General features: G+C 42.1%; 1 protein-coding gene and 4 long non-coding RNA genes across 6 annotated transcripts in view; 1 reads left to right on the forward strand and 4 right to left on the reverse strand.

Annotated features, from left to right (window-relative positions):
• Window positions 1–2,179, reverse strand: part of LOC311427815 — a 5,107-nt gene extending 2,928 nt beyond the window's left edge. Inside the window, exons 1-2 of the long non-coding RNA XR_014687583.1 lie at window positions 2,125–2,179; window positions 459–533 (exon numbers count right to left, since the gene is read on the reverse strand). This is a non-coding gene — a long non-coding RNA (uncharacterized lncRNA). The remainder of the gene's footprint in view (window positions 1–458; window positions 534–2,124) is intronic.
• A 23,616-nt stretch (window positions 2,180–25,795) lies between these two features.
• LOC311427188 lies at window positions 25,796–34,980 on the forward strand. The gene is made up of 3 exons (XR_014687244.1): window positions 25,796–25,922; window positions 26,484–26,585; window positions 34,387–34,980. It is a non-coding gene; the product is annotated as an uncharacterized lncRNA (long non-coding RNA).
• Window positions 30,492–45,006, reverse strand: LOC311427187. Of its 2 annotated transcripts, XR_014687242.1 has the most exons (6): window positions 44,824–45,006; window positions 40,961–41,047; window positions 39,616–39,855; window positions 35,486–36,149; window positions 34,974–35,129; window positions 30,492–31,901 (listed from the first exon to the last, which is right to left on the reverse strand). It is a non-coding gene; the product is annotated as an uncharacterized lncRNA (long non-coding RNA). The 2 variants fall into 2 exon arrangements; XR_014687243.1 differs by having other exon boundaries at window positions 34,974–36,149.
• Window positions 45,007–48,795: 3,789 nt separating this feature from the next.
• TOPORS (TOP1 binding arginine/serine rich protein, E3 ubiquitin ligase) lies at window positions 48,796–52,917 on the reverse strand. Its single transcript, XM_084504799.1, has 2 exons — window positions 52,618–52,917; window positions 48,796–52,468 (listed from the first exon to the last, which is right to left on the reverse strand). Exons 1-2 carry the CDS (start codon window positions 52,900–52,902, stop codon window positions 49,337–49,339), a joined length of 3,417 nt encoding a protein of 1,138 aa, XP_084360925.1. The 5' UTR covers window positions 52,903–52,917; the 3' UTR covers window positions 48,796–49,336.
• Window positions 52,918–64,069: 11,152 nt separating this feature from the next.
• LOC311426657 lies at window positions 64,070–67,056 on the reverse strand. The gene is made up of 3 exons (XR_014686903.1): window positions 66,911–67,056; window positions 66,230–66,284; window positions 64,070–65,020 (listed from the first exon to the last, which is right to left on the reverse strand). It is a non-coding gene; the product is annotated as an uncharacterized lncRNA (long non-coding RNA).
• Between the last annotated feature and the right edge of the window lie 4,863 nt (window positions 67,057–71,919).

Genomic DNA, 71,919 nt, shown 5'->3' on the forward strand with positions numbered 1-71,919 from the left:
GAATTAAATTACTAGATAGCAAATGCATAATGAAGGGGATGAGAGCAGTAGCTCTCATGTAGTGGAATCTTTTCTCCCCCCATTTCTACTGTGATATCAACAAGATTTCTTGTATGGGTACAACTAGTGGGATTTAAATTAATATCTTAGCATCAAAGAAACTTTTAGCATGATGGAACCATGAAAAGTTCGCAGCAGAATTCATGCTCAGTTTCTTGGAGCAAAGATCTCGCATGGCACTGGCCAAGGTGAGGACACCGCAAACATGCTTTCCAAGCGGAAACCATTTAAGTCAAGCTATGTATGTTTGACAAAATACCTTACTCAGAGATCTCCAAATCAGTTGAAAATTGTCTATTCAACCATTATATTGGGCTGTTCTCACTAACTCACCCTGTACATTCATCTCATTTAATGCTTTGTACAGCACCCATACTGCTTCCCCAGAGAAAACTAACCTTTACAAGCTTTGTTGAGTCTTCTTTTCCTGGTTGCTTTGACAGATCAGCCCAAAGACTGGCACTGAACTATTCCTAAAGAGAATTAATTAAATAAGGAATATAAATATTGAGAAAAGCTACCAGAAATGAATATTCAGGCTTTCAAATGGGTGTATTGAACTTAAATTCAAAGAGGATAGATTTAGATCATACATTAAAAAGAAATTCTTCGCTCTAAGTGTGGTGAGGCACAGGAACAGGCTGAACAGAGAAGCTGTGGATGCCCCATCCCTGGAGGTGTTCAAGGCCAGGCTGGATGGGGCTTTGAGCAACCTGGTCTGGTGGGTGGCATCCCTGCCTATGTCAGGGGTTTGGAAATGGATGATCTCTAAGGTCTCTTCCAACATAAACCATTCTGTGATTCTGTGATATTTGCTATGCTTCCTCTATACAAATCCTTCAAAAGCTAAGTAATCAATAATAAGTAATCAATGGTTCTTCCATATTTTCATATGGTCAACTTACCTGAAACAAATAGAAGATTGCTTTGCCAAAAATAAGATGTGTTAAAATCCTACAGAAAAGATTATTCAGGCTACTTTTTTATAAGCTCGAAAAGCAGTTTCAGTACAACCACATTGGTGTCATCCACATTAAATTATGTAGAGCTTTCCATAAGTGCTTCTAAAAGTCTTTTAAGAGGACATCTTTCAAGTTAGCTGTTTTTCTAAATCAGTTTTCAGACAGCTGTAAATCACTCTGATCTATATGAAAAAAAAAAATAATCTAAAAAGAGAGTGGATTTTATTCTCCCTCTCTGTGGTTTAAAATCAGTTTAATTTCACTGAGTTCAAAAGATTTGTTCAGTTTAAAAGTAGTGGAAATGAGATCATAAATAGAGCCACTGATTTTGATTTATATAACTATTTAAAGTGAAGGAAAGAATCAACATTTTCACATGAATGTGGAGGAAGAACTGTACAGTGATTAAGGGAGGAATGGGAAAGGGAATTTTTTTATGCTCTTCTGCTTAAAAATGGTTAAGATGTCCCCAGATTCCCCACCCTTCTCACCACCATCCCTTAATAAATAGTGAAAACTTTTAATGACAAGCATTCAGAACTGGAGAATCTCATGTGATATGTACATACAAAAAAGAAAAAAAGAAAAAAAAAAAAAAGAAAAAAAAAAAAAAGTAAGCATGTCCTGAATACAGAAGACAGCTGCTGTGTTCAGGGTTTTGAAATCAAGCAACTGTTCCCAAGCGATAGACACTATTATTTTCAAGTGGCCTACACTTTTAATCTGATTCCCTCTATTCCACTTCAAAGAGAAGTCCAGAGCCTGACAGGTTAAGCTGCAAAGTAGCAGTGATTAAATGAATAAACTTAATGGCCTGAAGTGATGAGATGGTGCCTCAGGCTGCTTCCAGCTACACTTGTGGAGCCACTGAAGCTGTGCTAGAGAATTACAGAATAATTGTAACTCACATAAATTACTGTTGACGTTGGTTCACAGTAGATAGCTTAGAGTTCATAGTTAATAAAGGTCAAACACAGGCTGTGTTTTATCTTTGTAGATTAGGCAGGCTTCCTTTGTAGACTTTCTGCATTGTGGTAGGAACTTTGGCCTGATTTGTGGTTGTTTCATTGGTGCAACCTGTACTCTTTCACAGATGTCTTACCTGCAGTAGTGAGGGACCAGATGAAGAAGGATTCCCTTCTTTTCAGCCAAGGCAATGAACTACAGAGAAGAGGAAACAAACAAACAAACAAACAACTATCTGACAGATTTTTTGCTGGAAGTGCTAGGGACAACCTGCTATCATATTACCTTTAAATTGTATCCACTTTTTTTGGTAGCAATTTTTGCTGGCTAAAGCTTTCAAGGCTTTCCCCTTCAGTGTCACAAAAATAGGGAGATTTTAAGAACAAATGGCACAACTTCTTTAAGGGTGACATAGATGGTGTCTTACACCGTCAATGCCCTTTGTTGTTGTAACAGATACCAACTAAAAATGCATTGCGGTGCACTGGAATCAACTTGCTAGAAATGCCCAAATCTGCAGAGTTTCCAAATCTGTGGAGAACCTGAATCTGAGCATCTGAGACACACTGGAAAAGGTGTCACAGTTTAACAAATAATCATACATCAGCTGACACACAGAAACTTACTGTAGATTTCCTCAGAGACAGTGGCAAATGACAGGTAATTCACTTTAATTTATTTTACTGAGATCTTGCCTAATTCTTTCCCATTTTTTATCTACACAAGAGCACACCTGCACCTTTGAATTTCCTTTTATGAGCACACATTAGCTTGTTTTGGCTGAATTTTGTTGCAGTAGTTCAGTAGCATTTCTGAATCATTAGCTCTGTCAATGAGATGTGAGTTCAAAAAATCTATCTCCTATTTTACTTCTTTTGCTGGGAACTGCAAGTTTTTAAGATCTTTTGTAAATTCAGTCTTCTATATTTTGGTTAAAAAATAAAATGAAATAAAATTGTCTGCTTCTAACCAAGCCAGTAGCCTAAAGCTATAATATTCTACATTAAGCCCATACAGCCTATGATATCATCATGGAAAGGTCTCTGGCTTTTTCTGATGAGTTGAGGACAACTATTTCCTCTCACAGGTGATGTTTGGAATATGCATAGAATAAAGTTTTCTGGATATCATACCTGCACTGCTGGTTTGAGGTGATCATTGATTATACTTGAATTTTCTCAAGGTCACATAGACGTTTAGTTAGAAATTTACATAAGACAGAAAACTCCAGTAGCAAGGTCTTTCAAAGCCTTTTCTAACTTTTGGCAGTGATATACAATATGCTGCAGGCTCACTACATCTCCTCAGCAGGTCATATATTTTCTTTTATGCTTAGTTGAGTGGAGCTAAGATTAATTTTTAAATCATGTTGTTATATTATCCATCTTTACTGTTGCAAACAAGGTGGATAATTGTTTGCTATTTCAGAAGTCCCTGAGTTACAAAAACAATTGTGTTCCCCAAAATTCTATTGTTTCAAAATACCAGTTTGCTACTTACATGATATGTGTGTACATCATTTACACAGAGAGAGGCATGCACACAATCACACATACACATACTCAAATACATAAACATACTCAAACAAAAAATGAATTATTTATTTTGTGCAAGTGGTTGGTCTCAAAAACAAGGAAGAATTTGGTCACTCCTACAAACAAACAACTATGAAAGGAAAAATATCCCATGAAAGGGAGATTTCTGCTTCTGTTAACTAAACATATTAAAATACAACGAAGCTCCTGTGCATGAATGATATTAATGTACATTAATAATTCAGCAAAAATTATGAAGTTTCTGTGCTTCATTACATAAAAAAGTAAACTACAAAGCTGACCTAATTTTTAGGGATAAACCTTCTGCAAGAAAATGTTTTCTGTATACCAAACAGATTCTTTCTTGTGTTCTCTCTCTCTCTCTTATGAAATGACTGAATATTTTATCAGGACTTTGTTTGTCCAGTGAGTTTGCTACTTTTTCTGTGTGTGAATAAAGGACAGGATGCACACTCTCACACTCAAATATTTCTACAGTGAAACTTTTGCATTTTCTACACGGAATGATGTGTCGAGTTCTGGGGAGCTTTCCACCTTTTAGACAGCTCTCCAGTACAGTGCTCCCTGGTAAGAACTGTGCCTTTTACAGTTGTAAAACATCAGGAAATATGACTGTTGGGTGTTGACTTAGACCTGCCAAATATCTACGTCAGACAGAAAGGGTCCTAGCTATTGTCTGCTTCCCTCATCCTCTTCTCTATTGACTTGTTCTAGATGCAATCAACCAAAACCAGATAAATTTCTCTCTTTGGTCTATCTTCAGTGCCCAAAGAGCCAATTTAATCCTGCAAACTGCCTCTTATTACCTACAAAGGCGGTTTCTACAAACTTCCAACTAGTTGCTCTAGAGATAAAATATTTAAAATGATTCAGAATGATTTGTCTCACTCTCTTGTTTTCATTATTATACATTTGGTTCAACATATTAATTTTCCTGGTACTTGACCAGGTGTATATAGAAATGGTTTTATGAATTTGATCACTTTTCATCAAATCCTCTGATCAGTTTTTCTGTATTTGACAGTCTCTATAGGGTATCATGTTTAAATATGTGTCAGCTCAATACGTAGTGAGGGTTTACACATGCTGACTGGAAATTGATTAAATCTTCTCCTCAGATCATAGAGAAAACTGCTGTGGTGCAACTTCAGAGATGTCAGGCACTATGTAATCAGTATGCAACAAATAAAGAAAGAACAAATAACAAGCACTGCTGGAATGAACAGAAAACCACTCAATGACATAATGACTTAGCAGGGTCCCCTGGTACAGCTGATCGAGGCACTAGAGGAATGTTGCTGATATCGTATGACAAATTAATGAATTTGGAAAAAAAAAAAAAAAAAAAAAAAAAAAAAGGCCGCAATTACAAAGTGCTACTCACCTAAGAAAGAGACATGAAAACAACTACCAAACTTTTACTTTCTTTTTATAGGAAGGACATGCGAGTTGAAATTATCAAAAATCGTGAAAAGAAGATGGCTGCTCTAACCTGAAGCAAAACTCCTCCTGAACTCAAAATCCGGAGTTTTTCTTAAACATGAGCTTGTGAATAGCCAAGATAGGTCTGAGATTTTTATTATCACTTAGATATTTTGTCATCTGATGTAGTCATGCTTCCAAAGATGTGAAAAGAGAAGGAAATAAAATGTGACTGTATTTTTCTCCTATCAAGTAATAAATACTTCCTGATATCACAATGGGAGAATATCCTGCAATGCCCTTGCAGGTGACCAAGGAAGGCCCTAAATCAGGGCTTCAGTGTGATGTAGGTATGACACAAAGGGGTATCAATTTGGTGTCTTTTCTAGATTTATAGGCAGATATTGCCACACTGCAAAGACAGGGACAGATATCACTGTTCAAATTGTCCGGCATGCGAATTTTCTTGTCAATGGTAAAGATATCTATGGATATCTATTTTGGATAAAACACAAAAAGTAATGGAACATGACCAAATATGTTTGGAATTTCTAATTATGTCAGCAGAGGAGCAGAGGGTTCAAAATCATAATCACGTTGCTATACAGAATAGTCAGCAGGGGAGTGGAGTTTCACCATGGATTGATGAAAGTTGCAAATTTTTTTTTTCTTCTATATTTTAGAGAAACTGATATTGTGCAATTCCTGATGTGTTGCACAAAGAATCTCATATTATGCTCTGAATTTGGTTCTCAAGGTTTAACATATGCAACTCTCGTTTCCCTCAGAGTTAATGGATTTTGTTCATCTTCAGGTCCTACTTCCCATTCAGAGTACTTAGTTTTGGCTGTCCATGTGAAGGTGTAAGAGGGATCTGAGTAAAAAGCATGATATAATAGGATGTAATCCAGGCTGTGTCAAGTTTATTTTAATCCCCCTCTAAAGAAACCCAATAAATCTGACCACTACTCAGGTTTAAGTACCAACTAGAGCAGCCAAGGGTGATGAAAATGAAGAGAACTGGAGCAGCTATAGTAATTCACTGACATTATGCCAAATATTCTGAGCCAAATTCATCCCTTGTGTAAGTGCTTTGACTACAGTGGAGCTACATGAGAGATGAATTTGTTCAGTATCCTCTGATTACAGGGAATTTCAGTTCTAAAACAGGGGATAAAATCGCTGACCCGAGCATAATGAAGAGACATGGACTGGCAGGGATCAAATAAATGAAGATGGAAACTCATTGACTTGTACTATCCTGAAAGTCAATCTGCCCTTGTAAAACTTTATTCAAACATTGCAGCAGATGAAAATACATACTTTGAGCTCTCCAAATCATCTGTACAAGAAGATAAAGTGTACATTCACTGAGGCTGCAAACAATATTATTGAGATTAAATTGCATCAGAGGAAGAAAATGTGTTTTTCAGGAATAGCACTGCAGGATCTACAAAACGGCTATTACAGGCTTCAGAGGAAGACAATACAACGGCACACAGGAAAATCACTGGACCAGCTTCCTCCATGGGGCAATGTACTGAGTTGTGAGGACATAGCCAGTCTGATCAGAATATTTCCCCAGAAACTACTGCATTTAGGGATGTTTTTTATATAGAAAATAATAATCAGTTTGCTTGTTCCTTGTTAATTCTTTTTTTTTCTTTTCTTGTATTATTATTTTTTTAAAAAAACTTTACAGTATGTTGCAAACCCACTGAAAACCACCAAGACAGAACTTTCAATGTTCACACTTTTGTGGATTGAATCAGTAAAATACACGTAAAATATATCAAGATGGAATGAGTTACCAAAAGAAGCATAACACATTTTGTATAAGAAATGAAGTATGTCTTCCTGTTACCAATAATTGAATGGAATAGGCTTTCTTCCCATGTTCTGACACATTAGATTTCAGAACCTAAAACTACTTTCAGCTAACACATGCTCTAACAATCTTTATTCTCAATCTCCAGTCTGCATGACTGAAGTCAACAACCTCTTTTCTTTACTGTCCCATGGGTATGCAATAGACAATAGCTGATGTTCCACGTGAAACTTGGTATGACCCATGGTAAACAGCCAAAGCAAACAAGCAACAAAAAAAACTCTTTGTCATTGATAGACATCAACCATCCTCAAATTACATGAACTACGTTGCTTCATAAAGGCAATCACAGATGAGCTTTTTTTTTCTGGCCATTTAATATAACCAATAATATAATAAATAAATTATTAGATCTATTTGTTCCATTTTTTTCTTGGGACTTACTAAAAAAGTACTTAGATTAAAAAGTGAATTTTCTGCTTCAACATGCTGTATATTAGCAGAGCAACATCTGTCCTCAGTGGTGAATCAACAAGTCTTACTGTTTTGTTGTTGTTGTTGTTGTTGTTGTTGTTGCTTTGTTTTGTTTTGTTTTAATGTTCCTTTGGACAGAACATGCAATAAAATTGCAGAGAGATGTAGCAATTTTAGGATGAAAAGATACAAACAATATGACAGCTTCATCATAATCTGATAACTTTGTATCTTTTGTTAAGGTTTGGAGTATTAGGCCTTTTAAAACGTGAGCTCTAACTATAGATGTCAGGATAGTCTATGAATTTTGGGTCACATTTTGTATTTACATAAATATAAGAGTTGAAAATCTCAGTATAGACTATTTTAGTTAAATAGCTATAAATTTCTTTCAATGCTACCTGTTGATTCACATTTTACTTGACTTTTTTAAAATACAAACAGTTCAACTTGCTTAAATGATATTTTTCATTTGATTGCATATACTACATATTTGATCATTTCTTGAAACACTAGTCACATGTTTTCCTTCTCCATTTCTGTGACCTCTGGGTTTTTAAAGCTCTATTTGTAATTCTGTTAGCTCGAATCCAATTATTATTATATATATTTTTTGCTACTAAGGTATCAGTAGGGACAAAAAATAAGGTTAAAGTTGTTCAGGAATTAATTGTTTGCTCCTAAAGCCAAGCTTGAAGAGCAAATCTTCTAACTTTTTAAACACCAATCTAATTATAATTAAAACTATATTTGTAGATGCTGATTAGCTGAATGGGTTTACATTGTGCTGGGAAATATTAATAATGAAACCTGATGGTAGCACTGTATCAATGAAATGAATTTAAACACAGCTGTCATAATTAACATTACAATTTATACTCTCATATAAACTAATTTATCAGGATTTTAAACAATTATGTGAGTGCCACCACACAGCACTATCATTTCATCATGAGTACTAATAATTTCATCTACCTAAACACTGTTTTTGTGTATTGTTTTGACTGGAAAACTCATAGGACAGTGACTGGAGCACAAAGGTCTCTCCACCTGGACTTTATTAAGAGGTCTTCCTCTGCAGAAATTTCTGAGCAGTAAGTTCAATAAATTTGTCATATTGGCCAAGTAAATCTGAAGTTGATTTTTGCCTAGTAAGATATCATTTTCCAGACATCCACAATTAACAGGAAACTGCTGATATAAAACTGTATACATTTTCATAGTCTTTTTAAGCCTGTTCACTTCCATATAACATAATAGCGTGTGGTAACTGAAAATCTCACAAAAATATTTTTTTTTCCTACTACATACTTCACACATTGCATACAATTTTGTAGAACTTCTTTCCTGGATCCTCCTGTCTATTGAACTCTTGGCTCTTTTTATTAACCTCAGAAGTCTTAAGAAGACTCTTAGGAAAAATGAAAACATAGGATTACTGAAATCCTATAGGGCTACGAAGATGGTGAAAGGCCTGGAGGGGAAGACGTACGAGGAACGGCTGAGGTCACTGGGCCTGTTCAGCCTGGAGAAGAGGAGGCTGAAGGGGGACCTCATCACAGTCTACAACTTCCTCGTAAGGGGTTGTCAAGAGGCAGGAGACCTTTTCTCCATTAACACTAGTGACAGGACCCGCGGGAACGGGGTTAAGCTGAGGCAGGGGAAATTTAGGCTGGACGTCAGGAGGGGGTTCTTCACAGAGAGGGTGGTTGCACACTGGAACAGGCTCCCCAGGGAAGTGGTCACTGCACCGAGCCTGTCTGAATTTAAGAAGAGATTGGACTGTGAACTTAGGCACATGGTCTGAACTTTTGGGTAGACCTGTGCGGTGTCAAGAGTTGGACTTGATGATCCTTAAGGGTCCCTTCCAACTCAGGATATTCTATGATTCTATGATTCTATGAAATTGATGGTATGATTGTGAAATATGCAAACTCATAAGAAGGTTTGAAAATTCAAAATCATTCTAAAAATGTCAAGTTAAAAAGCATAGATTTGAATACTTGTTTATTTTTCAGAGTATGTGGAAAACTTGAATATGCAAAGAATCTCAATGCCTACCTCAAAGACACAAAGAAAGATTAAAGAGTACACTTTCTGAACAAACCAAAAAAAAAAAAAAATCCATTTTAATGCTACTGCTTTAAAGGATGTATACTACAATTTTTGAATCAGTAGTTCCAGGAACTGACAAATATTTTAAGACTGGTCACTCACCAGACACATTTTTTTTTTCCCATATCTATGTAGAGAGTAAAGGAAGCAGTAAGAATAATTTAACTGCATCAAGCTGTAGAAAAGGTCATAGACATTTTTATGTGCTGTGAAAACATACAAGGATCTGAAAAATGCATAAGCCTGTTCAGAGATTGCTGTTTGCATAGCAAGGGTGGTTACAGTAAATGCAACTGAGTCAAATTCCCAACTCTGCTATTTAGAAGTTGAAATGGAATAGGACCAGGCTATCCACACAGATCTTGACATAAACTTGAGAAAACAACATGCAGTTGGAGATAAATATATAGAAGATGTCCCAAATAGAAATAATTGAAAACTTCAGCTGGGGACAGGACATAACACAAGGTGGTGATGGGGGTTGGCTGCACCTTCCCTTTTCTTGAAGTCTTTACCAAGTAACAATAACACTAGAACTTCAAAGAAGACTTCATGAGACTCCTCCTGTGTAAAATGCTGGTCATTGCCCCTCTGAGCCATGAGTGCTCCCTGACAACTCAGCTCTTGCTCAGAAACAATAATCTATGCAGAGTTCCCAGAATGACAGAGCTGAGAATGGGTTTTGCCACTCATGCATATTGCTGGCAAATTTTAGGGTTCAACTATAGCATGGGTTTCAATCTGGATAGAGCTAATTTATTATTTTTAAATTAACTGTCTACTAAAAAGTCACAGAGATAAGAAAGACTTCAGAAATTACATTATTTCTTCAAATTTTACCATTTTCACGTGTGATAAAAGATCACAAAGATTTTCAAGTTTGAGCTCTAAGATGCATTACACTGTTCTTAGAAAAAAAAAATAAAAATAACAATAATAATAATAATAAAAACCAATACAGTCATAAATGATATACTGCCAGACATTTCTGTCCAGATGGGAAAGATGATATACAGTGCTCCCACACCAAGAATGACTGCAAGCAGACATTCGAATTAAGGAATGCCAACATGTAGCTCTTAGTTGACCAAGGCCATCCTGACAGCAAGCTTTAACTGAGACATTTAAATATCCCAAAAGTCTTTTAGTCAGAAGAAAAACAACTTCTTTAGCAGTTTAAATGATGCTTGGGAAAGACTTCATGAATCAAACTCCATATGCAGGACACCCAAATAAGAATGGAAATTCCATTTCTGCCTCCCTATGTGAAAATCTCCTCAAGTTTGATGATGATCTAACTGTAATAGCATGGAAAAATATTAACAATCAGTTTGTCTAGCTATGGAGGTGACTTTTCAGGATTCTAAAGCTAAGCAATGGAATTGCCACTAGTATGACATTGAAGTTTCATGTAGCATAAATTGTTCCATATTAACTGACATTTACTAGTAGCAGAGCATTGGTCAGCTCACATTTCCTGGTGAAAACTGCTTTACTAATTTAGGAGAAGGATGATTCATTCTAAAAAGCCAATAAAACACGCAGGAAAAAAGCAATTGTTGATACTCTTTGGAAACATCTTTAAAACATGACCCTCATCAAAAGTAGTAGGTTTAGGTAAAGTTAGGAGTTGAATCCCTTAAAAGTGGGACAACATTATTTACCCCTGAGCACCTAGAACATCTTTTTTTTTTTTTTTATTGATCTTCTCTTTGTTTCAGCTGAGCCACACATAGGTCTGGGGATAAATTCAGAAGCCTTAAAAGAACTGAGCTGTGGAATACTTAAATATGAGAAATTTCTTTAAATTACCTTTGTGCTAAAGGACTGAGAGGTTTCTAGTGCTGAAATTTTTATTTATATTTTTATTTATTTGATGGAGCAGACAGGAACTGCAGGTCAGCACAGTAAGCTCCACTTGAGAAAAGTGATAGAATCTATTCTGAACAGCAGTAAGTACATATGAGTAAGCAAGCTATAATTATGTTTATGACATATATATTGATGACACAGTGATATTAAAGATACCAGAGTTTGCTGAACTAGATAGACAAGGGAAATCTAGCTCATATAGTGTGTTTAGGTTTGGGCCAAAAAACAGTCAGTTGGGTCTCTCATTAAAGACACTCAAAGAGTCTCAAAAGTGTTACAAAAGAGATAAAGTGGAAATGAAAATGAAAATGAAAACAGAATAAGAAATGGGAATAGAAATGGAAATGAAGTATGGAAGGAAACAGAAGTCATCCTCTTACTTTTATGTTGCTGAACCTTGAACCTGATAAGAAAGACAGGATATAGTAGAAAAGCTACATCAAAAGTAGATAATGATTATCAAAGACATAAAATGGTTTCTTACAGGGACTGGACAAGTAGTAAAATATAATGAGGAAGTTTATTATCAGCTGGAAGATATTAAATATAGAAGATCTCATAAGAATTCTCACTAATCTCCAACCTCTGGTTTAATTTTCAGATCAGGGGAGTACATTTCCATTTTATTATTTTAGAAAGACAACAGTATTTAAAACACGTACTTCGATTTCCCACAGTGAGGCCTCAACCAACTACCAAAAGGTTTTCTGTCTATACTACTAATATGGAGACTTCATCAAGGTATTTGGGTTGGCATTCAGCACCTTCTTGTCTGAATGCTTGTAAACTAAACAATGTAACTGGGGAAATATATATATATATATATATCAATTTGAATAATGTATTTTAGATTTTGTCCTTATTCTACTCACAGACGCTCTCAGATTATGATCAATTGATAGTTTTTTATCCAATTTTCTTTATTGTCTTTTTGTAATTGCTTTAAAAATGATACTTTGATTTTTGAAATCTTTGTTGCATTGAATAGGGGGTCAAGTTATGTCCTTCTCAGAATGAGTGTAACTTTTATAATAAGGTTTCCAATGCAAATTCCAATAAATAATTTCCAATAGTAATGTACTTTCATGAACACCTCTAGAAATCAAACCCAACCAAAAATGCAAATAAAATGAAAGTGTTAATACATTACATTAGGACAGGACCAGAGGAATAACGTTTAGTTGCCAGTCTGAGATGTTTCTTAAAGCATGTACTAACTGGAGCTCATGGCCAAGTGCATAAATCAGCTCCAGAAAACCCTGAGTAGTGTGAAACCCTTTAGGTTTAAGATATTGAGCAAATTGTGTCAACATTGTCTTGATGCTTTCTAATGATAATAAAGATAATTTTTCTTTTCTTTTAAGCACACTCTTTCTCCCCTTACCCCATTCTTTTCCCTCTCTTTCAGATTTTTTTGTGACAAATCATTGTCTGTGGCACAAGCTTCCTTAACGTCCTAGAAAGAGAAAAAATCACGTGTATCTCATAAATTCTGAAGGTAGGAGAAGTTTAAATGTACCTAATACTCTCCCCAAATACTTAGTCTCATTGAATGGTTTTCTCCTTCACCAGTGGAAAATCACCAGGCTTAGACATAAAAGAAACAGTTCTTTTGCATGTAACAGATAAGAAGAAGTAGCTAACCTTCACAAATGAATTCAGACTGTCCTCCTTTCCTCTTCCTTCTTCAGAAGATAGTGGACATTTTAAACTAAGTGAAAAAAAATAAATATATAAATAAAAAATCAGACTTAAAGGTACTTAAATATTAAGCTTCATTCATGAAACTTAATATTTTTAATCCAGCACAGTAGGATAAAAGACAGGAAAGAAGAGTACTTAAAGCAGTTAAAATAAAGGAAACAAATAAGAAAAAGTATTTCATAAGGCTAGGTCCCTGTCCCCATGGGTTGAGGCTGCAACACTTAGGTAAAGAACTGATACAATGCATTATGCACTGATGCTAATAGTCACTAAAAAATAAAAATTTAAAATTAAAAAAAAAGGGGGTGGGTGAACATAATAAAAGTCACAGACTTATTAGTGGGTTACAGTTGACATTGACTCATTTTTTGTTTGTTTGTTTTTGTTTGTTTGTTTTTTTAACTCAAAGAATCACAGAATCACAAAATTAAGATTGGAAGGGACCTTTGGTCATCTGGTCCAACCTCCCTGCTCAAGTAAAGACACTTACAGCAGGTGCCCAGGACCATCTACAGATGGCTTTTGAAGAAAGGAAACTCCACAACCTCTCCAGGCAACCAGTGCCAGTGTTCTATCACCTGCACAGTAAAGTGCTTCATGATGTTTAGATGGATATTAAAGAAGCTTGGACAATCAAAAGAAAACACTTTCCACAGGCTTTCCAATGAGATAGCATATGCCCAGGACAAGTGCCAATGTGTCAAGTACAAGATAATCAGGATTTCAATCATATAGTTTTATAACCCTACAAAGACATGAGTTCCAACTACTAAATTAAATGCATACACTATTGCGTGAAATATACCTTATCGAAATTTCTACAGTGATCTACTACTATTACTTTCTTCAAGAGCAAAAATATCAAGACCTCAAGTTTCAAGATCTCTAACTTACGTCACATTTCAAATTCCAGGCAAATCAGGGAAGTTTAACTAACATAATCCTTTTGTTATTAGCAAGGATATGGCATAGAACATGATGAAAATTGCATAAAGAAGGAATGATGTAAGGCAGGGTCTGGACATTGCAGTGTTTAGCAATGTTTCACTTTTGTCATAGTACCTCATGTGTGTCACAGCTGTGGGAGGCAGCCACGTATAAAGACATGAAGTAATACTGGGTGGTCAAACAGATTGTGTTTACAAGAGCAAAGCAAAGATTCACCTCACCAAAAAAAAAAAAAAAAAAGTCTTACAAATGGACATAATAACCTAGGAAAAATGCTAAGATAAAGCACCAGTAAGGTTAAAAATTCCTACAGTTCTTACAGCAAACAATAGAACTGCAGATTTCAGTTACTGATTAAAAAAAATGCCATAGAAAATATTTTTCTGATCAAAAGTCTGGCAAATTGTATCTGACAACACTGTCTATTTCATGTCTATTTTTAATCTTAATCTCTCCCTGTTCTTTCAGTTATGCAAGGAGCTGCAGCAGTACTCTCTGCTCCACAGAATGCCAGGCTTTTAGAAGTACACCCAATGCACCATTTTAATTTCTGATACTGGATTTAGCACTGCAGTTGTGCTTTACAGCATGTGAAAAGAAAAAAACAAGTTCAGTGGTGCTAAAGAACCACATTATGTAGAGAAAATTACTGAAATTATGACATTAGCAAACCCAGCAGAATTTTTTTTTGCTTCCCATTTATTTTTCTCTATGAAAGTACAGTTTATAGGAAAACACCTTTTTCTTACCAGATGCAGTATCTGCAGTGGTTTCACCATAACGGACAGACGAAATCCACCACAACTGCTCCCTCACTTCTCCTCCTCAAAGAAAGAAGAAGGGAAGAAAGTATGATGGGAAAGAAAAAGGCTCATGGGTTGAGATAAGGATAATTTAATAGGAGTGGACAGGGGGAGGGTAAACAACAAGAAAAGGCTGCAAGGAAGGAAAAAAAAAAAAAAAAAAAAAAAAAAAAAGAGAAAGAGAGAAAAAAGAGAGAGGGGAAGCAAAACTTCTCATCAATGAGTGATGTTCAAACACATCTTGGGAAGCCTCAAAATAATGTAGTGGATATTTGGGAGGACAGATGTCTTCATGATGAGAGACCTTTCCTCCTTCTTCTGCCCCTTTCCCATCTCTTTATGCTGAGTGTAATACCATGGGGCATAGAATATAGAAGTTTGGTTGGCTTAGGTCAGCTACCCTGGTGATGTCCCCTACCTACTTCTTGCCCACCCCCAGTCTATTGACACTGGGTGGTTTTGGAGAGGTGGCTTTTGATGCTGTGCCAACATAGCTCAGCAATAGACAAAATGTTGGTGTGCTATCAGTGCTGATCTAGCTACATGTGCAGAGCACAAACTATATGGGATGCTTCAAGGAAAGTTAACTCCATTCCAGGCAGATCCAGTATATCACTCACTGAGTACATTTAGATCACCAGTGAGATGAAAGCAGGAAGGATGAAAAAAAAAAGGGGGGGGGGGGGGGGGAGAGTGAAGGAACTGGGAGTAGGAAAATCCAGGCCTACGTCCAGTTCTGAGCTATTTGTGAATCACTTTCACACATATTTCAACACAGAGCTATTACCAGCTTAAGGACAAGTATCAGAATTTCTCCAGCTGGTGTAGTACTTAAATTTTATATTTGTTAGACCACCTCACAGTACTGCGATATATCTGCAATAAAAGTAAAATGTTTAATATCCTTGTTTGCCTGTAAGATCAGTATAATTTCCTAATGCCTTCATACTGCTCGAAAAATAAAACAGTATCCTTTTCCTGCTTGTTAACACAGCACTAATAAAGAATGGGTAGTGTTTAGCAATGTCTCCTGCTGGCTGCCATGCACAAGTGATATTATTTCTCTGCAAGATGTCTGCCACGCACACAAGAATGTTACTTATGTGTAAAATGGCTGACGACGGCAGTGGGCTCAGGAGTCGCATTTTCTGCCTTGGAGCATATTTTACAGAATACGCGTGCTGGGAAATGCTTCCTACATTTCCAACTTCCATAATTCTGGGCTGAGCAGGAGGTTTATCTCTCCTTAAAATGAGAAATGTGTCACTGACTGAGACATTTGCCTTTGTTCCTTTAAACACTGAATTAAGGTCATGATCTTAAAGAAGGTATTAATAAAGTAACTACATAATAGAGACGAGAGCTTAAATAATGCAGTGGCTTTATAGCTAGAAATCACTTCTGCACTCAGCACTAGCAGCCACAGATTCAAAGGGAAAAAAAAAAAAAAAAAAAAAAAAAAAAAAAAAAAAAAGTATGAAAGTTAAAGGAAATCTTTAGAGCATGTAAATTCAATTGCAATATTAAAGGAAGATGGAAGATGGAGCAGGCAACATTACAGAGAGTGAGAGCTTAGCTCCTTTGTCTCTACCCTCTGCTTGCTTCTGGTGCTAAATAATTCTCAGTCTGGTGGATATAATATATTGCAGTAAAAAAAGGTCAGCTCAGCTTTAAACCCTACAGCAGATATCATGTGAAATGATCTGGTGGGAGTGTGCCACTGTGCATACACATGTGAAAAGGGATCTAGACCATTGTCTACCTTGTGGTAAAAAGTGTAGCTACTTACATAAGAGGGAACTCTTCAGAGCCACTGAAAAAAATCCTGGAATAAATGCGCTGGGGTCCAGACATCTGAGGGAATGGCATATAAAATGGAACATGAACAGGAATTTTTAAAGAACAGCATTAATTAATTGGGTAAGAGACATTTTCTAGTCTCAGACCATCAAACGGACTTCATTTTGTGCCTGTGCTTCAAATTACCTGAGAGACTTATCTCCTGAAGACAGACCTAATCGGAACAAATGGCAAAAGCTCTTGGGGCTTCAAAAGCCGACATGCAAAGATGGCTGGTATTCAAATGTTAGCTGCTACTGAACATACTGCATAAGGCTTTCAAAATACAAATTAACCCATTTACTACATTTTAGATAATCAAAGTAGCATGTTTTGCCTTTCATATTTTTTTCCATGCTTTCTTAAGTCCTTACTTAAAACTCTACCAAAGGATTAGTAATGAGGCACTTATGGTGCCAGTAATCTTTCTGAAAACTGTTCTTTCACTTCCCTTTTCACCCTACCTGTATCCTATCTTTGTTATTACCTTTAAGTTTTTTTCCAAGTTGGAAAATACTCAGGAATAACACACAACAAACACATAAGTAGGATTAGTTATACATTAGTATCTGCTCCACACAGACTTCTTAAACAAGACATGCCCAGTCTTCTGTGTGCCTCCACCACACTCTGAAGTTTTCTCTTCTACTTTTTGAGGAGAAACAAACTCAGGTGTAAATGTAAATATTTTAGTAAAGGATAGGCAATTAATTACCTATAACTGAAAATTTGGTTTCTAAGTACTGCTCTTTCCATGGCTTGGACCATAAAACTTAGGAGACTCAGTTACCTGTAGGAAGACTTAGAAACTATACTAACAGCAGCAAAGCCTCCCAAAGCAAGCAAACAAATGAACAAGCCTGTGCTCAACAGCCAGAAGTTGTTTAAAAGCAAACTTCGTCTAACAGTTTCAACTGCTTAGTGTCATTCTTTTTCCAGAGCCAGAAGTTCAGTTCAAGTCCCAGATTCTGAACAGTCATTCGTGTCTAAAACAGGTGATGAAGCAGTACAGCCCATGGCAGTGAACTTAGTGAGAATACAGAGATTTCTGTTTATTCTCCATGTTCTTCTTACGGTACAAAGCATATTTTTACTACAGATATGTGCAGAAGTGATGAAACAAATCTCCAGCTGTGCCATTCTATTCAGTCTTAACTTTGCAAAAAGTGGGCATCAAAATAGTATGTTACAGGACTGATAAGAAAAAAAAAAAAAAAAAAAAAAAAAGGCAATAGTTAAGTTTGCATAGCACAAACTCTACTTCAGTGAATACATAAAAGTAAAAGCAACTCTGAGACAGCAATTCACATGATGTTCATATAATTTGCATCATGTAATCAATTACCATGCCCTGCAAGACTGACCTCTCTTTTCCTATTTATCCTTGAGTGATACAGGCTGTGGTGGCATGATAAGCAAAATGGACAGTTGCAAGACCAACTATGCTACAGTGCAGAATAATTAGCAGGCCTGCATAGGATTGCTTTTGCTTTTGTTAAGAATCAGCAAGAATCAGCTGAGATTTCATTGTAACAACTATTTTCTAACTCGCAGCCTCTCAAGAACAAAGAATTGCCAGACAAGTCAATGAGCTGCTCCACATTCCTTGCACAAGCCCTGGCAAGCAGCCCTTGCTTGGGTTTGCAGGACACAAACACATCAGCTCACCAGGTTTCTGACACCGAGCCACATACCACCTAGAACTGCACATCACTCACACCCTGGTGCAGCATTCAAAAATGCAGAAGTTTCTGTTCTCACATAAGCTGTACAACAGCTTAGAGAGCTAGCACTGAAAACCACAGACTCCTGAGTTTTAAGGACACTCTTTTGATTGTTTTCATTCTTTCTCAGACCAGGATTACAAGAAGATATGAGCAGAAAAAAAATGGCTGCTTCTGAAAGCATCTGGCAAACATAGCTGGTAGGTGGTGACAAATGCTAAAACGATGAAGAATTAAGGGAAAAGGATTATATGAGAATCAATAATTCTGATTGTTGGCTCCCTACTTTTATTTTGCTCTAAAGAATGAGATTCTCAGCCATGGGCAGCTTACTTTCCAGCACAGAAGATACTATTCCTTATAACATTTAATATTTTTTCTGAAAAAAAAAAAAAAAAAAAGGGTTGAATTAATTAATTTGACTTGAAATTAATTCTAAAATAGAAAATACTTATCATCTTATTATAACAGTTTGTCTCACATTTTGTCTGAGGAACCAACTTTCAACCTACTGTTGAGACTCATTTAGGATCCTAATTGCATCACATACCTTTGGGCATTAGGTTTCATTTAAGGTAAATAACTAATTATGTCATTTAGTTATTATTGCAGACTAATAGACAAGGTCAAGTTAATAGTTCTATTTAGTTCTGAGGTATCATGACATAATCAAATAATTATGGTTAAGGAATTGTACTATTTGTGGTCTTTAGAATAGGTACATCACTGATTACAGAAATATTGCTTTCTCTTTCTTTTTTTTTTTTTAATCATAGTATCAAGATAAATCAGGCTTGATATTTGAGATGCTTAAATGTGATTTCAACACACACAATAGGCTTAATTTAAGCACAGCTGTAAACCTGTTTTCTGAATAATTTAGAAATGTATTTGCTCAAGGTTTTCTGAATCGTTGATTGGCCTGAGTGCTGACGAAAGGTTTTGCTAAAACTTGGGTCAGTGGGAAGTCTCGCTGCTGCACATAGACTCCTTCATGAACACCTTACATAAGTAAAAGTTGAAATGAAAAACAGCTGTCAATACAATGTAAAAGACAGCCCAGGAATTCAACATCAGCCTAATGTCTGCATGAGGAGGATGCGTGGTGTGCCACACTGTTTTCAAGTTGTAATGCCTTTCTTTTGTTGTTGTACAAAAATGGTAGTGAGAAAACATGCAAGCTTTGTAGCAAGTGCATATTTTTCTGTCATTGTCTAGTGCCCTGTAGCCATAAGCACCTTGCCAGATCATTCATGCTGGTACTATCTCTTCCTGACAGTAAAGTCTGTACTATTGAACCAGCCTATATTTTCTTCAGAAGAGGTGGGACAATCGAAGATGACCTTTGGAGCCTCCTCACTGTAGATTCTGAGACAACATGTTGACAAAAGCCATCACCACAAGCTACTGCAATACTTCGTAACTGTCTTTCAGGAATATTTAGAACATATTTATAAATTACTTTATTCCTTAAACTTACTCATATTTTCTCACAACATGAATTGTATTCTAACACTTTTATTTTTTCTATGATATCTTCCCAGAAAAAAAGTCCTGCGTTGACATTTGTTTTCATGCTGAACTAGTTTGAAAAGCTGAACTACTGAGTATGAAAAACAAAACAAAGAAAAAAAAAAAAAAAAAAAAAAAAAAAAAAAAAAAAACTTCTGCATGATGGCTGATGAAGAGAGCTTAAAAAGATATATGGATGATAACAAATGGAGGCAGCTTGGAAACTGAGCTACAGTTTTCACCTCTCCAGGTGAAAAAGGGACAAAGTTTTAGTTCCTACTGAGATAATGTTTCATTTTGATTTGCTTCAGGAAATTTTTAGATGAGATCTTTCCTTGCAGGTAACTTCTGACAAAATCAAAGGGAAAGTTCCCTGCTTAATATTTGTACTGTGGCCTCAAGCCACAGTCCATTGTTAACACACATTAAAAAACAAAAAGACACAAGAAGGTTACTGGTGATGAAATACCTGTGCTTGTTTGGCGTACTACATTACTTGTGTATACCATTTCTTATTCCTCAGGTATAACTTTTGCTTTACACTATTCTCTCTCTCTTTCTTCACAATCCCTCCCCACTGCTGACTGTTCCACCTTCTCCTTTTCTCCTTTTCCTTCTTCTCTTTCAGCAGATAACTTAACACTTATTCTCCCTGTTCAGATTTATTACAGTGTCAATATCCCACCCTAATCTAGAAACCTGTAGAAAATAAAATAATTGGTCTTGGTCCAGTCCCTGGCTGGCAGAGCTTTTATTATTTGCCTGATTCGTTATTATAGTTAATTGTATTACTACTTAGGCCTGCTAATAGAGCACAAAAGCAAAATGAATTGATAGTAATAAGAAGCTTTTAGAGGCAATATTTAAGCAATAATGACCTCTGAGTCAAACATTTCCTAGCAGCTAATGACTGGCTGGAAGAGTAAAAGGTCTGAGATAAACCCAGGGGCTCTTAACCCAACCCACCATTAACTGCCAGGAAACACCTGACCCAGGGATCACTAATGCTATTATACATCATAAAAATATAAAGAAAATCTAATTACCTTCTTACATGTTAGGAAGCTAAAATCTGAAATGCAAGTTGCCATGGATTTGGTGTCCTATTTCCAGCATTAGTGTTTTTCTAGGTGCTAATCACAGAGTACTTATCGAAACAGAAACTGATAGTAATTCTTTTGGAGTCAACAGTGTTATTTGGTGCTGCTTATTCACCCTTGTTTAAGCTCAGATATGTCCCTTTGAACCACACAAAATAAAATTAATAATAAATATTTAAATCATCGTAAATATAAAGACTACCCATCAGTTCAGTAGGACCACAGAAGAGAGGTTTCACTGTGACTTTCGACACCTTTTAATATCTTCAGACACCTTTGTGCTGATATAGTAAAAGCAAACATTTGGAAGAGAATATATGCAGTATTTTTAATGAGAGCCTCCACACAATGAAAGTTGGAAATAAACATTTTAATATTTTCTATTGCTGAACAGGATAGGAAAATGGTCTGAGAACTTGCCCACTTCTGATTCTAGAATAAATACAAAAAGGCTTTTTCATGAATTCATGGCCTAGTGATTAATAGACTTTCTCTGTGTAGTTTCTCTTACATTTCAGATGCCTCAGATTTTTCCTTGAAGTGCTGTCTCTGAGTTTTGTTCCATTTTACATTAACCTTTAGACATGACTCTTCCTTTTCATTCTGCTTCTACCTCATCCATTTACTTCTTGTTCTCTTTGTAAACAAATCTCACCTCTTTTGACAGCTGTCCTTTGGTTTATTATTTATGAAGTGGAGTTATTGCAACAAAGGAGTTCACGGAGCATTATATTTGGATGGGATCCACTGCGGGGCAAGCAGGGAGATGGAGCTGTCACCCGCAAAATGGAAGGCAGGTTGAATAAAGAAGGAGTCCATTTGGAAAATGCTACCCTGCTGAATGACTGTGGGCATGACAGCATTTCTGCTGTGTGCTTTTTCCAGAGTACTGACTGCACAGTACAGCTATTGCCATGTTTTGCTATAAAAGCAAACATCTTTACCCACTCCAGATCACCTTCAGTGTGAAATTTCATGTGCTGCTCTTTTCTGATTATTTTCCAAAAGTTTTAATTTTTACATATATATTTTACCCAAGTGAGCTTAGTTCAGCAAGTGAGTTCTTGAGTAAATGTTTTTTGTGATTTGTATACCCCCTGCTGTTTTAAAATCCTAGAGGAAATAGAAAGTTAATAAATCAGAGCAAACCCAGGAGGAGTTATACAGCTTAAAATAACACATGCTTACTTAGGTAAATACAGCAAGACTGAATGGAAAATTAAGAAGCAACACTGTAAGGTGAAGGGTCACAACTACAGAAGAAAAAGAAACACAAGTCTAGCCCTTTGCTACTTGACTTTCTATCCTTATCAACGTTTTTAGTGGTGTTTGCAAACAAAAGATAAAATTTCTTCTGACCAAAAATAGTTAAAAAAATCCTGAAATTGTTTGCTACTTGTCGCTTTACAAAACCCAACATGTTTAAATTCAGTGGCTAGCTCTGTTCTCGAGCATCTGTAGATGTATAGATAGATTCATTAGCAATTAGCAGCGGTGCAGGTGCTGCTGCTCAGTGAATTTGTAGTACAGAGATTTAACCTGTAATTCATTTAAAATGCTCCAACTGTCGCACAAAGCTACGTGCAGTGCATACTTCCCAACACAATTTATTTGCACTGAGGTGCGAGCAGAATTTTGGCTCTTCTTCCCACGACACAGTGGAAACTCTCGTATCGCCTCTTTGCCCCAGCAGATTCAAAAATTTGTCACCACATGACACAAAAGGCCATTAACAGGGAAATGTTAACAACTGATGATCTTTACATACAATCATCTGTAACACAAATTATCTTTAAGTGCATCTAACACGTGAACCAAAGGAGCAACTGCCCAAACTGCTGCCAAGTCACAGGAGCTCAACCCCAAGGGCAAAACGCAGTCCTGAGTCTTCAGCTTCTCTCCTTGCTTCTTTTTTTTTCCACAGCAATCTATCACATGCTCTAAGAGCATTATCAATAATTTCTTAACACGGCTCATTCTTGAGCCGGTAAAACCATGAAGAAACTGTTGTCTAGTTCTATCTTTATTTTATATTCCAGTTTAATTTACTACCTATTCTGCTAACTCTTTTTATACATGTGGGAAAGCCACTGAACTCAGATCAAAAGGAATATTTTCTGCACACAAATTCATAAAACTTAAAAGTCAAGTCTTATACAAAAATCATTTCTTTGAACACGATGTTCTTTACTTACTTTGGATTAGTATAAAGGGCTGGAACTGAGTCCTGTTGATTTGTGACAGCTACTTTTGATCACTGTTGCTTAAATTGCAATGACATTTTCTCTAGTTCCAGCTCCAAGGACACAAACCCACTTCTAGCTTGGAATGACAGGTTCTGCGTGAAAAATCACTAACACAAGGTGTCAACGCAAGGTCTTCTTAGTGCAGTGGGTTAATGAACTAGCTTCGTTCCTCAAGGGAAGACAAACTAACAGCTAGTTTTGATCACAAACTGAATAAGAACTGGTAATTCTGAGCTGGTCTTCTGTGTTTATTTGTGCACTGCAACACCCACACTGTATTTCAGTAGGGACAGCTTGAAATTATTATTATGATTTATTTATTATTCATCCAGTACCAGATTTCAGACAACACCTCAGTAGAGCTGTGGGCTTTAAAAAACAGAACTGTAAAACAAAACTTTACCATCTAAAAAGGACCAAGGGGCTCTCATCTGGGGTGGAATGGGTACAGGATTTGGCTAGGATATTGTCCAACATAGCAGATTACTTCATCCAGGTGCAGCCTGGCTTTTAGCACATTCACAAGCACCCAGTATAGGATGGTCAACATGTGGACTGCATGTCCCACAAGCTCTGTGCCTCCCCTGGGCACTGGATGTGATTCAGGAGGGCCTTGCTGGAACAGGGACCTTGGGAAAGCGAGACCCTTTCCCATGGCAGGCAGAAAACTCAAACACATGGAGGCAGCTTTCTCTCTGCATTTTCAGGCCATTTCCATCTCTTCTCACATTACTGGAGGTCCTTCTCCAGAGCTGTTTCATCTCCTGACTAAGGGGTGCTTCCAGACCTCCTCTCTTGTGTCATGAGACACTTTGCATAGGGCCATGAAGGTGAGCCACCTACCCACACACAGGCCATCAAAACCCACCAAGACATGGCAGGAGATCTCAAGCTGGTGAGATGCTGACCTCCCAAGAGGAGCAGTGGGCCCACTACACCTCCTTTTTCATGTTCCTGGAGAACTCAGATACTGCAGCTGGACCCAACTGAACTACTGCATTTGCACCTGCTGAAAGAACTTCATTCAGCTTCACTAAGCTTGCCCAAGCTGGGAATTGAGCCTGAAACATGCCCTTCCTTTGGAAATAAATAAATAAATAAATAAATAAATAAATAAATAAATAAATAAATAAATAAAGCACTGCACTACATTTAAAAGAAACCATGATGGCTGGAAAGCCTGGAAATACACAGATGCTTCTCTAACACCAACAGTATTTTAAATGTCATTCATTGTTAAACAAGTGCACAAAACTACTTTCACAGATTATATGGCTATTTTGATAGCTGTTGTACAAGCACAAAACAAAACAAGACTACTGATTTATTGCTAGCTTTATAATGCTCAGCCAAAACTCTGTCCTGATGGGGAGACTGTCTGGCCTATGGTCTTATCCCTGAGAATACCCCCACCAGACTTCCCCCACCAGAAATGCTGGGTGTATCCAGCATACAGATGACTCCAGTTCTGTCTTGCTCTCACTGCCCTAGATGCCCAAAGACAACCCACAACTTTAAATTTTAATATCATTCTGCAGCCATATTGCAGAAGTCAAGCCATGTTTCTTGATCTTGTTGTACAATGTGAGATGTGTAGAAGTCTTTCATTTCTGTGAGAGGTCATTCTGCACATGCAGATTAGCCCTTGGTGTCTGGAGAACATACCAGCCGTGCCTCACAAGGTGCTGTTGTGTACGAGGAGTGGAAATGTTCAACACCACCATTTACCAAAGAACAATTAAGGACTGGATGTTAAAAGCCTGGCCGCAAACCACCTTTAAGAGAATCATAGAGCTGAATTAACTTTCTATTACACTGGAGACCAGCCTAGATACCCAGTTATCAGACTGCACTGGAGAAGTTTTCTTGTTATTGTTGAAAGAATGAGGATTGATCTCAACAAGGTACCTCTGTTTTATCCGATTCCCAAAGTGAGAGGAAATATAACTCTTGCGTTTTAGCATGAATTAATAAATGTTACTACAGTTTAATACAAGTGTTGCTTTTCATTATTTTGTGCTATAATGACTTAATTTGACTTAAAAGTTGAAAAATTATGAAACACAGCTCCTGTAAGTGTAAGATATTTAACAGGAGCCCTATTCAGGCTCACTGCTATAAACATGTATGAAGAAGAAAATTCCCACATGTGGGAATCCTGATTTTTGTAATCAGGAGCTAGCTGAATTAATAAAATGATCCAAAGTTCATGGTTTTCAAACAAATATTGAAAAAGAACAATCTATATACTAATAAAGATTGGGGGGGGGGGGGGGGGGGGAGAGCTTGCCCTATATGTTTCTATTATTTAAAGGAATTTGCAATAATAGCATCAGTTTAAAAAAACAGTACTTAACACAACTTGAAGATGAGTGTACTCACAACTCTTAATTCTGCAACATAAAAGAATAAATGTCTTTGTTTTTCTATTTTCCCCCAACATTTATTTCAAGCAGGATTTTCACTGCAAATGATATTTCCCTGTTGCCATTACTGTTCTTTCATTTAAATAATCTTTATGTCAGTGCTGAAAACATGCTAATATATATTTCATCTTATCTTTTTTTTTTAGAGGGGGAGGGTGTGGAGAGGTTTTCCTTGTCAAAGTTAATTCACCATGCCTTATCATTTCTTAATCATGTTTACCTGAGTGCAAGACAAATTCAAAGTTCTGGTTCATTCAGATTCTTCACCCAAAGCACTAGAAGATTAATTTCCTGGGACACGATTGGAGGTCTGCTGAAGAACTGCTTCAGTTATTGGAAGTTGCAAATAAGCACCATTTCTTAAGGTAAGAGCTTTAAAGGAAAAAATAAACAAACAAAGAAAAGGTAGGTAATACTCTGTTAGTATAGTTAATACTTCCAATGTCACTGAAAGATACCCTTGCCAAATTTTACACATATACACGTATAGCAAGATTAGTTGCAATCCTTCTTTCCTTCCTTCCTTCCTTCCTTCCTTCCTTCCTTCCTTCCTTCCTTCCTTCCTTCCTTCCTTCCTTCCTTCCTTCCTTCCTTCCTTCCTTCCTTCCTTCCTTCCTTCCTTCCTTCCTTCCTTCCTTCCTTCCTTCCTTCCTTCCTTCCTTCCTTTTCATTTCTTTCTCAATAAAGCAAAACCAGCTTTGGGGTCAATGCTTCTTTTAATTGCTCTTTCCTCCTCCTATTCAGGAGCAATCTGTGCTAGGCTAGCTGTGTCCATGTACAATAAACTAGTTTAATCCCAGCAGTGTACCCATTTGGTTCTCCCAGACAAGACTCGAGTCTGTCTTTCAGAAAAGTTTTGTAGACAAAGAAGTTCAAATCTGCCTAACAGTTTTCAAGTGATTTTGTCTCTCGGGTTTTCATTTCAGAAACATCACGGCAACACTGAAACAAGACTCACTCAATAGGGTGGCTTCTGAAGGTGCTACAGCACTGCAAATAATGCTGGCTACTGCCTTTTAGGCTGCAGGGTAAGTACAGGTGGAGTGTTCATATTTTACTTTAATTGAGTGCTTAGATAACTCATTATATTTAACTATTACTTTGAGGTCAGGCAGTTTTGTACTTTACATTACCCACAAGTGCAGAGGACATTAACTACAACCGACTCACTTTTGGAAAACTGCTTAAATAGTAAGTCATGGGGAAATTGAGGCAAGAGACAAAGCACAAACAGTAGGACAGGATTAAGGCAAATTTGGGAAAGCCCAGATGAATTAACTGATATTAACCTCACGTCCAGGTGGCTAATAACTACTTTAAGGTGCAAAACAACCCTCCCACGACTTTTCTGAACACCAGTACGTTGGGTCCACCAGTTATCCAGAGCATTTTGGTGGTAACCATGGCTACTCCATGAGCAGAGAGTTTCAGCACCCACTCTGCTATGAGTTTACCTAACAGAAATGAAAGGGTCTTTTACAGTGTGTGTGCAATGCACTAAGTTCAATACTGAAACCAGAAAGTCTCTTAAAACAAAGAAGTCCCCCTCCCTATCCACCCAATTATCCTGAGAGAGTCAGGGAATTCAAGAGCTCTGCTAAATAGCACAGAATGTTTGAATATAAGAGGGGAGAAACAGTAAATCAGAACCGAAAACCAAACATATAAAGCTGATAAATTCAGGATCCAAACCAGAAAACAAAGTGACTGATCAAAAAAAAAACTCTAGCACCTTCTGCAGATCAGAGTCCTCGCAGGGGCCTATCAACACTTCATGAAAGCAATCCTGTGCTAACAAATCAGCTGAATTTCAAAGACACAGGAGAAAACGTGAATTTTAAAACAGCTGGCAGGAAGCAGACTTTGTTTCATAGTAAGAGCTCCACCAGGAGTGTTGTGTTTTGTAAGTGCACAGCTCCCTGCATCCAAAGAGAGAGGAGTCCAGCTCCAGCACCTCAGGTGGGAGCTGCATGCTACCAAATCCAATCAAATCTGTGCACAGAGGGCGATGCACAACCGCCTGTGATGGACAGCACACTAATGGCTTTACAACCTAGATGTAGGTTGTGCCCTAAAGCACAGGAAATACTGGAAAGTATTTCAAGCTGCACAAAACGTTGTTCTTCCCCCTTTTCAGAAGCCAGTTGGAAATGTCTGGCGCTGAAGCTGTGCGCTGAAGGAAATGCAGTATAACTTAGAGCTGTGTCTTTCCACCCCAGTAAGAGGAAATTGGATGCTTTAGGGTTTGTTTGTTTGCATGCCAAATTCTTTCCTTCCTAATGTTTGCCTTTCACTTGCAAGACTTGTATGGGAATTGTGTGGGGATTGTCACTCACTGTCAGTACGTATATGGGCTTTAGTTTCCAGATGTCATTTATGTCATCGGGGCAAATCTGCACATATTGAGCTGAAGTACGCCTGTTTAGATGTGTATGTCATTACTAGTCTGAGGCTTGGTACTTACCCTGGGGATGGTGTTTGGACTTTTAGGCCTGGCTGTATTGTATTGCCAGCATGAAAACAATTGTGTGTGTGTCAAGGACCATTAGGCCAATGTAATTTCATCTGCGATCGCAGGGAGCCTCACCCTGCAGTATATCTTGTACCTGGAGAAATATTTTTGCCTGCAAAGTTTTGTCACTGGTGATAAATGCTAATGACAATTAGCAGTGAATTTGCCCAGAGATTTTTAAAGTATATCAGTAAGTGTGCGCTTCCTTACTGTACATTTAGAGAAACTGGGGCACAGGTAAAGCAAGTAATTTGCCCAGCAATAAGGCCAGGGTAATAAAGGAGGCAAAAAATAAATAATAATAATTAAAAAAAAAAAATGCAGTAAAAGCATGCCTGATAATCTGAAATTCAGATTCACACGTCAGTCATTCTGCTCACAAAACTACTTATCCTTCAGATGGGATATGTTATTCCAGATACCCCATGCTATGTGTGATCACTGGATCATGCATGGTCCAGGCTGATGGTCAGTTTTGTGGTCAGGATGCAGCTGGGGATGTCTGCTGAGCCTGGTGCATCAGGAAAGCTGGTGGTGCAAGCCACACCAACATCCTTGTCTAGCTTTGTTTTGTGCAAAACCTTGTGGCAGGTATTGGGGGGTCTAAAGCCAGTGTGAAAGTACCAGCTGTGTAAAGATGCTCGGAGTCAGTGAGAGGCTGGATGTAGGTAACTTCCAGCAGAATCAAACCCCAGACCTCCCCACCCTTCACCTACAGAAAGACTGTGCTGTTTCTTTGCCTGCCTTGTGTATTAACACAAGGCAGGCAAAATTAATATTTGTGGTGCACATTAAAGATGCAAAATGCTTTGTGAAAAGCTTAACTGTCACAATTGTGGGGGCAGTACTGAATTGCTCTGCCAATTGAGTAAAAAAAGGACAGGTCTCCAAAAATGAACTGAAGTTTGGTAATTCTACAATAAAGTTCCTTGGTGAAAGTCAAAGAGAGCCAATACCACTGTTTTGGCTACTGTGATTTAAACACAGGATGTTTCATGACCAGGTGCCTAATTCAAGACTTTAGGTTTTTCCAGATAATGGCCTTGGCTGAAAGGTTTTATTCTGTAAGGTCTGAAAAGATGAAAAGAAAAAAAATCTAGAAAATCTGTTAAAACAGAACTTTAAAGAGAGAACCTGGGAGAGAATACACACAGATAGGCTTTTTTTCCTCTTTTCTAAAGTATTCCTCTGAGACCCTGTTTCTGAAGAGTGGTGCAGTGAGAGATTTGTAGTTTCACATCATTTTGATGTGAAACCAGACAAACCCTGGCAGATATAAAAACATAGGCTTGTAGCATTCATATGCAAGTATTTGTTTTGTTTTGTTTTGTTTTGTTTTTTCTTGGCTTTTTCAGAGTGGCCTAGTTTGATAGTAAAACTGTTTGAAAAATTGAAATATTTCTCATAAAATAACCAGGGGGAAAGGGTGATATCTTCCCTTAATTTTAGCTATATGTTTTGTTTTGTTGAAAAACTTGCTGCAGGTAACATTCCTCAGACAGGGTAATAACCAGTTTTGGAGGCAGGATTATTTTTTCGCTCTACGTTTCTACAGAATCTTGAAAAGTTTTTATATATCCTGGTACATCTTTTCATATTGTTGGGAGTAATTAAAAACATGCAGCCTCTCAGTCAGAGAAAAGTAGAGCTTGGAAAAGTCTCAAAGTTATTCAAATGCAAGCTGAAATTCTGAAAGTACTACAGGGATAGAGAAAACATTGCAGCTGTAGGCTAAAAATCAAATAGGACTGATTAATCCAGCAGTATAGTAAATTCATTCTTTTCCCTTCGTTCTTTAATTCACTATTATGGAAATTCTGATTTAGAAAGTGCTGATAAAAGTACTACTCCTTGTTTGTATTCAGACAGTTGTTTGTAGAGTTATGTGAACAAAATATTTTTATTCTTTTATCATCAGTCCATGAACATAGCTAGGATAACAAGTTAGGTTCTCTTCTGCCTTGCTATCAATATTTGGAAAACTGATGGTCTCAGAATCCTTATTTCTGGTGAAATGTAAAGGGCAAACTTTCACTTTAAAGTTCCAAGAAGTTTTCAGAGCCAGCAGCAATAAAATGTTTTAATGTTACTTCTAAATGGCCCAAATTAAGAGACAATGAAGAGATGGCAAATATAATGCTCCTGGGATGACACATCCTATTTATTTTTCAGAGTAGAATGGTGTTTTGAATTAATTTCTCTTTCATTGCAATGTAAGTGTAAGACGCATTCTGAATACAGTCTTCTGCTTCCCCAAAACCAAGTAATGTGTGAACAGAAATTACTGAACTTTTTGTATTTTTTTTTTCTGGTGTTTACAGCATAATACACACAAGACAACATTATTCCCTAATGTGGGAAGCTGAGCATTTTCTGTTCTTGTTTATGCTTGTGCAAATATGAAAAGTAATGTAATTAGTTATATCATCCATTTCATCACCATTTCCTTCAGTTTGTAATCCAGATTCTTCATCAGCAATTCAAAAGAATATGCCAACTCCTTTTATCCCCTCTTGCTTAACTACAACTACCATATGCTTATGAGATAGAAAATACAGCTTCTAAAACATCACATTAGAGATGTAGTTTTTTTCACAAACAGAATTACCAAAGTCACTTGTTTTTTTATATCCTTTCATTTGTACTTTTCAACAGTTTTTGTGCAAAGAGATGATACCTTGGCAGAAGAAAAGTGAATATGCCTTTTAGGCAACATTATCTTTTTAACTGCAGCTTCTGTGGTTATTCTTGCAGGCATTTCATTTCAGGAGCCACAGAATCTTAAGTACAAATGATATTTTTCTTCTGATAAACTAATATGTACAAATTACGGTCTGCTTGGTTTGTTTTCACTCCATTGTGTAGCTAAATTGTACTGTAATTTCTTGCTTTATCTACCTTTAACAACATCTGAAGGTCCAAAGTCAGCCTAAAAGCCTAAGAAAGGGAAAGAATATTTATATGTACTCATGATTCTTTCTTGTGAACTTTTTAAAAAGGGAACAAACAAACAAAAAGAAACACTCTAATAATAATAATAAAAGATCAAAACAACTTACTCCAACTCAGTAAAAGCTGGGCATTTATAGAAATCAATTATTTTTTGAGTCATCCAAACAGCAAAGTCAACTTGACACTGCAGTGAGTCAAAAAGCATATCTAACATCTATAACATAATCTTCCACTTCAGCAAACAAAACCCTCTCAGACTTTCTATATTTCAAAGTATTTTTGAAAACATAAATGTATCTGACAGTCACTTTTGTTCAGTAGGCGGTAAACACTAAAGTATACCAATAAAAGGCAAAGACACAGCCTGTACCTTATTTGCATTTGTCAATGTAATACCTAAATGATGCAATATTCATCAGTTAGCTTTTGGGCATTCTGAACTTGACTTAACTTTTCTTGGCAAAACAGTACAACTCTCAATGTTTTAGCAGAAGTAAGATCCAAGTCTTAGCAAATGGAAATAAAATGAATTTGAATGGAGCAGAAAGGCCATAAAATGTCACTAAAGAAAAAACAAACAAACAAACAAACAAACAAAACACCTATTGTGGTCAAGAAGCAGACCTACAGGAAACATAAATCACTCTTCAAGACCTTCAAAGGCTGTAGCAGATACACAGCAACTGAGAATTTGGTCATTAGAGAATTTGGTCATTAGTGAATAGCGAAAAAACAAACACACATACACTACCAACAACAACAACAATAAGCCAGCACAATAAAAAATGTCATTTCAGACAAACAGTGCTGGGAACTCCTTTCTCAGTGAAGTCAGATGCATTGATTCCAGGCATACTGCATCTGATCCCAGGTACCACACCTGAAAAAAAAATAAAATACAGTGACAAATTTGAAAGAGTTTCAAACAGGTGTAGATGCTGGATGTGGCCAAGGTGGGACCTGTCCTTGATTTAGCTGAAATCTGTCTGGGTGAATTGTTTGCTCATATAAATCCCATAGGAAGGCTTTGTATTGCCTCTAGTAGATCTATTACCCTTCATAGGCAGCTGTGATTTACGAGTTTCCCCAAAAGGTTCCCGACCATCACCCCACACAGTGTAAGCTGGCATTTTTCCCCATGTCTGCAGACTGCTGCTTTCTACCACCCACTCTCTACCAACATCTTCAGAAAAAAATCTATTAATTTTTTTTTCTCACTGTAAAGTAGTATTCGTTTACACAAAAGTACACAGTGACAGAAGACAGTGTTGGAAGAAACTAAAAAAATATAAAAATATATTTTTATATTTTATAAAAATATAAAAAATACTAAGAGCATGTGCATGTGTAGGCACATGTGTGTATGTGTCTGTAGAGAGACATGAATGGTCCAAGCTGCCCCTGTTTCAGACAAAAAATGGGAAAAGAAAAAAAAAAAAAAAGAATCAGTTCTTGCTTAAGGCTTGAAATTTTCTATATCAGCTTCCTTACTCCCACGTGCTTTCTAGATAAGATTAGATTAAATCAGATATGAAAGGAATTGTAGGACTTTTATGATTGTGATGGGGACATGTTTGCATTTCAGTTAGGAATAGGGAAAATCACTGTATTCAATCTGATAACAGTTTCTGTCATGACTGAACAAACTCCTTATTGTATGTGTGGGGCAACTCATTGCTACATAGAATTCCTTTTCTTTATTTTTTAATGTTAATTAGAATAAGATTCAGAGTAAGATTAAGCATAATAAAACATTAATTCATATTCATAATAAATTTTTAATTTCCTAATATGCATTTGTCACTGTATTTGTAGTGGCTTTCTCTTTTTTTGTCACTTGAGATGTCTTTTCTGCTTACAGTATTTTTCCCAGACAAAACAGCTTCTAGGTTCTATCTATTCAGTTAACAGCAGATTTAAAACACCAACATTTCATAGGAGTTAACTTGTAAGCACTGAAACTGCATGAATATAATAACACGTATTTCTGATAGAAATCTGTACTCACACACACGCTTCAGCTAAAAATTATCTCAGGTGACTGTAATCAGATTCTGCAGTCAACTTTGGCTTCATCTTAAAAAGGAGAAGAGTATATAATCATACTTAAAATAAAAGATATGCTACTCTGGACACAGAAGAGTGAACTAAAGCTGGAGCTTTCTCCGTGAACTCTGTAATATCCTCGTTCTTGTTGCTTTATCAAAACTGTTATCTTCTGTTTTCACAGAGATTTGTGTCTCTCTTCATCTTCTGCTGTAAGCTTCACAACTCATCACTGCCATCTCGTGGGAAACGCTGGGTAGTCATTAGTTCTTTTTTTTTTTTTTTTTTTTTTTAAAAAAGTGAAGAAAAATGATAAAATATAATTTCTGTTCTGAAGAGATTTATAGCTGTTAGCTGAAAAAATATTACTTCATATAGAAACCAAATGTCATCAGATTCATATATCTGCCATAAAATTAAAAAATGAAAATACTCATTCTGTAAATTTCTAAGCATTTCCCAACACCATCAAAACATTTTGTTCTAAAAAGAGAACATTTTATTACAAAAATTTGAATGTGGAATATTAAGCATATACCACTATACTACTAACTATACTAAACAATATGCTATTAAATATACATATACATGTATCACATTAATATACTATATAAAATGAAAGAAAACAAACCATCTGTTGTGACTTTTTAAAAATGTTTTAGCATTAAAAAAAATAAATAAATTGTTAGTATTTATTTATTTCCCTGTCTCTATGGGCAAAGCAGAACATATTTCTACAAAGCTGCATTTTATTGAGGATTTATTTTTCCAAAAAGTTTCAGCATGTACTAAAAATGGAGAAGTACTAACAGAATGACCTTTGTCAGGTCATCAATTCAAAATGTACAATATTTCAGATCAACATATGACAAAAAAGTGAAAAGTGATGAAAAAGTGATAGAGCTTCAAAAATACATCATGATTAAATAAAAATAGTTTTCCTTGTTGTTGCATCTTTCAAAATGTGCGTGATCACACATATCTTCCAGACCACAAAGGGTAAAGACAATTTCCTCGTGTTTATTTCAAGGATAGCTGTTCCAGTCTAATGGGTTGGCAGCCCCTCACCTGATGCAAGAGTTATTTGTTGTACACAAGATATGGCATAGTGTCATTTTGGTTTGTATTACGTGATGCATTGCTGCACCTGAAGAGTGTTCCAGAGGTACGGATATGTCCTGCACCCTTACACGCTGTGTTTTGATGGGGTGCTTGCAGTGATTTTCTTTTGTGGCAAAAGTTTACTTTATTTCAATAACCAGCATCCTTGTTTGTTTGTTTTTCTTTTTATAATACTATTGCTTTTCCCATCTTACCAGGATGCCACTGAATGCAGACACGTTTTTCCTTCTGGAATCTGAGATGGGACATCCAAGTCCTTTAAAGGGAAGAGAGAACCCCTTCTGGAGTCTGAGCTCACAAATATTATTTCAACTCACAAATATTATTTCCCTTCCCTGCTCCTGCAGCTGTGAAAACTAGGATTTTTAAGACCATAAAAGTTAAAGAACCTTGAGATGAATTAGCCTGTGGGAGAGAAACATGTAGGAATGAATGGGTAATCAAGCAGTGCTCGATGCAGCTTAACTGATTGCCAAGATACACAGGAGCACATGCTACCATGTGGATTTCAGAACAATAAATACAATGTCCAGAGCGCTGTCTTTGCAGTGAGTATGACCACACTGAGCAGGGAGAAAAGCCATGAATTAATGCTACTTTAGAGTCACCGGGAAGATCTGCCAACGCATAAATTATTTCCTATAATTTATGGAATTGTAGGAGAAAGAGCCCTTGTCGCTCCAGTTGCAACACTGACCTTCAACAGGATGTTTGAAACCATATTCCAGTAATCTTTCACTACACATTGTGCTACCTAAAAAAATGATGCATTTGGATGACATACCTGAATGACTGCAGTTGTGATGGACAGTCATAACCATGCGGTATTAAGTGTCACCCGTTGGGAGCGAGGCCACTCTTGTTGTTAAACGTGAATAGTCAGGTCATTTAACATTCTTTAATATTAACACATGTATTCATTTGGGAAAAAAAATAAAATCTGAAAGTCAAAGGAAAAAAACAATAATTACAACAACAACAAAGAAGCATAATAACCAAACATAAAATACAACTATACATTGTAGTTAGAATAAGGGTTTTTTACACTTCTTTGAAATTTCACCCCCCATCTGGAAAGCTGATGTTTTGCTCCGGTTAGGAAGGTTTCATAAATGGTGTGAAAAAGAAATACCATTTCCTGCCCAGCTCCATGTTTTTTTTCAAAGAACCAGTAAGGAGACAAGAACAGTCCCAAGCAAACCACAATATAGCTTCAAGCTGCTTTGGAAACCATTCAGAACTACAGAGCTGTTCCTCAGCCTGTGTTGCACCCACATGAAAAAAAAATGAGGTCACCTTCTGGCTGTAGGGCCTGTTTCCACATTCCTGGGCTGCTGGCTGAGGGATGGCAAGCCAATGTCCAAGGTGGCTTCACTCCCAAGGAAGACACCAAGACAACATACTGAATCTGGAGGGAGCAAGGGGTGAGACACGTATCCTTAGATAAAAGCTGCCCTCTTGCATACAAGGAGTTTCCAGGGACAGAGAGCTGAGTCAGCTTACTGAAGGCTCTCACGGCAGGTGCAAAACAGGAGGTAGATCTGTGCAGCAGAGGAGGGGTGGATGAGAAAGTCATCATCAAGACCATCCCTTGGTGCTAACAGCAAGGCTTGATCAGCTCAGACATTTTGTGCAATTTCACATTTCCAATCTGGCTGCCAGTTGGTCTGGAGTTTGGGAGAATGGGGAGATATTTGAATGGTTTCATGCTGTGTGTGAAAGGAAAGATTTTTGGGGAGTTCCGTCAGCCTTCTTAAATGCATCCTCCTGATTTAGGCATGCACTAAAAATGGGCTTCACAAGCAAAGCTTTCTGGTCTGCTGAATACTTTGGCTGCTGCTACAAGTTGAACTGAAACTGCAGAAATGTTGCAAGCAGTCTGTGGTGTTGCCATATATTTTTCTTTGTCTGTTTGTGTGCTTCTTGTATAGAACTTCAGTTTTTGATAAACTGTTGCTTCCTGGGACAAGGGAAAAAATAAAAAAATAAATAAATAAAAATAAAGCAGCTTTTATTTGGAAAATTGCCCAACCCTTCTTACAGTGTCAGAAACAGAAGCGAGGAGAAAAAGGACAGGATCAGATAATTTCTTTGCATTTTGCAACCCAAACTTTTCTCTGAGCTCTTTAACAATATTCAACATTGGAAAGGAAAAGAGTGTCCCACAACTAAGTCCACATGTCAGGGATCGGGCATTTGGGAAAGAAAAAAAAAAATAAAAATAGGGGGAACTGTGCTAAATATGAGACTTGCAGATCTCAAAATATGAGGTGTCAGTCTAGTCCTGTTAAAACATCTGCTCAGAATAGCTCACAGACTAGCTGTAGCATATCATAGAGAGGAATCATGAATATGCAATCAGAAAACAGTTTCAGAGCCTGATCACCATCTCTGTCAATTACAGCAGTCACTCTCTGTGATGCTGGCTTGTCATTTTGACAGTGATGATACCTTTACATGATGCCTCGCGGATATTATGCTTCGGTTGTTTACAAATAGAGCTGTATCTTGCACCTTCACTGGAAGAGTAGGACGTTTGAAGTAAGGAAAGACTCGTCATAATAATTCTCCTACCTACGTCAGTCATGCATGAATGCGAAAGTTGCAACAAAGAAAATGATACTCTTCCACTGTTAAGTGCATTTTAACCACTCTTAAGATACAAAAGGTTCAGTCATTCTGGACTTTTGCAGCCAGCATCCAAAATCATTGTGGGGGACTTTTCAGTTCCTGCTGGTCACAGCAGAACATCTTTCCCAAGCTGAGCAAGGTGCTTTTACAAACACCGCTAACATTATAAACTAGCAAAATCAAGGGCTCACAAATAGGATAGAAGCTCTGGTTGTCAAAGTGAACATTATAAAGATGTAGAACATTATTGTATTTATAAACAGAAGTTTATATAATACTATACATTAACTACTCAGTATTTCACAAAAGTCTAAAAGTTCACAAGATTTCTACTTTACAAAACACTGAAGAAAACTGCTGAATCATCATAATGAACATTTTTGTAGTCTTTGTTCAATAACTACTTACAGGACTGTCATGTTTTAATAGGAAATGTATCTGTATGACCCCACTACTTACTCTGTTTGGGGTGGAGGCTGGAGAATATGAAGGCTAAGTATCTCAGCTATCAGCAGTGATCATGACATAAATATAGTCACAAATTCTAATTAAAACATAGTTTCAGAGATAAGATTGTAGCTCCTATCAGATAATTAAAAGTAAACACAATGAAAGTTTGAGATCCTTTTTCATGTATTTGTTAGAAACTCCTGGTTTGTTTTTTGCTTTTTTTGTTTCTTTGTTTGTTTTGGCATTTGTTGTCTTTTTGGTATTAAATCATGAATCTTGATTATGGCTTTAGAGAGAGGCTTCCAGGAACCAAATTCATTTACTGTAGATAAAGTGCCAGATATATTCCAGGTATTGTGTTTTGAATCAGGTGCTTTGTATATCAGTCTGGTAACAATGTATTACAGACAACATGTGTACCTATATGACCAGCACTGCAGTGAGAAATGCACATCATTCCAGGTACTCAGATATCTAAATATTCAAAAAATATCCCAAATCCAAATATTTTTCCACTCAGTGCTAGATGTAGTCTCCAAATTTAACCCCAGAGAAGCTCAGAAAGCAATTAGAACTTCTAAATAATCTTCTAAATAACTAATTTATTAATGAGATGGTAAAAGACAGGAGCATTTCTCCTTAGGATTTTTAACCTCTTTTTTTATTATTATTGTTATTTTTTTTATTTATTTATTTTTTTACCAGCCCAGCTAAACAGCAACAGTGGAGCCCAGGGAGGAAAACAAACTCAGAATGAAACACAAATTTACTAAACCTTCTGGGAGTCTCTATGGACAGTGAAAGAAATCTGCCCACACAGACCCAATGCAGAGGAAATCAATTCAGCACTTTGTCGTCTCTACAAGTTTCTTCCATGCGGCACGAGTTGCCCTGATACCTTTTTAATTATCAGCAGCCAAAAGGAAGCACAAAACCACTCTGAATGGTGGACTCCAGAGCACCAATAATTCGTGGAGTATTTCTGCATTTATTAAGGCTAAAATATTCCTGCCCACAAGGAAGCTTCTGCATCACTAGGAAGTTTCATGCTGGCGGTGCTGCCCGTACTCAGGCTTGTTTGTGCCGGCACATTTCTGCCCCTGGTAAAGCAATCACTGGAAAGCCTGATATCTGTAATGCTACTGTGCCTCACCAAATTATCCCTTGTGCCACGACTAGGTGTGACATACAAATGGGTGGAAAGACTTGCTAGCTTCTTACTGCCGTCCTCTGGGTCGGTCTGATCTGGAATCGTCAGCCGTGCGGTCAGAGCAGCGCCAGCTGCACGCACAAGGAGGCAGGTGGTGCCTGTCATGCAGCACGGGCGCGCAGAGGGACGGACACCGTGCTCCTTCCAGCCTCCCTTGTCCCAAAGCAAATGAAGTGCAGAATTACAGGGCGGTGCTGGAGAGATTCAGAGGAAGCAGCACAGCGCCTGATGTAGTTGTCATGGATGGCAAAATTCTTCCAAGATATGTCAAGAGGAACTTCTTTACTGTGGCACTGCTCTGTCAGCTGGAATAGTTTTTGCATGCACTTTCCGTGGAAAACAGCTCTTAAGATTACTTCAGATGCTTAAGAGTTTGTTTACTGAATGTCGTTTTCGGGCAACTTTGCATTTAATTTCTAGAGATGTAGTCATGACAAATTGGCTGAAGGAAATATTTTGTTCAAGAATTTGTTTTCCTCTCTGTGAGGGGCTTATTACCGACCTCTTCGGGGTCAGTTTGTGCAGCTGCTTTAAGCTGTTCACACAAAGGCTTTGCACTTAAGAGCTGAAAAGCAAAAAGTGATTATTTAATGCCTCGCCACACGCAGAAGGGGGCTAGGACTTAACAGGCTAATAGGGGAGGTATCAGCACCCCCAGAGGAGCCCCAAAATGTCCTTGCTGGCAGGGAAGACATAAGACCTGTAGAATATTCCCCAGGGAGCAGCCCCATCTCCACCAGCACCAGCAGGCTGGTGAACTGACGTCCTCCCCACCTGCAAAAACGGAAGGGAAGGGAAGGGAAGGGAAGGGAAGGGAAGGGAAGGGAAGGGAAGGGAAGGGAAGGGAAGGGAAGGGAAGGGAAGGGAAGGGAAGGGAAGGGAAGGGAAGGGAAGGGAAGGGAAGGGAAGGGAAGGGAAGGGAAGGGAAGGGAAGGGAAGGGAAGGGAAGGGAAGGGAAGGGAAGGGAAGGGAAGGGAAGGGAAGGGAAGGGATAACACATTATAGACTAAGGGATGGAATTGCATTTTCTTGCTGCATAATTAGGTTGTGAAACTCATTGCCAATAAATATTGCTGAGATCAGAAGCTCTGTAACACTTGAAGGCAGTCATCTGCTGGGCTGTAAGAGCACTCACCATTTTGAGAATGACAGAGGGAACAATCTGTCGTCCTTTTGTCCATATCAAATCAGATCTGATGAAAGAAGTAATTTTTGATGCGGTCCTGCATTTGTCCAAGAAGATGGGTTTTTACACTCCTCTGGTGCAGGTGGTAGTGCCCGGGTCTGGAAATGTGTTGCTGGTCTCTACTGTTTGTAGCAGATAAACTATTGGCTCTGAAAACTTTGAGTGAGCTTCAGAAAACAGAGATATGTTCTGCAAAAAAATCTTAGTTGATTCCCAAGGCATATCCAAATACATTTTCTCCTGCCAGCTTAAATTTTAATCTCAGTAAAGTGTAGCCTGGTAGATTGTACAAGCAGGTTAACAATGAGGACTTCAGTAACAGCAATTACATATTTGTTAAATGTTTTTTCTAGTGGTCAAAAGGCACTAGGATTTTCTTAAATAATGAAATATGTTAATTAGAATATGATTTTGTAAATATTAACTAACCATATGACAACACTTAGAGTGTGAAAAATGAAAATATTGTTACTGTTATCACTTCAAAGAGTTTCTCCCACAAACACAATGTTTTTGCTGGAATATTTGTTTCAGATTTGTCTCTGGGATGTGCATTCATCAAGCAAAGGCTTCCCCATGTTGTTTAATGGCATCAAACACCTACTCAAAGAGCTTCAAAGAATGCTCTCTTTTCCCCTTAGGGGACTGAAATCTCTTTAGGATACATCCTCAGCTCAGGTAAATTGTTTAGCTCCAGAACTGAGTGGAATCATGGCAGCTGATGCAAACCATGTCCTTTCTGAATGGTTTTGCTCCCCCCGTGCCTCCTTCACATCTATTCAGGCAAGAAAAGCCCGTAACTTCGCTCAGTTACTACAAAAAATGTTTGGCCAGTAGACAAGAGATGCCATTTATTCCTCCCTGAACAGCTCTCATGAGGCTGATGCTGCACATCTCACATGAAAACCCAACATACTAGGCTGGAGTCCATGCCTGTCCAGCCCCAGGCTTTTTGCTGTTACAAGCCTGTTGCAGACCCATTGCTTTTGGGAATAGCTAGTTCCACTCATGCATACAGAACAAGCTTGTGCTAGGCAGGTTTAGCCCAAGATAGTAAACACTCTGGACCAGATCCTTCCTGAGACCCAGGGAGGCCTAAAAGTAACGCTAGGTGGAAGGCTAGCTGTGTGGGGGGACAGCCTTCCTTCCTTTCCCTCAACAACAGAGGCGAGGTGAAGCAAAGTCTTAGGGGAGCAGTTAAACACCTGGGTGAGCTTTCAGCGACTCTTCCCTCAGGAAATGCTCTACTCTTCTGACAATTTGTGTTTTTGTAACTCTCAGCTGCAAGCCTTACCCACGTCCTGTTGTAGGTCCACCAGTGTCTGGAGGAGGAGTGAAAACTGGAAGCAAACGATCACCTCTGCTTCGAGAGAACTGCAGGCTGTAAAGAAAGGAGAAAGGGAAACATGACAGGCATGTGTGGAAAATCAGACAGAAGAGGAATACTTAATGAAAAATGGACTAATGTCTAGACTGTGTGAGCTTCACTTCAAAAGAGTAGCAAACTACAGTTAAATCAATCGAATAAGCAAATTAAAGCTTCGCCTTCCTTGCTGACTGGCTTTAAGAAATGATATCCTAACCAATATTTATTTGCTTAGCATTCCCCAATGGAACCAACTGTGACAATTTACAGTCAGCCCAAGAAACCAAAACCAACAAATGGAAAACTATATTCCATTCAAATTAAACTGCTATAGTAATTCTTCCCTCTTTGGGCATGTTTTTGCTATATTTTAGTTATACTTTCACACAAAAATGTACCAAAAACTATTTTATATGTAGGCCAAACAAAACAACATCCTAAACCAGGGCTCCTTATTGTGAGAGTCTGACACGTTTTTGTGACTGTCGTGACAGATTGGGCAGCAAAAGCTGTGAAGCAGAGGTTGGCTGCAGGGCTTTTCATTAAGCAGGTTATCCTCTTGCTCGCTTCAGGAGGGACAAGAATCAGCAAGACCATTTTCAGGTGAATTAACACGCTGTCAAGGCTGTGCCGTAACAGTGCTGCAGGTGTGGGGAAGGCAGCGAAGGCACAGCTCTGCAGCCCAAGGGAAGGCCCTGCAGGAGACGAGACGTGAACATCTCTCCTGGTGTGGAAGAAACCTGGGGTGAGGATTTCCTCCTGACCCAGAGCAGGCTGATCAGGAGCTGGAGTCTGGGCTGAGCCGGAGATAGTGCCACTGGGCTCAGATAAGAAAACACCTTGTCCTCCTTCTTCCTTGTGTTATGAGGTGTGGATTTGGAAGTCCTTATCCATCTCTGCTGCCACTTCTCTGTCGGGGTTGGGAATGGCCTTGCTGTTTCCCTGCTCCTTCTCCTACCTCAGGAGCACCCCAGAAGGCAGAAGAAAGGCTGTCTGCACCAGCTGAAGTGCTCAGGTACACCAAGGCCCTGCAAACGTCACTCTCGTGCTTAAACCTACAGCGGAGCCAAGGTTGGAAACTTCTTGCTGAGAAATAGAACTGCCAGCCTCTGTGTCACCTTCTCTCACAGGACTCTCAGGCAGCCCACACCTGCACACAGAAACCCAAGACAGCAGAAAACACCACAGTTTTCACACAGAAGCCTGAATTAATGCTACATGCTTTTAAGAACACAAGGCAGAAGGAAAATTTGGCTCTTGATAAGGCCTCCAAAGGCACTGCCATCTGTGTAGAGTTCTCACCGTATCTCCCATGAGCTAACACACCTGTACCTTCTGCTTTTGAAAAGAACAGCAGTGACATGAAAGACTAAATAGGGTGTTATATTAAAGGTGCTGAAAAATGATACCATGTCAGCTTTGATGAAAATTATTCAGAGTTTCAAAGAAACTTCTGAAGAATCAAAAATGCTCTAATGTCACTAACTCACCTTACTATGTACTCACCACAAGATGGTAGCACAGACAGCATTAATCAGCAGCAGGTAGGAAATGATACCTCCCTAAGGAAAGATGTCTTATAAAGAACTGATCCATTTTTTATCAGTTTGCTGGCTTGACAGGCCTGCCTTTTCCTTTAATTCTTTGGACCTAGAGCAAGAGCTGTGTGATGCTTTCCCAAGATCACCACAACTCTCACAATTTTATGTGTGTAGCTTAAAAACCAACCAAGTATGTTATTGCAAAGTGCTGATGGAACTAGAATTACTTCATCAATTTAAAGTATCTGGAGTTAGAGGGAAGCATCCAAAATATCACTCCTCTCTTATGTCTGTGTCCTGGAAGAGAGGGAAGTATTTCCTTTGGAAAAATAAAATCTGCATCGTCAGGAAAGCTCAACTAAATAGATAGATTCAGAGGAAGCTTGCCGGTCACATTGGAAATTTTAGCAAGTTTCACTCCTGTTAAAAGTACACATTGCAGACATGGTTGCAACGGTGGTCCAAGGTCCCCAGGAGCAGAACATGTGACAGCACGTGGCAAAAATCTTAATACAAGGTCTTGCAGGTTTCCTGAGGAGAAATTTACCTTTAAAACTTTGAAAAATTGCCAGGTGGAGTATATATTTCTTCTGAATGGCAATTTATGTAAGGACAGACAGTCAATGTAATCTTTTTGGATTTCGGCAAAGCTTTCAATACTTCTTCTCACAGTTTGTTCTCAAAAAAAAAGTACAGTACATAATAGGATGCAGACCTTATGGTGGCCTGCAGCTCCCTCATGAGGGGAGCAGAGGGAGCAGAGGGGCAGGCGGTGAGTTGTGCTGCCCTGGCCGCGTTGGGAGCTGTCTGTCACCTACAGGGCACACTGGCGGTCAGCAATGGTAGCAGAGAGCATAATCCTGCAGACCCTGTGCCATGCCGGGCCAGAAAGGAATGTCCTAGTCCAGCAGTTGCTGAGATGCCTGGGGGATAGGACAGAAGCTTTCGTGGATGGACTGGTCAACACCATCGTGTGCCAATGCAGTGAGGAGGCCCAGAGGCTGCTGGGCCTGCAGAGCCCCATGTCGACAGGGAGCAGAACAGTCCTGCAGCCATCCCCTGTCCTTCCAAGGAGGAACTCCCACCTCCAGCCCTGGACCTGCCAGCAGCACTGTGTGCACTACATCCACAAGTAGCCCAGCACACCCCGTGCTGCTCCTCAATGGGGTACTGGCCACCCCACTGCCTCACACGTCCCCAGGGAACAGGGGGAGCCCCAAAAGAACTGGGGCACGTGGCAGCAACAGGTCCCTCTGTTAGTGCTGGTGTCCTCACTTAGTGCCCCTTGAAAGCGATACAAGAGCTTGCAAAAGTCACTGGATGGCTTCTGTGAGATACAAAGAGTTGAGCACAGCAAGGAAGGTGCTGCCATTTCTGAGGTTTCTAAAGTTAGGAGTCCTAGCTCTGTGTTTTAAGGAAAGATACTGCAGAGCACGCAGAGGTGTGGGATGTTTCTAACACCAGGTGTGTCAGAAGCACTTGCAGGGGGGACTGTGGACTGCACTGAGCCCTGACGTGGACACACGTGGAGATGCACAAGGGGACAGCAATTGCATCTCTTGCAGGGGTCACCCGGCTCCATTTTGTCACAGGCTTAGGCAAGACGACTTCCACCAGCAATGATGCTGGATGGAGCAGCCCACACAGAGTTAGCTGGGGCCCTTTGACAGTCCCTGTGTGCTCTGTCCAGAGTCCATGTGCCTTCTGAGGAAGAAGGCTGTGAGTGTCCTGCAGCTTCTGTGCCTTCTCTGCCAGTCTTTGGAGGACCCTTGCAGGACCCAGAAATCTCAAAAGTTTCTGGGCAAAGAAATCTCACTTGAAGGCTGTGTAGTGACAATGCTGTTGCCCTTTCTTCTCTTAGCAGAGAACCTCTCTTGCCTTACGCACGGCACAGGGCAACAGGACAAATGCAGGAACATGCCTTAAATATGGCCCGGGGAGACAAGGCAGTCGGAGTTTCCGTGCCTTCAGGAGGAGTGATGATGGCCTTGGGTCCAACGCACTGCCATGGCCTATTCCCCTCATCTGAGGGGAGGGCTCCTCAGATGAAGGAAACAGGCCCACTGGGCTCTTTGCTGCAATCCCAGGTGGATGCAGGGATGGAGCAGCGACAGGGATAACCTGGTGGAGCCGCTCCAAGCTGTGAGAGAAAATGTCTGCCAGGCATGGACAGGAGAAAATGTCTGCCCACCTGAAACCTCTGCGGGGTTGGCCTAGGAACAGGGAGGGGGAGACAGGGCCACCACTGACCTGTGCTGAGCACCTCACAGCGGGGCAGACGGATGACAGCGGTCATAAAGATGGAGCAGGACACTGGCAAATGGCTTCATCCTGCCTCAGGAAGCAGGAGTCAGCTTGAGAAATAAACCCTTTGCTTTCAGAGAGCAGCAGAAAGCAGGAAACATCCTGTGGAGGCTGTCTCAGGAAGAAGATGGGCATTAACACATTAACAGCACCCTCTGGTGGCGCCATTGCCAATGTCCTACACCCCTTGGCATCTCAGTGGTCTCAAAAGGGCCTGATTTTCACCCGGGATGCAGCTGCTCCCCCTCAGAAACCACCCGTGCTGCTCGTCCTCCTTTCTCCCTTCTGTGTCTGTGTTTTTTCTCGCTCCTGAAACAGGCTGAAGCTTTGCTGAAATGTCGAGTTACTTAAAAATTGTATGATTAATATCTAGATATTTATAAAACTCAAAATGTATTTTTATATTCATAAAATTCACAATTTAATGAATAAATAGATATATATATATGCGCTCCTATTAAAAAAAAAAAAAAAAAAAAAAAAAAAAACACTGGAAAATATGACCTCTTGTAAGTCTGACTACTGTTTGAGTATGGAGAGTTTTTTTGCTTTTCACACAAACCATCCCATTTTCAGGTGGGATGGAGTTAATTTTATTCCAACTAGCACGTACGGTGCTGTGTTATAGATTTACGATGAGAACAATGCTGATAGCACACTGAGGTTTAGTTGTTGCAAAAGAGCAACAGGGGTAACCTGGTGGGGCTGGGCAAAGCTGTGAGAGAAAATGTCGGCCAGACACGGAGAGGAGAAAATGTCTGTCTGCCTGAAAACTGCTGGGTGCCAGGCCACATGCCTGGGCCATTGGCCTAGTGTAGTGGGTTTACATGGCAAGGTTTTGGTAGCTGGGGGCTACATGTGGTGGCATGTGAGAAGAATCCAGAAACTGCCCCATGCTAGATTAGGACCAGTTTCAAACAGCTCCACTAACCCATTTTAACTGCATCCACCCCTGCCTAAGTCTGGTGATTCCGGTAAACCTGGTTCTTGCTCTAGGCACGCAGTTCTGTCTTACTGGGCCACAGCCCAGTCCTTTGTCAAAATCATTGTGTATTTGTTTCTGTTTGTTTGTTTGTTTTTCATCCAGAGTAAACAAAGCATCTAACAACTGATAAACGTCTGTCCATACTGGATCATATGTATCTAATTATACCTCTAAATATCCGTAACACCTTTCCTGGATTTTCCCGTAACCGCAGCATCTGTTGCTGCACCCCATTCTTTCTGCCATGCAAGAAGGCTCGTGCACACTCTGCACTGCCTTCACAGCACACGAGGAGGGTGGAGACAGTGTGAGCTCCTCTAACAGAGCTGGCAGAGCACAATAAGCAGTCAGGGGTGCAGAAAGGGACAGAGAGGAAGAAACCAATGCCATAGCAGCACAACAGGAGCACTGTCAGCATTAGGAATTGCTTGAGTTTGCAGAGACAAAACAGCACAAGGCAACACCTTCTTCCTACCACTGTTTGACTTATTTAAATTGAATGTTTTGGTTCTGCCTTACAGTTCTCCAAACTGTCCATATTTACCAATAGACCAGCTGGGCAGGAAACTGGTCCTCCAATAATAATCACAAAAAGTTTAGGTGATGGAGGTTAAAACTGCTAACTTGTGTCCACCTTTGGTCTGCAGCACCACATGTGGTTGTAGCGGGCCAAGCTGTTTGACACAATTCCACTGCCTCTCCCTTAGATAACCCCATAGGTGCCACCAGCTTTATTACAGGTTTTTGAAACTTTCACTAGTGCAGTACCTCTCACTACACCTTGTGCTCTTTCCAAATTTCAGGATTTATGTGGAATTACAGTAATTTCAATTTGCCACCATGTCATCTCATTACGGTCTGCCCTGGTGCACCATGAGGGCCAGAAAACAGGTGAACTCACCCAGTTAGTGACCTAATCCATCCTGGGAGGCTCTGGAGTCAACCGGTCAGCAGTGGCAAAGAAAAAGAGATGGATGCCTGGCTTGCAGGCACAACAGTTAGCTTACCTCTGGCAGAGCAGGGCACAGCAGTTAGCCCTTTCCTTGCAGTGAGCAGCATTCAGCCAGGGCACCGCGGTGCTTTGCCATCAGGAGGCTCTCATAAAGGGAAGCTGGAGAGCTGGGGTTGGAAGGGCAAAGCCAGACTGACTGGGAAGGAGCAGCAGGGCTGGGAGATAACCTCAGCAAACGGTGCTGCAGCAGCAGTCATTCCCTTGCCTTCCTCTTTTTCACAGAATCACAGAATTTCTAGGTTGGAAGAGACCTCAAGATCATCAAGTCCAACCTCTGACCTAACGCTAACAGTCCCCACTAACCATATCCCTAAGCTCTACATCTAAACGTCTTTTAAAGACTTCCAGGGATGGTGACTCCACCACTTCCCTGGGCAGCCTGTTCCAGTGTCCAACAACCCTTTCGGTAAAGAAGTTCTTCCTAACATCTAACCTAAACCTCCCCTGGTGCATCTTTAGCCCATTCCCCCTCGTCCTGTCACCAGGCACGTGGGAGAACAGACTAACCCCCACCTCGCTACAGCCTCCCTTGAGGTACCTATAGAGAGCGATAAGGTCGCCCCTGAGCCTCCTCTTCTCCAGGCTGAACAAGCCCAGCTCCCTCAGCCGCTCCTCGTAGGACTTGTTCTCCAGGCCCCTCACCAGCTTCGTCGCCCTTCTCTGGACTCGCTCAAGCAACTCCATGTCCTCCTTGTGGCGAGGGGCCCAAAACTGAACCCTTTTGAATCCCTTGGCCTTCAGCATAAAATCAGGTCTGGATTTACACCAAAAGCACCAGCACCCAGGTGGGCATGGGGACTGCCTTGTACAGTAAAGCTTTCCTGGCAGCGCTGGGTGTGCCATGGAGGACACCAAGGTGGGATCCACAGCAGAATGACAAGGCAGGGAGAAGAGGTGAGACATGGCAGCTCTGGAAAGGAGGCTGCTGGCCCAGAGAAGATGGATGTTACCTGCGGGAGGACATTTTCTTGCCATCAGACAGCTGATGGTTGGTCATGTTGGCCAGGATGGACACCAGGTTCAGGGTGCTCCGACTCTTCTCTGGTGGTGGAGGGGCTGCTGTATCTCAGAGTGCTGCCTTATGGGAGTGTGTTGGCTTTTGCTGCTGCTGCTTTTCTCCCAGCCATGCCCATGCCCAAAGGAAAAGACCCTGTCAGCTTCCCATCCCAGGGACAGGCAGCTCCCCCCACCTCCCTCAGCCTGAAGCGACATGGCTCTACAGCTGGCCCTGGGGGCTTCTCGGAGCACTGAATTTCAGTCACATCTCATGAGCTTGGGGTTTCACAGCCCTCCAAGCAGCAAGGACTGAAAAGTGCCCATGTGGGTGACTGGGAAGGAGCAGACACGCTGTTGCTGCTGCTGTCCCCTCAGCATCTGGGCCTGGTCAGCCCTGGAGACCGGCCTTGAAGGAATATGGCTGGAAGCACTGACCCTGGGCAAGCTCTCCTGCAGCCCCTGTCCTGGAGGGTCAGCAGTGCCAAAATCTTCTGGGTTACTGAAGCTTTTTCTGGAGCAAAACTGGGCACTTCTACATGCTTAGCCCCAGGGGGCAGCTGCACCTGGTTTACCTGGGGGCGAAATTTGATGACGGTGGGACACAGTGTCTTGTTTTCTCAGGGAAATCTTAGAATCACAGAACCATACAGTGGCTTGGGTTGGAAGGGATTTGGAAGTCCCAAGGGATTTTTTGGGAAAAAAGGAAGAGGTATCGTAGAGAGGATTTGAGATCCCCAGTTTGGGGAACATTCAAAACTGCACAGACCCTGAGCAATCTGACCAAAGGTGTTCCTGCCTTCAGTGAGGGCTAGGACCTGACAACCTCCCAACCCGGAGAACCACCAACAGCACAAATGTTGGTCTGTAAACCCAAAACCAAAAGAGAAATGTTCTGCCGGCAAAGAACACAGTCCACAGATTTAAATTATTTAAATTAAAAAAAAAGTTTATTGCTTTATTCAAATTTTGACTTAACAACTTATATTACTGAAGGTGTTGTTCAAGATCTTTGTAGAAATTGCCAACTGCTTTTTAGCAGAGATCAGCTTAACCTACACAAAATACAACTTATCATGAAATATTTTTTTTAAGAACTAAGCAATATTTCTTACGTATAAGAAGAGTAATCCCCATAAGATGTATTTTCTGTCTTTTGGTATGTTTTTGCTGTGTGTTTTGTTTTTAAACACAGCTTTGAAATAACTCTGTGGATAAATTTTACATACCATGAGAAAATACGATGGCTTTATGAAATTATAGCTTTTAAGTAGTCCTTCAAGAAACCTAACTTACATACTAACAATACTCTTATCTTCTCTGACATAAAAGTGCATACACATTCAAGGGGTTTACACAGCTCCCAGACATATTTTAACACAAACAAGTCATACCAGGTGCTTTGTTCTCAATGGGGGAAAAAAAGTTATTAAATTCACAATTTTAAGAATTATTCAGTGTAAAATACGCTACATGTTTTTGTCTGGGGACTCAAGCCTACAGGACTTGTTAACAAATCTCTTTGGCAGCCTCAGTATCAGTGCTGGTCTCTCTGGATAATCTTGTAGGGAAGTCCCGGGGGAAGACAGTTGACCGGAAGGCGTTGCTTGTGCTTCTTGACCGTGGCTTGTCACAGTTTCTGTCTGAGTGGTGCTGCTGCTTGACGCATCCGCTACCAGGCTCTTATCAGCTGCTTCCTGAGGCTCAGTGTCAGCATTACTAGTGTCAGGATTAAAGTCACTTCTAGTAGGAATATTGCAGTTTCCGGCTGATTCTCCAGTTTCCTCGCTTGCTCTGTAAACATCGTCACATCCTGTCATTCCCATAAGAGATGATAGAGATTCATTTTCCTGCTTGTTTAAGCTGGCTGTGCCTGTCCAAGTAACGTTGCTGTCACATCCAGTACTTTCTGGCTCCTTGCCACTATCACTATCAATTGTAATCACCACTGGAGAGGAATGTGCGTGATGTTTGCGGTGTTTCTTCTTATGCTTTTTCTTCTTCTTTTTCATGTGCTTTGTTGGGTCTGTCGTTTTTCCTTCGTAGACTATCTCCACACTTGGGCTTCTCATTCTCTTCTTCTTTTTCTTATGCCTGGTCTCGCTACTTTCGCGATTGTCGGAAAGGTTATCTTCATTTTTGCAGTAGTACTTGAATTTCAAGAAATTTTTCCTATGGTCGTTTTCTCTCTCTTGACTTGTGCTCCCCTTTGCTGCACTCTCCAAGTGCCGAGTTTTGTACTTCCTTTTCCCACCGGGCTTTTCGGTTTTTGTTCTGTCAGCCCCTGCAGGTGGGCTCCTTGACCTATCGCTTGATCGACTCCTTGATCTGCATCGCTCGTAATAGCAATGTCTCTCGTGAAGTCCCTCCTGGCTGTGCGGATCTTTCCTTTCAGTAAAGGACTGGATCTTGCATTCCGGACTAGCAGACTGCTTTGAATTGTGGGCATTGGGCGGAGGATCCTTCCTGCAGGAGGAGTCCTCTCCATCTTTCTTTCGACTATAGAAAGCGTAACCCCAGTGGTACTTGCCTTGGTAACCGTCTTTTAGGTAATAGTGGTCCTTGTCTCTGCTCCTTGACCTGTGTCTGCTCCTTGATCTCCAGTCTCTGCTCCTTGATCTCCTGCCTCTGCTCCTTGATCTCCTGCCTCTGCTCCTTGATCTCCTGCCTCTGCTCCTTGATCTCCTTCTGCCACGGCCTCTGCTAAGCGACCGTGATCTGCTTAATTCCCTGGATGTAGTGCTCTCACGGCTAGGGGAGCCTCTCTGGCTTCTTGGGGAGCCACTCCGGCTTCTTCGGGAGCCACTCCTGTCACGACTTCTTGACCTCCTCCTGCTCCTTTTATTCCTATGTTTGCCGCTGTCTCTGCTTCTTGACCGCCTCTTTCTAGGGTGGCGTTTGCTGTGATGCTCCCTCTCAGAGCCATGGCCATGGCTGTCTTGACTGTTCTGTGAAAAAGCCTGAGGACTCCTGGGCTTTGTCTCTCTGGACCATCTGTGATTAAAAGGGGAGCACGTCGCTTCCCTCTCCAAAGAGGGGCTCCAGGTCGAGTTCTGTGGAGACAGACGGTTTGCTCTATCTTCGTTTTTCTCCTCATTCAACTCTGTTTTCTCGGCTGCAGGGGATAAGGAGCTCCTGCAGCTGCCTACAATCTCATTATACGTGGGGAAGCGTGGTGATGAGCTCCTGCTTTGTTCGCTGTCACTCCAGCTGCGACACTGGACTGGCTGCTGTTGCGCGATATCCTCCCTTCTCTCCTCCCTGATGGACTCCTCGGAGTCTGAGGACAGCTCAACCAGTTCTGGTGTCCTCTCAGCTAGTGGCTTAACGTACCCAACAATAACGCAATTGTCCGGAGAAGAATCACTGTCATTTAAGTAAGCATTTGCCTGTAACTGAGCCTGCTGTAGGGTTCTCCTTGCAGCAGAGTCTTCATCAGAACTTTCTGATGTCACCAGAGGAGAAGCTATGGTTGTACGGATGTCCTCTGCAATGGAATAGGAAGGCCCTGGAGTTTCATCATCCCAGGGGGCCTGGCCAACACTGGTCATGGATGAACTGCGGTTTGGTCCGTGAGCATTTGCCTCATCTGGAGATATAGTAATGATTGACGAGTCCGTGTGGCTTCCTTCATCATATGAAGGCGCAGGGCAGTCGTAATTGGCATGCTGATCGTACGCGTCTAAATTAAAAGGGCATCGGGCAAAACTGATGAACTCGTGTAGGAAGTGTTCGGTCCGGTTCAGCAAAAATGGTGTCAACTCATCGGCGAAGGCGTCGCTTTCCATGTCGTATATGGTCACGTTGCTCATGATGATATGCTGCACGATGTTAATCAGGGACCCGTGGCCACCAAACAAGACTGTAAGCTCTCGCCTCAGCCAGGGAACCAGTCTGTGGAGGCAGGCGGGGTTGCGGCGGAAAAACTCTGCTGAAATGTCTCGGTAGCGGCCGCCGTCCTGGACGCTGCGGATGCGCACCCCGGTGCGGTACAGGGCCCTGCGGAAGCTGATCATCTCCTCCTCCTGGATCTGCTGCGTGGATCTGCCCTCCGCGCTGGCCTGCCTCCTCAAGGCCAGCCTCCTCAGCATCTGCTGGATCTCCTGATGTCTCTGCTGCAGCGTCTGGCTGGGCAGGCCTTCGAACAAAATCCCATTATCCGGCGAGGACACTGTCAGCCGGGAGGAGGCACTGCTTTGGAGGAAAGGCAACTCGCGGCGTTCCCTGGTTAAGGTGGTGCGGTAGCGAAACCTGCGGCCATCAGGGCTGGCAAAAGAGCCGCTCTCCATCGGGTTGAGCACGAACTCCTGAAAGTCATCCTCAGCACGCACCGTGTGGAAGATGGAGTTGAAGGGCTGCTTGCAGAGCGGGCATTCCGCCTTGCTCTTGGACCACTCCTGCACGCAGTGGAAGCAGAAACGATGCAAGCAGCGGTCCAGGTAGGCCACGTTGTCGAACTTATCCAGGCAGATCGGGCACTTGGCGTCGGGCGACGCGCTCGCGGGCATGATCCGGCGCTGCCGGCTGGTGCTGGGTCTCGGCGAGGAGTCCTCGTCGTCGTCGTCGTCCTCCGGGAACTCCTCGCCGTCGCCGCCTGTGCCCTGGGAGAAGAGGAGGAGGAGGAGGAGGAGGAGGCAAACAGCGGGTCAGCAGCGCGGACGATGCCAACAGGTGCCCGTGAGGGACGGACGGCGGGACGGAGGGACAGACGGACGGAGGGGACGGACGGAGGGCCCCAGCCCGCACTCACCGCCTCTCTCCCAGCCCGGCCCAGCTCCGCAGCCGCCGCCTTCCCCTTGTGCCGAGCCCGGCAGCGGCCGAACCCGTTCCCAGCCCGCTCCCGCTCCCGGTTCCGCTCCCGGTTGCGCTCCCGGTGCCGCTCGCGGCCCCGCCCCCCCCGGCCCCGCCGCTCCTCCCGGCCCGGCCGGCGGCGGAGGCCGCGCTCCGCCAGGCCCCGGCGCGGCTCCGACATCGGCGGCGGCGGCGGAAGTGGCGTTGCCACGGAAACCGGGCCCCCCCCCCCTCCCCTCGCCATCACCCCCCCCTCCCCTCCCCTCCCCACCCTCCCCTCCCTCCCCTCCCTTCCCCCCCCTCTCTCTCTCCCGCCGCCGCCTCCGCCGCCGCCGCCGCCGCCCGCCCGTCAGCGGAGGCAGCATGGCGGTCGCGGCTTCACGACGTCACTTCCGTGCCCCGCGCCGCCATCTTGCTGCCGGGCAGCGGGCGCCATGACGGGGCGGCGGGACCCGCGGCCGCTCTGCCGCCTGGTGGGTGTGTGTGGCCATATCGCGACATCCCCGCCTCACGCCCTCTTTTATCGCTTTTTTTTGTTTTTTGTTTGTTTTTTTTCCAGGTTCTGGCCGCCGTGGTGCTGCTGTCGTGGGGCTACGTGCTGTGCGGGGCGCGGGCGGCGGCCGGGCGGCTGCTGCGGGGCGGCACCGCGGGGCCCTGAAGAGGAGGAGGAGGAGGAGGAGGAGGAGGAGGAGGAGGAGGCCGAAGGACGCCGCCCCAGGAGCCCCGAGGGCTGGGCCCCGCTGGTTGGTCACCGGGAGCTTCCCCAGGGGGCGGGGGGCAGGGCTGGGGCTGCCACCCGTCCCCTTACTGACCAGCCCCTAAACCCCGGCCCCAGCGCCGCGTCCAGGCCTCTCCCTGAACACCCCCAGGGGCGGTGACTCCACCGCCTCCCTGGGCAGCCCGGCCCAACGCCCGGCTGCGCTTTCTGAGGAGAAACGGCTCCTCGTTGCCAGCCTAACCCCCCCGGCACAACTGGAGGCCATCCCTCCAGTGCTATCACCAGTTGTTTTTTGGAAAAGGCCGGCCCCCCAGCTCCCCACAGCCTCCCTTGAGGCAGGTGCAGACAGCAGTGAGGTCTCCCCTGAGCCTCCTCTTCCCCGAGCCTCCTCTTCCCCAGACTAAACAGCCCCAGTGCCCTCAACTGCTCCTCACAGGACACCAGCACAGGCCTCTGCCCGCCTGGTAGCCCTGCCCACTCCCAGGGCAGGCTGGAAGTTTGCTAGCAAGTTACATCCACCTGCACACACCCACACATTTACCTGTAGCATCTGGGGGAGATGGAAACACTCCCGCTCACCAATGCCAGGCATATGTGCTATGATTGGCAGTCCTGGTGCTGGCACTGCCTCTGGGTTTACTCACTGCGTTTACCCAGTAACTGAATCTGGGGTACGCTCTGGGCACTGGGGCTGAGCCCTTCCCCATTACTTACCTCTATCACTGCTATCAGGCCTCTTACCTTCTGCCATCTCCACCACATCTCTACGCTGTCTGCAAGGGTCCTCCGTGGGCCACCTCCTAACCGCTGCCTGCGTGTGTCAGCTCTTAGGCAAGGTGGGATCCGCTCGGAGAGACCAGCTGTGACTCCGGAGTCACGAAAATGGGCAGCTGGAAGCCGCTTTCCCTCGTTGGGAGCTGCTTACACCTGCTGCCTGACGCTCACTCAGAGAGTGCTCGTGAACTGAGGCCTGCCTCCGACAAGGACACAGCTCCTCTGCACGAGGCAGTTCAACTGTGACCCAAAGCCGTTAGAATTCTGGAGGGGTCACAATGTGGGGTGTAGCAGCTCGTTGCCATGGGGCTGGCAGGAGCAGCAGCCTGATGGCTCCTCGCCCCGACTTGTGTCACCCCCTCAGACCCACAGACCTCCTCAGGCTGGGGAAAAGCCTTCCCCTGCGAGGCTGGGCTCAGCTCCCCGAGCTTCTGCTAGTGGCAGAGCTTCATCCACCCAGCAGGGACCTTGCTCCTGTGCCCCAAGCAGCAGCCACAGCCCCGAGACTGCCAGTAGGGCTCCTAACAAATACATAAAAACTGCCACAGGCTGTGCCAGTGCCCCCTGCAAAGGTCTATGTGCAGACAGACAACTCCCTCTGCCTCTCTCTTTTTCCAGGGAGCCTTGTGCCTTCAGGGTAGCTGAGCTGCTGTGAGCACCCTGAGCTGCTTCACCCCCAAGCAGCCACCAGATGGAGAAGTGCACCGCAGCACCGCTTCCCTGCCGGCCCCACAGGTCTCCAGCAACCTCGGGAGACTCTCAGATGCTCCCTGCAGTGGGAGGCAGAGCCCACAGCTCTGGAGAGCTGCAAATAACCAGAGAAACCCCAGAAACTTGAGGTTTAGAATCAGCTCAGCTTCTCACACTGGAGAAAATCTTCACTCTGACTCCTGTGCCCAGCAGATGTGCATTGTTTTAATGCTGATGCCATAGGGATCAGTGCCCAGGATTCAGATCCTGGATTAAAAGTAATTTAAGAAATCATTTAACAGATACCTAATTTCAGGAGAAAAGAGAATACAAACTCAGCACATCAGCATTAACTGTTAAAAATTCAGTTCCTATGCAGTTTTGATGCCAGTTGTCTCATTTATTTACATGTACATGCGTACCTCTCAGGAAAATTCCCCTGAAGCTGCCCAGTTTTTCAGCTCTACCACCCGTGTTGTGTATTCCAGCTCCCCTTCCCTTCCAAACTCTGTGCTTGGCTAGTCCTGTGCTTGGAAGTCAGGGAGCACGTGCAAAACCCCTCAGCTTGCACCGGGGGTGTCCCAGGAAGGGCCAGGAGCAGCCAGCTCTCCTCACCCACAAAGATGCGGCGAAGATCAGAAAACGTTTCCTGTCCAAAATGGTATAGCAAATAACCATGCCTTCAGCAGCATTAACCATTCAGATGCAATCACCAGGGATGGCTCTTTTGCTAATGCCTATCATCCCTAAAGGAACATATTCATAATGCCGACGAAATCCCCTTCAGATCTTATTATTATGATGATTATGTTAAATAAAGCTTAGCCTGTTTGTGACAGCAGAGCGTGTTTGTTAGTCACGAAGTGTTCTATTTGTTTGTTTAGGTTTCAGGGGGTTGTTTGGGAAAATTGTGATCAGCATGCTTTTGATTAGCATCGCTAAGAGGCACTTTAGCTTAATGAAATGATTAATTGATTCATCCAGGTATGCAGCCACACTAACAGCTGCTTCAGCGGATACAAAAAGATTCCCCTTTCAAATGCGACCTCGCCTCGCTAACGTGAGGCAGTACCCATGGATACATGTTAATTATAAGGTTGACAGGAATATGTAAGGATAGCTAATGCGGTAGCTGAATTATTTAATGAAGACTGTGGAAGAAAGTCAAGAAATGGAAACAAAATCATCAGCCAAACAGGAAACCGTGGGCTGAATTCTACCTCAAAACACCTTAATCTACCAATGATAATCAATTTCTCCTGAATGATAGCAGCAAGGAAGCTGGAATGTAATGGCTTAATTCCTGCATTACAGATTGTTTGGAGGAATTACACAAGTTCAAGCCACAGTTTAACAGATCCCTGTTGTCTTAATAATAAGTATTTGCTTTCTATTTTCCTGTCTACTTTTTTTTGCAACACTACCTGTAACCTAAAAACTGTATAAATACAGATTTTGGTAAATATACACAAGCTCATAGCATAGTAAATGGAAGCCTAATGGCGTTTTAAAATCCCAGTGGTGACTGTATATAAGATGCCTGTAGTCCTAAAGAGAAAACTTAAGATTTTTTGTGGTGAAAGAGAAAAAATAAAATAGTTGTATGCATGGTATATATAGCATGAGACACAGAATAAGGACAGGACAGAGGCACAGCAAGTGGAAGACAACACCGAGACCAGCAGAGGGTGGCATGTCAGGGGACCCTGTCCGAGAACAGAAGCCCGTGTTGTGATGCGCCGGCCACCACAGGTGGCTCAGTAATGCTGCCCAGCATACGAATGTGATCAGCTAGAATGAAGCAAAAGCATGCAACAACCTCTGCGGAAGCTAGACGGCAGTGTGGGCACGTGCTCCGAGGCACAGGCAAGCTACTGCCCGTACTTTACACAGCGGGCTCTAACTGTGAGTCTTCCATTTACAGGAATCGGGTTTGGATCTCCTCGTTCATCACCTGAAATAAAAGTCGTTTAGGATCTCTGAAACTTTAGAGTGAAGACCAGCAACTACTCTACTAAAGAGCAAAAGCAACAGCCAAAAACTCTTAACTAGTGTTCCCCAAGCAGAAATAATTTATCACTTACTTTAACAGTATAAATTTGTTGGGTTTTGTTTGTTTGTGCTTTTTGTTTGTTTATTTTGTTTTGGCTATTCACATTTCTGTATGTGGGTAGATTGTCTGATGTACCAGTGACACTGCCGAGTGAGCTTGTCACTAAAGGAAACCTGCAGTATTGTACATGAGTATTTACATTCAAATGAAACAAAAGGAGAGGTGGAGGGCTTTGCCACGGATACTGGAAGAGATGAATGGTTAAAAAGATAAAGACCTTCAAAGACCGTATGTTGCCCAAAGCAAGCTTTAATGAATTTTGTTGTGGTTCAGTGAATCTGGTTTTCTTTTAATGGTTCATTTGGCAAGTCGTTGCTGCAGCTATTTCTAATAATAATGTCACAACAGTCTTTTAACTGAGTACAGTTTTGTGACCGTACAGGACTGCTCTGAAAGGGATTTCTGGACTTGGTAGGACGGGAGAACACATGCAGTGAGTTCCTTCAGCTTCCTCCTCTGTGATATGCACCACATGGAAGAACAAGAGCACAGCATCCATGCCGAGGTGCAGCACAAGGAATTCTCTTCCACTCACTCACATGAGGGTTTTATTTTGAAATGATAACAGCAGCTGAAAGCAGAACACTGCCAGCAGACAGGGACAGTGTTTACTTCTTCCTTTGGTGTGACTTCACTCTTAAAATCTTTGGGTGTTATTGATTGCAATCCATATGGCCACATGTTTTTATCCAACATGCTAATTTTTTTGATAGAATTATTTTCCTAGTCCTCTGTTCCAAATGATACTTTGACTCCATCCCTACGCTGATTCAAGCAGCATCATAATAATATATATATATATATAAAAAATAATATTTAAGAAGACTAAATATATACTGGTGTTCATCATAAAGCACAAGTTCAATGCCAGCAGCTCCACATTTCTACAGATGCTCTCAAGCACAGGATAACACTCTGTCTTCTGCACTATGATTTTTCAGCTATAACTGTGAGTGGACAAAACATTTTGCAGCAGGTTTGAGTAGACGTAATGCAAGAAGGTGAGATCTGTAGTGCAGGGACAGGGGGAGGAATGGGAACAGAGGCTTCTGATAGCAGATTAAAGCCCAGACCCACACATACGGCTGTGACTCCATGCACTAAACTGGGGCAAATAATCCTATCAAAGTCAACAAAAGCATGCAGTCTGAAAAATAAAGCTCTGACCAAACATCTGCAGTAGGCTTCAGATCAGTGGCAGATGCGAACCTTGCTTTGACCTTGATAGTTGATCCCAGTGATTTCAACGGGACTGTTTACGTACCAAAAAAAGAAAAAAAAAAATCCACCTTCATGAACATCCAGAATTGGGACTAAAACCCCAGTAATTCTGTCTCCTTAGAAGCAAGTGATCCTGGCAGGGCTGCTATTTATTAAGCAGCACTTGTGTTTAGCTTTCAGGTGCCCCTGACCAGCACCCAAGACCAATATCTATCTCAAAAGAGAGGCTGCACTCCGCCACACACCACTGCAGGCAGCAGTGGTCCTGATGGGCTCAGCTGGCCTCCCTGCTTCCAGGAAGCCCACTTCTGGTGGGATTTATACAGAGTGTGTGTAGAAGTTTGTGAGTGAGCGCATTTGTCGTCAATCATCCCATCACTGATTCAAAGTAAGTCCATAAGGTCAAACCAACACCTCCCACCTTGGTAGATGCTGAGCTCTTTGCCAGGCAGAGGAGCTGCTTGGTTATTGCACCTGGACAGAAACACACAAAGCAACACACACACTTCAGTTCTGGTTTTCCATTTTTACGCTGATTGGTGGCACCTGTCAGGAGTTAAGCACCAGCCCAAAAGGTTAAACCATTAAAGCACAATGCTTTGCCCCTCACAGGCTGCACAGCCTCCAGATTTTATTAATTGTGGCCAGGAGGGTTCTGCCTCTGTAAAGAACTAAGGGATGTGGTCTAGCAATTAAGGTGTCGGCTCCAAAAAGAAACCCTCCTCAAATAATTGCAGTCCACTAGGCCTCAATCCAAAGCACCGTGCAGGTAATGACTTTGGGGACGTCTGCCAGCACCCTTGTGCTGGGGGCACATATAATCATAGCGGTGTGGTAAACCAAATTTGTGTGAGAGAGTGAAAGGCAGCATGTGGCCTGTACAGCCTGGTGCAAGGAAACGCAGTCGTGTCTATTTCCCTGCATGTGGGCCGAGAGGAGAGGAGCTGGCCCCTCGTGGGGCCCCCAGCACACTCAGGGCTTTAAAAAGGTGCTAAAATAAATGGTGTACCTTGCTAAGCCCTGCCTGAACAGTTTGGGCCGTGGTTGTGATGAGACTGCTCACATTAATCTCACTCCTGAACCAGCAGTCGCAGCAGGGACACTGCCCCAAGACCAGCCTGTGCATCTTCTCAGACCCTTCTATTTTCCTCAGAAACTTCCAATTTTCCTTACAACAGGCAGCTAACCTGAGAAACAGTGAGAAGAGCAAATTTAATCTGCTGCAGATAGTTGTTCCTCACTGAGTTTAAGTAATAACCACCCCAGGTGGTTATTTCTGCCAGGGACATTTCTGTCAGTCCCCGCTCTCTCCAGATACTCTGTGCCCAGCCAGAATTCTCCTTAATTCTTTCCTTGTCTTTCTTCCTGGGCATGGGATACACTGGAGAAGGTCAGCAAAGCGACAGTCCTCGTCTGAGGTGTGGGACAGGAGAGAGGATGAGGCCTTAGAGGCCTCCAAGCTCTTAAAAGACCGTAGAGGTCTTTTCCAACCTGAACGTTTCTGTGACTCTACCCAGCAGAAAACAGCAAATCACCTTCCTCAGGACAAAGCAGCTCTTTCCAAGTTGATCCAGCGAGGGGTCCTCTTCCAGCCCCTCAGTACCAGCCACAAGGGGCTGTGCAGGGACAGCAGCCCCTACGGGGGATAGATCCGCCTCTTTCCTCATAAAATCAAAATAGTAAAAAGTTCAGAAAACTGCAATTTCTTAGCAGGGATTTCAGTAGACTTAGGTTCCTGACTGTGCTGTCTGCACAAGATCCACCCACTGCTAATTTGTGAGTAAGTGAGTTGAACGTTTTGTCATTTTTCTCTTTAGATAAACTGAAATTATGAAGTCTTTATCCAACAGGAAGAAAGACACAGAACTACTTCTCAAAACAACTTTGATCATAGTGCAGTCTGTCACTGGCCAGCATACTTCTCACAGGCACATTAATGCATTCTTGTTGGCAATAAACACTGAGTAGTTTGTTCTAGGGAAAGACTACCCTATATATATTTGGGGAATGCACTCTCCCAGTTTGTCAAGTAATTTTAGAAATAGCCTAGTAGGGTTCTTCTGTTACTGCTTAATGGGCATATGTTCTCTTATTACTGCTTTAGAGTTAAATGGTAGCTCACCTATGCTGTTTTTTTGTTTGTCTTTTTGTTTGGTTGTGGGTTTTTTTCTGCTATTAAAGGCAGTTAATGAAAGTGTAAGTGATGCTTTAGAAACCTTTCTAAAACTTCAGTGCTGAATTAAATGGACAATGTCAAGTGCTAAATAAAAGTGAGCCACAATTAATGTTAGGGGAGAGTAAGCTATGCCTGCAGCCTGCTGATAATTTACATTTCCACGGTCACATTCTTCACTAAAATAAATGCCTCTTTCCCTACTGAAGGTATGTGAAAGGCCCAAATGAACAAACAATAAGACTGGTGATATGCATATGAATGTAGAGAGCTGCCAGCATTAAACCAGGCTCCTCTCTATGTCTCTGGTAGGGGACAAAGTGCACCAGCAGAGACTTGTGAAACCACCTGCCCCCAAGAAATTGAGGCCACCTCCGGCAGCTGAAGGTTGGCTCCATTTGCTGACATGATCAAGCCAGCACACACAAAGTAACCCCTTAGAAAAGAACTAAAAAAAAAATAATAATAAATATGTTCCTTACTCTGCTGCATTTATACTAAGTTTAAGCACATGTTGCCACAAATTTAAATTAAAATTTCAGGTTGAAGTTGGGGATTTGGTATTGTTAGTATTTGGTATTATTCTCCTCCCACGTGAATTACTGTGGCATCAAGTTGCTTTGGCCAACAAAGACAGGATGAATGCCTCATAATATACACCACCCAAAATTTAGGTATCTCGCCTAAATTAGTTTTCTCACCATACCCTGGGCCATTTAATTTTTACTGGATGATTGTGTGTTGTGTTATTCACTCAAGTGTCAGTATCAGCTGGCTTATGGAAGACGGATCAGTGAATTACAGTCTTCTCTAAATTCTTGAGAGCACCTTCAAAGTGTGTATCAGTCATGAGTTATAACTGCATTGATGCCTGTACTCTCATGCAGGCGAGGACATCTCTCATCCAAGGACATATAAGGGTTATGCTGCTATGCCAGAACAACGCTAACTGCAAAATCTATTGGTGATTTCAGCTTATGCAGTGGAAGCTGTGGAGGGGAGGAGGAGAGGAATGTGTTTTCACCTGTATGGGAGATCATCTCTACTTTTACTCTCAGAAAACTGCCCAGCGTTGTATATACAGAAGCTGTAAGGCAAGAGGGCTGTGTTGTGACAGACAAAGGCCAGGCATTTCTCTATACACATGCTCAATGCAGAGGTTTTTATGTCTTCTGAAGCAACAGTTCTGCCAAAATAAATAAATAAGATCTGAATTAAAGTATTTTTCAAGAGGATCGTAGGGCAGAGAGATGCCACTGACTGAGACGGAGCAACTGCACTAACAGAAACAGAAGGTGCGGATCTCCTGAGCACCTCATCTGTTTGCTGCTCTTCATTGTAATCTATTCATTGATGAAAATAACCTTAAACGATGGCATTTATTAAACTGAATGTGTGAAGAGGATGAGGGCGACACAGAAGTTAACCTGTGCATAGTATGAGAGTACAGACATTTTTCCTGTTCGTGACTAATAGCTCTCTGAAAAAGGTCAATCATGAGAAATTGGACAGGAGTTCACCTCCTCATTCTGTGTGGATAAGGAAACTAAAATGTAATTTCCAGGAAGAACCTAGACAAGCTTTCTCTGTGTTTTGGAGAGGCATTAGAAAATTCAGAAAGAAAGCATATGTAAGTGTCTCTCTGTATCTGTGAAGACCTACATGAATACAGTCTGCCTCCACTCAGCATGTGCCAAACTTCCGTATACTGCCAACTTTTCTAAATTTCTTGCAGTATATAACCTTGCAAATAGTTGTTTTTTGTTTGGTTGGTTTTGTTTCCCTTTTCTTTTTTCCTGGTAATCTGAAAACTTCTACATGGTTTTCCTTGCAGTCCACATCAAAAATCATAACATGCTCTTTCCATGTCCAGCTGTTTCCTGGATTGCCTTTAGTTTCTGAGAACACTTAACACATGGAATAAAATCGGCAATTTAGATCTCCAGTTTGCCTTCTCGACTTGCCTCACCCTGAGTTATACATCAGTAGATGTACCTTTTATCCTGCTATTGATCTTGGAAAAAAGGCAACCAGCAAGAAAGCCACCTAAATGCTACAAAATTATGAGATGTGCTTCATTTTTCAAATGCAAATTCTTCAATTACTTCTTAATGAGAACAAAGGTAACAAAGAATCAGGAGGGTATTTTTTAGCACTAAGCAAACCCAACATACTCCAACACGCTTAAGTACCTACATGGGCATATTTTGTAAAACAACCAACACTGAAGCACAAATAAAACCAAAAGCAACATGTGGCATTGTCCAGCAAACTGAGCATGCTGAAAAGCAAAAATCTCCCCCTGAGTTCTTCTATAAATTCATGCAGCGATATTCTGGCTTCAGAGTTATGGCAACGATGAATTAGCAAGCTACAAGCAATCACAGACAAAGAGACTCTGGTCTACCTCTTCACTCTTCATCCATCAATGAACCTGCAGTGTTGGCAGGGAAGCAAAATACCTATTTTATAGGTGGCAATCTCAGACAGAGCTAGGATTAGCTTCATAGGGGTCATCTAAACCAACAGAAAACACTCATCATACCTTTCATGCCAGGCATTTCCAATGCCTCAGCACGCTCCCACATCTAAATCCATTTCAGAAAAATCCAGTGAAGCCCAGCAGAAGGCATCTGGTCTTAACTGGACCACGTTAAACTCTTGCCCCAGCCCACTGCATGTTGCAATGCAGCTGACACTGTGCACCACCAGATGTTTGTTCCCTGGTTCACGGGGATGCTTCCATTTAGATGCTTCAAAAGGAAATAAAAATGAAATAACTTCACTTCTCTCTGGGCCACAAATGCAGCATGTGTGCCATATAAATGTCTGTTCTTGCTCTGGTTAGAAAAGAGACTCACCGGCTGTGCACAGCACAGAGCCTATGTCATAGAGTGGGATGCTGGCCCAACATGCCTTTACTCTTACTGATACAGACACAGCTCCTTAACCTGTCTTCCACCCATGTCAAGCCACTGCCTTATCCTTGAGATGGGAGCGGCACTCTTTGGAGGACTGTGAGCACCAGCTCCTGCTCTCACAGGCCATGTTTTATGAACCTGGTGATCAATGAGCCAGACTTTCTGAAGGCCATCCTACCTGGGCTGCAAGCAAGAATCACATACACCTCGTGTTAATCATGAACACCACCTGCCTTTGAGGGAGGTTCCTGCCTAGAGGTGGGACTGACAGCACAAACATCAGCCTCCCTGCTTTCCTCACCCTTTCATCAGGGTCTGCTGATGCTACAGCGGAATGGTGAGTTGAGCACAATCAGATGTCCTTGGCTTCATCTCCCTGCCCCACACCTCTCCTTCCCAGCACCGACTGTGGATCCCTCCACTCCCACATCCTCCTGTGCAGTCCAGGCAGGAGGCGTGCCAAGTTCAGATCTTCCTGAGTGAGGACAGGGCTCACACAAGAAGGAAATATCAGGAGTGCTTATCTGGGGTGAGCTGCATTTGCCACTCACCATTCACAGGGGACAGCTGGCATGTGAATTGTGTATCTCTAAATAAAACTTGTGAGGACATAGCGGTGAGGAGATGGGCAAATGCCATGTGAGCTGGGTTTTTCTGCTCTGTTTTTTAAACCCAGAGCAGATTGACACTGTGGCAAACTCTTGATTTTTTTTTGCCTCTGAAAACTAGGCAGCATCCCCTAATACCCTCACTGAGAGAGGGTATTAGGGGATGCTGCCTAATACCCGCATTGGAGAGGGAATGAGTAGAGTGGCATTTACATAGCAGGAAGAACCACATCTCTGCCTATCAAAAGATGCTTTCCAGTGGCTGAGCCTTGCTGGGTGAGCTGACCTTCCAGGTAACTGGCTTCCAACAATGTGCTCCAGTCATGCCACGAAAATGTTAACTCACATCACTTACAACGCCTGTGTAAGCAGCTCATTAAATCGGGCCAGGTTGTGCCATCCAGCACGCCTGATGGGCTTAATGTGGTGTCTTGCCCTGGCCCTTGGGTGGGTTATCACCGGGCAGACGGGCTGTAAGTGACGGAGAAGGCATTTTCCCAGAGGAGCTTCTGTTTTCCAGAGCTCAGGCATTGCTGATGATTTTCCTTGTGTTGCCCATTCCAATCTTTCCTTTCCAGTCTTCTTACCCCCTAGAGGGCCTGTATAGCTTTTTAGTAACCTTAAATCAAAGCATGAAATCAGCAATAGTCTGACTACGGACCAGCTCTGAGGACAATACATGGGCTTATAATAGCACGGTATCAAGCCATGGACCTGGCACTGCCCCTGCAAATGAGGGAGCTGATTTATCTAAGAGGCCAGATTTTGTTTCCTTATTGCTGCAAAGCCTCAAAATGTATTACGTGGGGAGGCCATGAGGAGTTTCAGTAATGTGACTGGAATTGCATGTATCTTTACAGAAATTACAGGCTTAATTAACTGTCTTTTCAAAGAAAAATGAGCCAGCAGGTACACACCTCTCAGGTAACAGAAAGCAGCCAGCACCTACCACATCTCCAGATCACCATTTTGTTAGTCAGGTCACAGCTGATGAGATGCACCTTGCAACGTGGGTCACATCCTGAGCTGAGAAGGAAGGTGAGGTTGCTCACTGAGGTAAGGGTGCCTTCCAGGCAGAGGGCATCTCTGCCACCTCCCATCTCTGTTCCTGGCACTCCACCAGGGGTGCTCACACAGTCCCAACCTGCAGGAGAAATTAGATTTATTATTATTATTATTATTTTAATTCTCTTTGTTTTTTCTTAAGCCTGAAGCACCAGACTTAAGCCACCATCTCATTCTGAAGTGAGCTGCAGGCAGCTGTCAGATGGCAACACTGCATGCTAGCACGTGAGTGCAAACTGAGTCAGACTTGGAAAGTAAAGGCTTAGCTTCCATGCCTGCTCCTTGAAGCCAGACAAGAAAGGAAAAAAAAAAGGAATAAGTATCAGGAAAAATAATAAAATTAAATGCTTTTTAAAGTAGAATTATTCTCTTTTTTTTTTTTTTTTTAATGATTCTTTTCTAAGCAAAACCACACATTCTGTCTCCTGGACATGAAAGAACATGTAGGATCTAAACCAGCACCATGATGAAAAAGACAAGATGTGTACAGCATGCAGTCACTCTCAGGAAGGGATGAATGCTTGCAAAATCACACGCTGGCCTTGACGAGTCCTCTGGGTAACAACTGGAAAGGAAGTCACAGACAAATACCCTTCAACATGATAGTATTTGCAGAACATAATCTCTGTTCATGGAGCAGTATTCCCTGGCACAGGCTCCTCTCTGCAAGCCCTTCAGCCTCTCCCAGACCCACAGCCTTCGACCAGCGAGCTGTTCACCCTCTGGCCATGCCTTGCACTACCACAGGGATGCACAGGCACCAATTCTGCAGCCTGCTGCCTCAAACAGGCTTCTGCTCAGCACCTGCCCTTTGGCTGGCTGAGGGCAAAGCAGCAAGAGAAACCAGAAAGGTCAAGTGGAAATTGCTGAGCAGAAAGAGCCACGCAGCAGGCACCCAGTAAAGCAGGCAACGAGCTCTCAAGCCCTGTAAACCCTGGGTAGAAAGGGTCAGAAACAGAGGCTCTTAAGCAAAGTGAGAAACTGAGACTGTTATCTCCAAGCTGCTCCACCAGGCAATATTGCCTGTGCTTTGCTTTTCCTGGTGCTCTGCTGAAGAAAGGAGACGGTTTTGAAACTGCAGCACAGCAGGGGTTGTATAAAGGAGGCACAAGTTGCACTGTGAGCAGCACTTGTACACAAAAACAGGCAGGTGAGGAGGAAAAAGCAAGAACAACCATATTGATAAGGGGAAAGCATTAAATCACACGCTTTTAAAGACAGGTGAGGACAGCAGTGAAAACCTCCCACATCTACTAATAGGAAGAACCAGGTGTGCAGAATTTCTCACCTTCCAAATACTCCATGCAGATTGTCCTTGTAGGTTGCAACAGCTCAGCTTCCCTCTGAGGAATTAAAGCAGTGATGACCCAATCCTCCTCAGAGCTGGATGGTAGCAGGGCAGCCCTTGCAATGCCCTTTGGAGGGCATTTCCAAGCTCACAAGGCACCACCGTGCCATGCAGAGGAGCCTTGCTTGTGTGACTGCAATGCACCCTGAGTGCAGAGGCATTTAGGACAGGATGTGCACGGCAGGTGTGAACAGCGCCGAGACACCTGTGCTTTCCGTGGTGGGATGGAGGCAGGAAAAGCATCCCAGCTCCGGGCATCCCAGCTCCGGGGCTGCGGAAAACGGAGTAAGATGCTGAAGCAACAGTAGAGCCCTGCACTGAAGAGCTCACCTGGACGTTTGCATGGAAATACCAAGGGCACAACAATTTTACTGGAAGCTATAGTCAGAGTCATCCTAAAATTCCCCCAACTTACACAAGGCTAGGGCCCACGTGCTTGCCCCCAGACACCTGCATACACCTCCAGACAGTTCAGCTGGGCTCAGACACATCCTCATCACTCCTGTCAAAGGGTGCTTCACTATCTCCCCTAAAAAATGCCCTCCCATGCAGCTCCTGCTCCCTGCTGCAAGCCAGCACAAGTTTTAACCCCATCCCACGGGCTGCAGGACCAAGCCTCACCTCTGTGGCTATGAATGCAGGGAGATGCTTCCTCACAAGGGGCTTCTCTGCTGCAGGCACGCTGGGGCATGCATCTGCTGGGAGAGCTCAGCCTTTGGTGAAAGGGCTTCTTTCTCTTACATATCCAGAAAGCTCCGTGAACCCAAATCATTCTTATTTAATGGGAGAAAATAATAATAATAATAATTATGATTATGCTTTATATGTCTAAGCAGCGAATATCAAACATTCGGACTGTGGGAGCCTGCATGCTCCACAGCAGAGGCAACATCTGATTCAGGCTGATGCTGCAGTGCATGAATCGATTGCGTATTTCCCAGTTACACAAGCAACTTGTATTGGAGAATATAATAAATATTCAAATCTGGTTTTACGCCTTATGCTTACTTCAGGATTTGGATGCCCGAGTGGAAAACAGCTGCAAAATATTAGTTTTTCAGTTACACCAGTGCAATCCACACAGCCTGAGTTTTAGGCATTTGGGAGGCTAAGAAGGCCTTCCCATGCGAAAACAGGGGACTTTGAAAAGTTCCAAAGTGCGATTTTTTATCTCATTCAAAATTTTAATTTTAGAATTCCTGTAGTATGGAAAGTTTGGTGTCCAGCTGGATCCCTCAGAGTCAAAATCCTTTCTATTTACAGGCAAAATAGCTTCTTTTTGATGTCACCAACAATGCAGTTTACAAACAACTTCAAGCCCTCTGGAAGTGCTGGACCTTCAGTGCTTGCAATGGGCATGTGGTTAGATTTGTTGCTAGTGCAATGGCTAGTAAAGGTTGTACAGGTTTAAAGTCAGACTGCAAGACAAAATATACAACAACACCGCCTGCCCCCCAAAATTTACATGCTAAAGTGAAACATAAAAGGATATCACTACCATGGAGCAGGAAATCAACTGCATGGAATAAATGCAGTAAATATTTGTTTATCCAGCCATTAAGTATGGAAAAAAATAACCCAGATTGAGGGTGATGAGAAATGGTGGATTTTTTTTTTTTTTTTTATGATAAACTGTTATTGGAGTCTTGTTTAAACAAACTGTTATAAACGAAGTCTCAATCTGAATTTAGTAATATTTATACTTATAAAAGGTATAAAAGGCAAGTAAACAGCGCTGGGTGTGCGGGGAGTCTATGCTCCACCAACACGCACACACGAACATCAAACATCCTAGATATACAGAACATTGCTTTACATACTAAACCCGAGTATGCCTATACATACGTACAATCAGGAAAGGTAACAAACAATCCTTTAAGTTCCATGACTTAACCGTCTCCATTTTTCATTCCTTTTGAACAATATGTCTCGCTTTAAGTTGTTAAGCAACTTGGTCTTCAGGCCTTATGTATCCTGTTCTTCCCAGATTGAAGAAAAGCATATCCATCTTCTTTACCGAAAGGGTTGTTAGGCATTGGAACAGGCTGCCCAGGGAAGTGGTGGAGTCACCATCCCTGGAAGTCTTTAAAAGACGTTTAGATGTAGAGCTTAGGGATATGGTTTAGTGGGGGCTGTTAGTGTTAGGTCAGAGGTTGGACTTGATGATCTTGAGGTCTCTTCCAACCTGGAAATTCTGTGATTCTGTGATCTCCTTTTAAAGGCCAATAGGCCTGGGTCAAAAGGCACATCCAGGTCACCAGAGGGCAGAACAGCAAAGGCCTGTGATGGCTGTAGCAGCAGAAGGGCTGATGGTGTAGCAGTGGGATCAGTAAAGGAGCGCGCAGCTCCCTCACTGTCTGGCAAACCGCACGTGTCTGACTGTGGGCCCACATGGCTCTTGAAGGCCTCAGAGGCTGCTCGCCAGGTGCCGAGCAATCCCGCTGCAACCTTGTCGGTTTTAGTTGCACAATCCCACACCTTGACCTCAGTTTGGTCCCATATTTCAGGCTCATAAACTGTCAGATTGGTAAGAAGGAGAATAAGCTGTAAGGTTGCCAGGACAGTCTTTGTTCCTAAGGACGTCCGATTCCCCCTAACGCGCAACTGCTGACCAGCGAGGGGCAGTTGTGTGCGCGGCTCCGCTTCTCTCAGCTTGAGCTTCTTCCCAGCTCCGGTGCGCCCATTTGCAGCGACTTTCTGGACGAGCTTCTCGGAGCTGTTTGCTGAGTTTGGCCGAAGCCATCTTCAGGAGGCGATCAGTGTGCCTGTTCCCATCCTGGTCTCCATTCTGCCAGCCTGTTCCTCTTCACTCCTTTTTCCTGCTTCTTTACTGATGACGCAACTTCATCATGTTGCTCCCCTCTTATACCCTTCTCCCCACAGCAGTTCTTTTCAAAACAACTTTTCATTGGTCAAACAACTTTGAATATAACAACAACAGCAAACACCCAGAAACTTCCATGCCTTAATGGCTGGAGAACAAGCAACCCGAGACTGCATGGAGTCTCCGGAATCACCCTTCTTTGTTCCCTCTAAACTCTTTTACATTCCTGATGGCCTCATCGTTATCTCAATGTTATCTCAACCACGGGGCTTTCCAACCCCCATGGCCACATTGCCAAATCTCCCCCTTCTTTATTAATATCAACCATTTTCTCCACACGAATTACCACTCCATATATAACAAAACCATGCGAGCAGGAGAAACTTGCAATGCGCCGGAGGAGAGCACGTGCACACTCTCGAGGTACCACAGCGAATCCATAGTGTCACAGTGCAGATGGACTCACCCCTCGCAGCGCTTATGAAAGCAGGCAAAAACTAGATGGGGGTGTGGGGGAAAGGAAATTCAAAACACAGAAGAAAACCCCATAATCCTACTTATAATTATGTCATTCTCATTTCCATATGCACAACTGAAAATGCAAGTTTCCCACGCCTTCTTTACACACTTCATGGGTACACATTTTCAGTGCGGCCCCAGTCTGGCCAGACACAGGCTGGAGCACAAGTGAGTGATGCCTGCAGCACTGGCCGTGCAAATCCTGCACAGGGAGCCAGGGGCCAGGCTTCCACAGCTCGGTCTGAGGCGGCTGTCGTTCAGAGAGGGTAAAAATAGGAAGCGGCATGCTCTGAGGAAGGCATCAGCCTTCTGTAGTGCTGCAGGTTAGCCGTGGTCTGTCAAAGCCACGTGGATCTGGGTCATGTAGGCGCGAGGGAGGAAGAAGAAGGGGGCAGGCAGAGGGAGGAGAGCAAGGAGACGGGGCGGAAAAGGAGAGGAAGAGGAGCAGGGGAGCCGCATCTCTGTGGGACCCCTGTGAGCACAGACGTAAGGAATTATTTCAGTAGCGGTGCCCTCTTGGGCATGCAGAACACCATGTGCGGTGTGAGCACATAGTGCCACTGTGCCCGTCCCCGGGGACCCACGGCACCGGCAGGACCTCGTGCCACCTCCTCCGCTCCTGCAGAAGCAGGGCGAGGAGGAACGAGGTACGAGAGCTTCGCCACAGAGGGCTGCGGGTCCTCAGATGTGCTCGCGACAGCTGCTCGGCCACGGAGAGCAGCCGCATGCATTCACCGTGTGTGTCTGTGTGTGTCTGTGTGTGTGTGTGTGTGTTCGTGCATGCTAAGGATGCCTGAATTAATTGGGCCTTGGGGGCAGAGTGTAATTATGTGAGCTGGAGTTTGTCCAGCCTGGAACAGACAGCTTGTTCTTGGGAGAAAATTGCTGTGGCAACTTCCATAAGGAAATCCGCTGTCCACAGGCACCAAGAATGCTGGGTTGACATTTCCTATTATAAACTATCCAATGCTGCAAAGAAACAAGCTAAAGCTACTTTTCAGAGAGCAGAAAATTTCAGGGGGTTAATCTCATGCAGGCAGGTGTGACCAGAGAAAGATGCAAATCAATATACACTGACTGGCTTTAGCAGAGGGATGGAGCTGCTTATACAGACCGATAAATGTGGTGCTTCCAGCTAAGGTATGTTTTTTAGTTTCATTACAGCATGAGATGGTTATTTAAAACAAATAAGCATTAATTTTTCTTTCATTGCTTTGTCTACCCTGAGGGCAGCTGTCACATCGCAGATGCTCAGAAGTCTGTAGAGAAGTGACCTAGAGCTAATGTCAGACCATGGGCTCGTGAGCAGGCCCACATCTCAATCATGATGCAAATTTCACAACAGATGTGGTTGGTTTCTTATGTAAATCAAGTCAGTTAAAGAAATACTAAGCTTGATGGTGAAGTTAAGCTGCTATCAGACTGAAAAGTCTAAGTCATTATTAGACTGTGAAAGATGAGAATTGTACATGAATTTAACTTGAACAAGGCAGGGAAGAGAAGCAAGCCCAATCAATCCTGCTTTTGGGACTATCCAGAGACACACACCCAAACTCAATCCTGAGACCTTCTTTTCAGTAGCAGGGTCTTTGGGTCTTTTTACCCCCAAAAAATTGGACCCAGCGCTGTTTGGGCAGTGCTGGTCTCATCAGTGTTGGGGTCTCACCAACAAACCCCATTGCAAAGCTCAATGTAGGACATGCCCTCACTGGGGGAGGCTCAGCTCTGCTGTTAGGTAACAGCAGGCCATCCTCCAGGACACAGCGTCCCACATCTCCGACGAATAAGACATTGTTATTATTAGAAAGCTACAACCTACCTCTGCGAGCTTGCACCGGGCCTTTCTGCACTCGATCTGTGAAACTAAAACCCTGGTATTACTCACACTGGTCTTTTGTGAGATGCTTTTCACGACCACAGAGTAGGATCTGACAACTGCAATCTGAATAAAAACAATGCTACATTTGCAAAGAACATGCTAAAAAATTCTTTGCTCATTCACAGACATCCGCATTAAAAATAAATAAATAAAGGGGGAGAGAGATACAACCTCTCAGGGTAGCTGGAACTCACCAGAGCATTCAGCTTGAACCACTGAGCAGCAGTTTTGTTTGGCCAGTGGGAGCTGGGTGTGCCATTCGTCACTTCAGCTCTCGGATGTGCATTTAAGAATTTGATCCAGTTAATGTGCGCTTAAGCTTTGATCCAGTAAACATCTCCCCGGGACATATGGATTGACAAAGCTGATGACACTGTCCCAAAATTGGCTCTGTGGTGACAGTGGGCA

Source organism: Aythya ferina (assembly GCF_964211825.1).
Source record: "Aythya ferina genome assembly, chromosome: Z".
Classification (NCBI taxonomy): Eukaryota; Metazoa; Chordata; class Aves; order Anseriformes; family Anatidae; genus Aythya; species Aythya ferina.

Bases quoted from the DNA above. Each gene is read 5' to 3' on its own strand.
- TOPORS (XM_084504799.1), bottom strand. From the start codon at position 52,902: ATGGCGAGGGGAGGGGGGGGGGGCCCGGTTTCCGTGGCAACGCCACTT. The intron at 52,469-52,617 runs GTGAGTGCGGGC...CTCTTCTCCCAG, and splicing joins GCCGGGCTGGGAGAGAGGCG to GGCACAGGCGGCGACGGCGA.